Consider the following 72,089-nt stretch of genomic DNA (forward strand, 5'->3'; position numbering starts at 1 on the left):
TAAATAATTCTGTTTATGGTTTGTAATTGTGTGTTTATTTTAAATTATGATTTGACTATTCTTTTCTTCCAGCACTAGACCATAAACTTAAGGGGTAGAATAACTGGAACATAGTTGGAACTCAAAATTTAATACATGAAACATGTATTTTTACTTCACTTTATAGTATAAAAGGAGCTCTGCTTCTGCAACGGTTAAGTGCTTGGCTGTTAATCAAAATCAGCTTTTGGAACCCGCCAGCCACTACCAGGGAGAAAAAACCTGGTGATCTGCTCCTTTAAAAATTAAAAAAAATAAAAAAATGTAATCCTGTAAAGATTACAGCCTAGAAAACCCTATAGGGCAGTTTTACTCTGTCCTACAGGGTTGCTATGAGTCAGAATCAACCTGAGGACACACAACAACAACAACGTAGTGTGATATATATATATTCATGAACATATCATTATTTTCCAAAGATAACTAATGTAAAATTAAACAGTACAGATACTAACTACGGGTAGTCCTGGACTTAAAACAGGATTCTGTTCTGAAACTCAGATGGTCAAATATCTTTGTTTGTTTGTTTTCATTATTATTACCTTTTATTATTAGTATCTTTATAAGTCCAATCTTTGTCTTTGGGGGTTGACATGAGAACGATAACATCAACAAATTACATGCTGAAACGCTGTATGTAGTACATATTGCTGGCGATAAGATGTAAAAAAAAAAAAAAAGACAGTATTAAGGGCAGTTAGTTGTGACTCAAATACATCGTAAGTCAGGCACTACCAATATTTTAACTATTTGACAACCAAGTGAGTTGTTTCTATTAATCTGCAGGAAAGCACAAGAAATATTTTTATCTTTGTATTATGAATAGTTCTAGCTAGAATCTAAAGGATTCTAACATGACCTTTGTTAATACCTGAAATGGTGCCTGATAAAAAGTAGGTATTTGACAAATGGTAGCAATGATGATGATGATCATGATAAAGAAGGAAATGAAGAAATGCTTTTTAGCCCTATGACTTCATTTCAAATAAACCTTAAATTGCATTTCCAATTTTTTAATTTTATTTTTAATGTTGATATTCAGATGCCAACAAACATTTGTTGTGCAAAGACAATTACACTTTTTACCAAAATTCCAGTAGCGTAAGAGTATTCTCGATGTCTTTCATGGTTCCTCGTGGTCTTTTCTCACAATTGAAAGGGCTCTTTTGTTCTGTCTTCCTGTTTTCGATTTCATTTCTATTCTATATAATATCATGTTACTTGTATAGCCATTAAATTCTCCACTGCTCTAGAATTAGCTTCCATATGGATAAAGGTGAACACCAAAAAATTAAAATAGTGAGTACAATGATTATTTATAAATTTTCAATATAAAATAGTTTACTAGTAAGAAGTTACAAAAATAGTAGAGTTCCCATGTACCCTTTACCCAGCTTTCCCCAATGGTATCTTACGTAGCAATAGTACATTGCAAATGGCTTTTTAAAACATGGATTTATTTTTCTGTTTTATTTCATTTGGATTTATCATATTGGTCTTCAAATGATTAGAAAATTTTTAAAAAAGCAGGAAGGAAATCAATTTATTGTTCATGAGCTGAATTGTTGTTAGTTGCTGTTGAGTTGATTCCAACTCAGGTTGCCCCATGTGTGCAGAGTAGAACTGCTTTATAGGGTTTTCAAGGTTGTAACCCTTCAGAAGCATCTCCTGTGAAGTATCTCCTGGTGGGTTTGAACCACCAACCTTTCGGTTAGTAGATCAGTGCTTAACTATTTACACCATCCAGAATATTACCCACAAAATTTATATGAAAGCACCAAAATATTTTCTGACTTTCAGGCCCCCATTTCTGTGTACAGCCAGGAACTACCAAAAGCAGTCATGGAATGTGCTCTTTACCATTTCTGGAATGGCTGAAGGAAGCACACAAGAACAACCGAGTGTCATCAATTGCTCAAAAGCTCAGCCCCATGCCCACATCTTAAAGTATTTCCATCTAACAGTGATAGTGGAAATATAATAGGGATAACATGAAAATTTCCAAATTCTGAGAAGTAAACACATTTCCTTTAGAGACAAACTCAAATTACTCCACCCCCTTATATAATACTTGAAAGATTACTATATTCTCTTATTACTCCTTCCATTAATATTAAACACTTTAAGAAAATATGCAAAATATAGGAAAATGGGCAATTCAATAATATTTACAAGAATGACTTGAGATAAGTCAATAGCTCTACCTCTAAATATTAAACCACTATCCCACATGTAAGATTTTTAAAGAGTTAATGTAAAGTAACATTGTAATGACAAGAGCAAGGGACTTGAAATCAATTATGAAATAAAATCTCAGTCTTACTGCATACTAGGTGCATGATTTAACTTTGGTTAGCTTTAGGTACACCCTCTATAAGATGAGAGTAATAATACCTATTTTGCATTACTATCGTAAGGATTACATAAGGAATTTTATATAGAAACCTAGCTAATATTATGGCTTCTGTGTAGAGATGCTCAGGCCATGAGTTGCACTGCATAGCTCCAGGGTGTTGTACATTATGGCACAACTCTTACTGACACAAGCCCTGGCTCACAGTTCTCCTTAAAAAAAAAAAAAAAATGAAGTTGTAGATAATAGTAATTGATAGAGCATAACTGATATTATTATACTTTTTATAATATACATAATTATAACTATTGCTACTGTAACAATATTATTATTGTTGCGGTCATTGATATTACTATCTACTATTAGAAAACCATGTAAACACTTTATAATAACAGCATTTAGAGGAATAACTTCATTGGAGAATTGGAAATGATACTATTAGGCGAAGATAAGGACAGCAAAGATAAATTCCTGTGGAGAGAATGATCATGAATGGATAGTTATTCCCTTGAACTCTGCAATTTAAGGTATCCGACAGTGACATGCAATCAGAGGGGCATATATCAGAACAAGAGCTTGACATTAAGATCAGATAGAAACCAGGAAAGACAAGTCATGAAGTTCCAACAGGTTATATTAAGGCCACCAGATCAAATGGATACCAAAGACGGGGCAAAGCTCCAGGCGGTAAACAATTTAAAGCTGCCAGTGTTCAGGGTATTGAAATCAATTATTTAGAAGCTGTGAAGTCAATGGATAAAAAGTGCATTCTGTTTGAAGCAGATGTAGTAGCCCAGAGCTACAGGCCACACCACCAGGACTTAAAGAGTTTTCATCACAGGGAGGGGCTTGACATGGCACAATAATGGTGAATTATGTGGTTTCCTAGGCATTTGACTTCCATCCACTGTAAGTGATCCCCCTTACTACTAAGTAAATAAAATAGTTGATAACCATTAACTCCATTCCTAAACCAAAGTATGGACTGATCAACATAATTCCATACCTCAGCTAAATAAATGACTTCAATTGTGTAAACTTAGTGTGCAAAGAGTAACTCCAACTCTTTGACACAAACATATTCTTTCATGTTTTCCAGTCTTGGTCTAATATAATTCTTGTTACAATGTTTTGTTTTAGATCAGCATGTTCCTATTTCATGATACTACATTCCCAGACTTAAGTCAACATTTTGTACACTGTAAAATTCTATACAAGTTATAATGAACCACTCCACCACTTATCTGTCAATTTGTCATACTGTGGTGGCTTGTGTGTTACTGTGATGCCGGAAGCTAAGCCACTGGTATTTCAAATATCAGCAAGGTCATCCATGGTGGACTGGTTTCAGTGGAGCGTCCAGACTAAGACAGACTAGGAAGGACTTGGTGGTCTACTTCTGAAAAAATTAGCCTGTGAAAATCTTATGAATAGCAGAGGAACACTGTCTGATACAGTGCCAGAAGATGAGCCCCTCAAGTTGGAAGGCACTCAAAATACAACTGGAGAAGAGCTGCCTCAAAGGAGAGTCAACCTTAATTACAAGGATGGAGTCAAGCTTTCGGAACCTTCACTTGCTCATGTGGCATGACTCAAAATGAGAAGAAACAACTGCAAACATCCAGTAATAATCAGAACATAGAATGTAGATAGTATGAATCTAGAAAAATTGGAAGTCATCAAAAATGAAATGGAACACATAAAGAACCATGTCCTAGACAATAGTGAGCTGAAGTAGACTGGTATTGGACATTCTGAATCTCACAATCATTTGGTGTGGTATGCTGGGAATGACTAATTGAAGAGGGATGGCTTTGAATTGATTGTCAAAAAGAACATTTCAAAATCTATCCTGAAATACAATGCTGTCAGTGATAATATTCACACACCTACAAGGAGTACCAATTAATACAACTATTACTCAAATTTACTCATCACATTCTAGTGCCAAAGATGAAGAAATTGAAGATTTTTACCATCTTCTGCAGTCTTAAATTGATCAAACATGCAATAAAGATGCATTGATAGTTAATTATTGGAAATTGGAATGCAAAAGTTGGAAACAAAAAAGGATCAGTAGTTACAAAATATGGCCTGTGTAATGGAAACGACTCCAGAGATCTCACAACAGAACTTTGTAAGACCAACGATTTATTTATTGCAAATACCTTTTTTCAACAACATCAATGGTGACTATACACGTGGACCTTGTTTGATGGAAAACACAGGAATCAAATCAACTACGTCTGTGGAAAGAGACAATAGAGAAGCTCAGTATCATCAGTCAGGAGATGAAGGCAGAATGGATCATCAATTGTTCATAAGCAAGTTCAAGTTCAAACTGAAGGAAATTAAAATAAGTCCACCAGAGCCAAAAATACAACATTGAATAAGCTGCTGTTGTTAGGTGCCTGAGTTGGTTATGACACATTGTAACTCTATGTACAACAGAACAAAACACTACCCAGTCCTGCACCATCCTCACAATCATTGCTATGCTTCGGCCCATTGTTGCAGTCACTGTGTTAATCCATCTCATTGAGGGCTTCATCTTATTAGCTGACCCTCTACTTTACCATGATGTTCTTCTCCAGGAACTGGTCCCTCCTGATAACATGTTCAAAGTATGTGAGACAAAGTCTTGACATCTTAGTTTCTGAGGCGCATCCTGACTGTACTTCTTCCAAGACGGATTTGTTCGTTCATCTGGAAGTCCATGGTATATTCAATATTCTTCACCAACATCATAATTCAAAAGGATGAGTTCTTCTTCAGTCTTCTTTATTCATTGTCCAGCTTTTGCATGCATATGAGATTCTTGAAAATACCATGGCTTGGGCTAGGTTCACTTTAGTCCTTAAACTGACTCCTTTGCTTATTAACAATTTAAAGGGATCTTTTGCAGCATATTTGCCCAATGCAATGTGTCTTTTGATTTCTTGACTGCTGCTTCCAAGCGTGTTGATTATGAATCCAAGTAAAACTAAATCCTTGACAACTTCAGTCTTTTCTCCGTTTATCATGATGGTGTCTATCGGTCCAGTTGTGAGGATTCATGTTTTCTTTAAGTTAAGGTGTAATCCATATTGAAGTCTTCAATCTTTGATCTTCATCAATAAGTGCTTCAAGTCCTCTTCACTTTCAGTAAGCAAGGTTGTGTCACCTGCATATCCAAGGTTCTTAATGAGTCTCCCTCTGATCCTGTTGCCCATTCTTCATTACACAGTCTGACTTCTCGGATTAGTTGCTTAGCATACAGATTGAATAAGTATGATGAAAGGATACAACCCTGATTAACGCCTTTCTTGATTTTAAAACCACACAGTATCCTATTGCTCTGTTAGAAAAATTGCCTCTTGGTCTATGTACAGGTTCCACATGAGCACAATTAAGTGTTCTGGAATTCTCATTCTTGGTAATGTTATCTGTAATTTGTTATGATCCACACTGCCGAATGCCTTTGCGTAGTCAGTAAAACACAGGCAAACATCTTTCTGGTAGTCTCTGCTTTCAGCCAAGATCCATCTGACATCAGCAATGATATCCGTTGTTTCAAGTCATTGTCTGAACCCTGCTTGAATTTCTGACAGTTCCCTGTCAATGTACTGTTACAACCATTTTTAAACTATCTTCAGCGAAATTTTACTTTTATGTGATACTAATGATAAAAGAAAATATATATATATATATTTTTTAATGATAGTGTTGGATAATTTCTTTATCATGTTGGTTCACCTTTCTTTGGAATGAGTGCAAATATGGATTTCTTCCAATTTGTTGGCCAGGTGGCTATCTTCCAAATTTCTTGGCATAAATGAGTGAGTTCTGCCAACACTACCTCCATTTGTTGAAACATCTCAATTTGTATTCCGTCAATTCCTGGAGCTGTGTTTTTTGCCAATGCCTTTAGTGCATTGAATACAACCTTGAGTATTTCCCACCTGAATTTAGAGTCCATCTCAAGAACAGATGTGAAGCCTTGAGCACTAATGACAGACGACCAGATAAGTTGTGGGGAGACATCAAGGATATTAAAAGAATAATTTCTTTTATAAGAATCAGTACAAAACTGGTTCCTATGAGGCAGAGGTTAAAGATGCCCTGAACGTCCAACTTTTCTAAGCTGTTGTACCATTCCATCATGTCTAACATCAACTACTCCCTCTCCCCTCAGCATTTTCCCTCCTTTGTTAAAAAACTAACACTGCAATGTCTCACAGAACTCACAAACCATATAAAGAAAATGGATCACAGGATTGTGGAGGCTGGCAAGTCCCAAATTTGTGGGTCAGGCATAGGCTTCCCCTGACCCATGTGGCTGCAGGAGCAGATGAACCCAAACTGGTCACAGAATAGGCTGCCAGCACAAGGGTCTGTGGAGGCCAGCGAATCCCAGAAGAAGCAGGTCAGGCAGCAGGCCTCTGAGGAGGTCAATTCATCATGAACCGGATGCAGAGAGAGAGAGCATCCCCAGAACAACCACATATATCTTAGATGCAGGACACACCCCAGGGAAGGGTGTAACTTTAGTAAGGGTGGGGGTTGAATCACATCCTCCTGCAAGGCTGCAACCCAAGGCACATATTATACCAATTCTGTCTCCTCAACACGCAGAGATCAGGATCCACAACACATAAAATGTGGGGCAACCACCCAATACTGGGAATCACGGGCCAGCCAAGCTGAGACATAACCCCAACCATCACAGAATCCATATACCTTATTGGCAAAGTTCTAATCAATCATTGGGTGCGAGTCACAAAGACCATGGCTAGAAAGGCCATATTAAGGAATTCATTCCACTGCAGATATGATACATGATGAAAGCAAAAGGTCATTAAAACGACAGAAAAGAAAACAAAGACCAAAATGGATGTCAGAAGAGACTCTGAAACTTGCTCTTGAACATAGAGCAGCTAAAGTAAATGGAAGAAATAGTGAAGTAAAAGAGCTGAAAAGAAGATTTCAAAGGGAGGCACAAGAAGACAAGGTATTATAATAAAATGTGCAAAGACCTGGAGTTAGAAAATCAAAAGGGAAGAACATGCTCAGCATTTCACAAGCTGAAAGAACTGAAGAAAAAAACTCATGCTCGAATGGCAATATTGAAGAATTTGTGTTGCAATATTGAAAGAGCTCCAGTGGTGCCTTGGTTAAAGTGATTGTTAAACGAAAGGTAGGCAGTTCAAAAATACCACCAGCTCCACAGGAGAAAGACGTGGCAGTCTGCTTCTTTAGAGATTTACAGCCTTGGGAACCATATGGGGTACTATGAGTTGGAATTGACTTGACAGCAGTGGGTTTTCTGGGGAATGGGCAAAATATTGAAAGATGCAGGAAGCATCAAAAGAAGATGGAAGGAATACACAATCCTTGTACCAAAAAGAATTTGTCAATGTTCAGCCATTTCAGGAGGTAGCATATGAATAAGAACCGATGGTATTTAAGGAGGAAGTTCAAGCTGCACTGAAGGCATTGGTGAAAAAGAAGGCCCCAGGAATTGGAGGGATACCAATTGAGATGTTTCGACAAACGGGAACAGTGTTGGAGGTTCCCACTTGCCCACGTCAAGAAATTTGGAAGACAGCTACCTGGCCATCCAATTGGAAGCGATTCATATTTGTGACCATTCCAAAGAAAAGTGATCCAACAGACTGCAGAAATTATCTAAAAATATTAACATCTCACCCAACTAAAATTTTGCTGAAGATAATTCAAAACAGTTGTAACAGTACATTGACAGGAAACTGTCAGAATTTCAAGTAGGATTCAGAAGATGATGTGGAACCAAGGATATCATCGCTAATGTCAGATGATCTTGGCTGAAAGCAGAGACTACCAGAAAGTTGTTTACCTGTGTTTTATTGACTATGCAAAGACATTCGACTGTATGGATCATAACAAATTATGAATAACATTGCAAAGAATGAGAATTCCAGAACACTTAATTGTGCTCATGTGGAACCTGTACATAGACCAAGAGGCAGTTTTTCTAACAGAACAAAGGGTATACTGCATGGTTCAAAATCAGAAAAGGTGTGTGTCAGGGTTGTATCCTTTAACCAGACTTATTCAACCTGTATGCTAAGCAACTAATCCGAGAAGTCAGACTGTATAATGCAGAACAGGGCATCAGAATCAGAGGAAGACAACCTTTGCTATGAAGATGACACAACCTTGCTTACTGAAAATGAAGAGATCTTGAAGCACTTACTGATGAAGATCACAGAGTACAGCCTTCAGTATGAATTACATTTCAACATAAAGAAAACAAAAACCTTCACAACTGGACCAATAAGGTACATCATGATAAAAGGAGAAAACATTCAAGTTGTCTAGGATTTTCATTTTACTGCGATCCACAATCAATGCCAATGGAAGCAAAAACCAAGAAATCAAACCATGTATTACATGGGGCGAATCTGCTGCAAAAGGCCTCTTTAAGGTGTTAAAAAGCAAAGATATCACTGTGAGGACTAAGGTGCTTTTGACCCATGGCATGGTGTTTTCAGTACCTCATACACATGCAAAATCTGAACAATGAATAGGAAGACTGAAAGAAGAGTTGATGCCTTTGAATTATGGTTTTGAAGAAGAATATTGAATACACCAAGGAGTGCCAGAAGAATGAATGTATCTAGCTTAGAAGAAGTGCAGCCAGAATGCTCCTTAGAAGCAAGGATGTTGAGAGTTTGTCTGACATACCTTGGATATGTTATCAGAAGGGACCAGTTGCAGGAGAAGGACACCATGCTTGGTAAAGTAGAGAGTCAGTGAAAGAGAAGAAGACTCTCAATGAGATGGATTGACATAGTGGGTGCAATGATGGGCTCAAGCATAACAACGATTGTGGGGATTGGCTCAGGACCAGGCAGTGTTTCCTTGTGTTGTACATATGCTTGTTGTAAGTCAGAACTGATTTGATGGCACCTAACAACTTTTTTTTATATATATTTTTTAACAACTTAAACAACCAATAAACAAACAACATTTGTGTGTTAGAATAACATACGTAAATGGTAGGTCAAAACTTTCATTACGAAAAAGAGCATGAACTTGCACCCATTATGAGAACAAACATCTGAATTCTAATCTGTCCTACGCTGTGTCACAAAACAGTATGCCAATATTTGTCATGTATCTATACTTTGGAAGCTAGCTATCAAAGACTCTTAATTTATCCACACGGTCCTTTCTTACAATAATCACATAAAATGTAGATCAATCATTTTTCTCCTAACTCTATCAAATGCCTTGTCTGAGCTAATTATTTCTATCCCTTTACTGCACATTAGTTCATTATATCATTTAAAATCCAGTTTCTGCCACAGAAATTATTTTAAGACCACCATTTCCCATTCTTACTTGGCTGAATACATTTTGCTCAGAATAAAAGTCATAGAAAAAAGTCCTTGGCTGCAAAAAAGTCTTTTGTTGGTGCTTTTGAACTCCCTAGTCGTGGACTACAAAGAGTCCAGCGCTCTGCCTCTCACCCCTGTAGAACAGAAACGTCGCCTTTTGTGGATCTTGATATACAGGATACATTACTGAGTGCCTTTAAAAGCTTTGTGAACCTTGATGGAAATCAGAGGTGACAATGACAGTTCAAATGTCTGGTCCAGGTTTAAAAGACCCATAGTAATATATTTTTCTTCATAACAGATGCAGATAAAATAGTGTGAGTTGTTCTACCAGGAAAAGCAGGCTCAGACTTACGGGTACCTCTCTTTGTACTTCCCAAAGCCATGGCCTAGTGGATGTGAGAAGCAGACTCATTCCGAAGGGTGCTGCTGGAGGAAAGAAACAGAATTAACTTATCAGGATTGGCCAATGTTTGAATTATCTGTGTCTTTACATTCTGAGGTGAACTGTGGATGGAAGGCATTTATTTAAAGGTTTTATATTTAAAGGTACAGTCACTATTTAATCATGATTAAATTATTCATACGAATCACACATAATGTTGAACTTTGAGTGCTGAAGTCAGTGCCTGGATCAAGGTAGGTGCCCAACAAATGTCTATTTTATTGAAAATGGGGTTTGTTTGAAGTTGCATGAGTCAGAATTTATCCAGGGAGCGGAACCACACAGAGTATTTTGAGAAACGCAAAGGTATTGTATGGATTAGACCTTATACAAAATGTAGGGGGAGCTGGGAATAGGTAGGGCTGGAAGGAGGAAGTCAAAAGATCAGAGGGAGAGTCATGAATCCTTCCTTCTGAATCCCTGGTATGGGTGAAAAAGTCAGAGCTTACAGAGAAATCTGAGGAGCCAACCGCATACATCCAGTCATCGAGAGGAGGCTGCAAAGAGGGTGCTCATTGTAAGGTCCCTGGGAAGTCATTGCCCATTTGTAGCTGCCTCCTGTGGAGCTCCACAGGCAAGCATCTGCTGGTAGGCCTAGGACTGTTGGTAGGCAGCAGGACCATCAGTCAGGAAGATGCACTGGAGGTATGGAAGGGAATTGTGAGAGGAAGCTGAAGTCATGGGGGATTTCTATCTGATCCTGATGATCTTCTGACAGCAATGACTTTTACCTCACTCTTACTTCCAAATCTCATAAAAAGTTCCTTTTGATCAGCCCTCACCCTAACTCAGGAGTCTCTGGGTGATGCAATTGGTTAAGTGTTTGGCTACTGACTAAAAGTTTGGCAGTTTGAACTCACCCAAAGGTGCCTTAGAAGAGAGGCCTGGAAATCTGCCTTGGAAAAGTCTAAATAGAAATTAGTTTGGTTTTTAGTTTTGGTAATACTAGGCTATACTGGGAGGGTGTCTTAGTTACCTAGTGTTGCTATAACAGAATAACACAAGTGGATGGCTTTAACACAAAAATTTGCTTTTTCACAGCCTAACCAAAAAAAACAAACCCATTGCCATCAAGTTGATTCCGATTCATAGAGATCCTATAGGTCAGAGTAGAACTGCCCCATAGAATTTCCAAGGAGAGCCTGGTCGATTCCAACAGCCAACGTTTTGGTTAGCAGCTGTAGCTCTTAACCACTGCACCACCAGGGTTTCCTTTCACAGTTTAGGAGGCTAAAATTCTGAATTCGGGGTGCCATCTCTAGGGGAAGGCTTTGTCTCTCTGCCTGCTCTGGGGGAAGGTACTTAACTCTTTTCAGCTTTTGTCCTTGGCTCCTTGGTGATTTTCATGTGGCATGGCATTTGTCTTCTCCCATCTCTGCCTGCTTGCTTACTTGTTTAATCTGCTCTTTTATATCCCCAAAGAGATTGATTTAAGACTTATTGTACAGAGCCCTGGTGGCAAAATGATTAAGTGCTATGGCTACTAACTAAACGGTCAGCAGTTCAAATCCACCAGTTCCTCCTTGGAAATCCTGTGGAGCGTCCTACTCTGTCCTATAGGGTCGCTATGAATTGGAATCTACTCGATGGCAATAGGTTGGCTTGGTTTCTTGGTACACTAATACAGCCTCATTGACATAACAAAGAAAACCTATTTCCAAATGGGATTATAACCACAGGTATAGGGTTAAGATTTACAACACATATTTTTAGGGCACACAGTTCAGTCCATAACAGGGTGATAGGGAAGATAGTTTTCAATGTAATTAAGATGATAATAGCATAATCCAGCAGAAGGTGTACTCCCTGCCACCAAGGATACAAAAACAATTCTAAGGTTAAAATAAACAGAAAAAAGAAGCTAAAGAGTCTTCTGTATACTTCTTAAATGAGCTCATGGACCATTCACCTAACAACACAAGCAAACACACAACATATAATGTAGAATGCTATTTTGGTAGCATGTTTTCATCTGGAACATTAAAAAAACTCATTCTAAAAGTGCACCATTTGATTTGAGTTTACAGATTTAATGGGTCAAAAATTTATATTTCCAACAGTTCACAAAACCCTGTGTGAAAAGTTAAAATAGTAATTATCTTAAATTAATCTTGAGAGTAATGACAGACAGATCCTGGATGGTATTGCCAACTTTCCTACCTTGTGGATATCACAAGTGAGTCAACACAGTAGTTGGATGGCTTGAGAATCATCCAGTATGAAATGGACCTTTTTCTGTGCTGTCTGTGCAAGTTAATATTACTTTAAATCCTTTTTAGCTCAGTTCAAGTGCCTGGGTAGTGCAAATTGCTTGCACTTGGTTACTAACCTAAAGGTTAGTGGTTTGAACCCATCCAACAGTGCCATGGAAGAAAGGTCTGGCAATCTGTTTCCATAAAGATTAGAAACAAGAAAACCCTATAGAGCTCAGTTCTACTCTGTAACACATGGAGTTGCCATGAATTGGAACTGACTCAACGGCAACAATTTGTTCATTTGTTTTAGCTCAGTTACTTCCTCCTCTGTGAACTGAAAGCTAATATCAAAAAGATTTGACTTTGTATATAACCTAGCTACTGGCCCAGTTTAAGAGAACAAACTGTTCAATAAAAACATTTGGTATGGGGGCCAAAACAATAAGATGGATTATATATAAAATTGCAACTATTACTTCATTTTAAAATTCTGGCTTCTGTTATTATATGATCTCTGGAGTTGAGCCTCACAACCTTATCTTGGGGAAAAATGGACTCTGGATTCATTAAAACATCTCCTTTTATTTGAAAGCAACCCATCCTGTGGGATATTTCAGAAAAATCCTTCTGCGTTTTTAGCCTTTTTAGGCAAAAATTGGATAGCAAAGAGCAATGGTAGGTCTAGGCTTTAGTGCCCTGACAGCAAGACCAAAGCCTTACGTGGAAGAATAGGGGTAGCAGTACTTGATGTTTTATCTCCCTGGTCCCTGGGAAAGAGTAGAGGGTGAAGGTCCAGAAATAGTGACTTAAGGAGATGAGGATGCAGGTAACATAGACTACTGTGTAAGATACAAGCCAAAGACAGAGCCAATCCTGCAAAAGGAAGTGATGGAGAGGGTACAAAAATCATTGAATGGTGATGTAGAAATAGCAGGGATAATACGAGTTACGTTCATGTGATAAACTTTCTGCAGAGGTTGTGTGATCTCTTAACAACCTCAACTCAATATTACTGACAGGACTAGATGTACTCACCTTTGACTGGAAAGATGGTAAAAGTTGACGCTTGAGCAGTTAGTTACATGGCCTCTCCTCAAGCCTAAGAGTGCAAAAGGCAGTGAGGTGTGGCATATCCTTTTCTTCTCTAACCTGGCTGATTTCACACTCATGTAGGCTGTGCTATCAAATTTTGAGCACAAGAGGATATGAGAGGTATAGCAATCAGAGCTCAGTCAAGCAATGAAACAGGAACCACACCAGGTATTTGAACAGAAAGAATGTCATATAAAGAACAAGCGTACATATTCGTTAGTAGGGTAAAATGAGTTCTCACAATTATCACAGCAGTAGCAACTTCAGGAAACAGCTACAAATACTAGGGTGGAGGGAAGAGGCTAGAATTATTAAAGCGTAGAAACTTAGAGAAGCTTCAATCTGAAATCCATACTTCTGAAGAGGAATTGTAGCTCAGCTGTTGCTCATGTTTTTTATCTTGGGGAGGGGCTGTGAGGCCTGGACACAGACTTCAGAGGAGCAATCACCATCTGACTAATGCCAGTGTATACGAGAGTGGGTTTAATGAAGCTGGTTCTGCAAGTGCTGGAAAAATGCAAACTAGATTCAGGGGCTACTATGGAAGGAAGTTATTATGTGGTGAACTTCAAGGTAGCCACAGACAGTAAGTTCATGGGGTTCAAACAGGAAGCAGAAAGGAAGCAGACAGGAAAGTGCAAGTCCTTTCTTCCTCCTCCAGCTGTACTGCTCCTTCTGGTGCCTCCTACTGGCAGACCATGTCATGATTCCAGCTAACCAGTTGCTATTTAGTTGACATCATTTCACAGAAACCCTATGTGGGTCAGTGTAGAACTGTGCTCCATAGGGCTTCAATGACTCATTTTTCAGATCACCAGGGCTTTCTTCCAAGTACCTTTGGGTAAACTCCAACCTCCAACCTTTTAGTTAGCAGCCAAGCCCATTAACCATTTGTTTTCACCACTCAGGGACTCCTGAATCCAACCAGCCAAGCAGAAATGTGATTAGCAGAGTCCCAGGCCAGCACGGGAAGGTGAGAGATAATAACTTAGTGACTGACCTCATGCATTCTGTCACCTGTACTTTTACCTTTGTGTATCCTCTACACTGTTATTTCCTGGTTCAGTAGTAAGCCAAAATAAATGTTACCTTGAACAAGGTCTGAGTCACCATATTCGTCAATATATGAATCAAGACCAACGCTTTATCTTGTGGACTAATTTCATTTCATATTTAGCTTATTTCAAACTATGATGTTACCTTTATATTAGGAATGAGAAAAAAGAAAAGAAAAAAAATACTTTTGTTTTTCTTATTAGTTACAATCTCCCATATCTTTATGTGACAATGGTTTTCCTTTTTAAAGAATTCAAGCCTTAATGCTGTTGTTTAACTAATATAAAACAGTAGCACAAGGTATAATTAAAAATTAAATATCTAGTGATTTGAAGTAATGGAAAAAAATAACCACCAAGCATTATCCCGGAAAACATATAAAAGAATGAAAGAATGAAAAATTGAAGTTAGGAAAAAGGTATTACTGGGTTTCTTTTATGCTAATTTCCATAACCCTGTTATGTCTTTTTTTTTTTTTTTTTTAGTTATGTCCTGATAGTGTTTATTGCCTTAGCTCCAGAACCCCACAGAATCTCTCTTGGTATTCTCTGGCTTTGCATATCTTTTTCATCTCAATGTATCACTCATTCCTTGAGAAACCCAGGAAACAAAATGATTCCCTCTCCATTTCTAAAACTCCTCCCTCTTTTTTCCCTATGTGTGTATCTATAAATTTATTTTGTCTATCTATTTGTCTGTCTGTCTGTCTAATCTATCATCTATCTATCATCTATCTATCTATCATCTATCTGTCTATTTATCTATCTATCATCTCTATCTATCTATCTATCTATCCATCATCTATCATTTATCCATCCATCTCACTAAACTAAATGATCTAACTCAGCGCTCTTCAAATTTTAGTGTGCACAGAAATCACCTGGGGGTCATATTAAAATGCAGATTCTGATTCTGTAGGTCTGAGTTTGAGCCCCAAATTCTGCAGTTCCAATAAGCTCTCTTATGGTGCCAGTAGATAGTGAGGGTTCAGATAACATGCAAAGTTCTTTGTATTTAAAACATGAGAGTATCCTTTGTTTAAAATTTAAATTATATACTTTCTTTTCCAATGTACATGGAACATTCTTAAGAATAGAGCACATATTAAGCCACAAAGCAAGCCTTAACAGAATCCAAAACATGGAAATATTACAAAGCATATTTTCTGGCCATAAAGCCATAAAAGTAGAAATCAATAACAGAAAAAAGCAAGGAAAAAAAAAATCAAACACATGGAAACTGAACAACACCTTGCTCAAAAACTACTGGTTTATAAAAGAAATTAAGAACAGAATAAAGAACTTCACAGAAACAAATGAGAAGGAAAACACCTACCAGAACCTTTGGGACACAGCAAAAGCAGTGCTCAGAGGTCAATTTATAGCAATGAATTCACACATCCAAAAAGAAGAAAGGGCCAAAATCAAAACATTAAACCTACAATCCAAGCAATCAGAAACAGAGCAGCGAAAGAAGCCCTCGGAGACCAGAGGGGAGTAGATAATAAAAATTAGAGCAGAATTAAATAAAATAGAGAATAGTAAAACAACTGAAAGAGTTAACAAGAGCAAAAGCTTGTTCTTTGAAAAGATCAACAAAATTAATAAACCATTGGCCAAACTGACAAAAGAAAACACAAGAGGAAGCAAATAACCCAAATAAGAAATGAGATGGGTGGTATCACAACAGACCCAAATGAAATTAAAAGAATCATAACAGAGTACTATGAAAAATGTACTCTAACAAATTTGAAAACTTAGAGGAAATGGGCAAATTTCTAGAAACTCACTACATACCTAAACTAACACAGAGGTAGAACACCTAAATAGATAACAAAAGAAGAGATTGAAAAGGTAATTAAAAAAAAAAAAAAACTCCCCCCCCCCAAAAAAAAAGCCTTAGCTACGATGGAGTCACTGGAGAATTCCACCAAACTTTCAGAGAAGTGTTAACACCACTACTACTAAAGGTATTTCAGAGCATAGAAAAGGATGGGACACTTCCAAACTCATTCTGTGAAACCAGCATAACCCTGATACCAAAACCAGGTCTTTACCTTCAAGAAAAAAAGAAAATTATAGACCAATATCCTTCATGAACATAGATGCAAAAATCTTCAACAAAATTCTAGCCAATAGAATTCAACAACTTATCAGAAAAATAATTCACCATAACCAAGTGGGATTCATACCAAGTGTGCATAATGGTTCAACATCAGAAAAGCCATCAATGTAATCCATCACATGAATAAAAGACAAGAACCACATGATCTTATCAACTGATGCAGAAAAGGTATTTGACAAAGTCCAACACACATTTACGGTAAAAACTCTCAACAAAATAGGAAAGGAATGGAAATTTCTCAACATAATAAAGGGCATTTACACAAAGCCAACACCCAACATTATCCTAAATGGAGAGAATCTGAAAGCATTCCTCTTGAGGATGGGAAGCAGACAAGGATGCCCTGTATCACCACTCTTATTCAACATTGTGCTGTAGGTCCTACCAGAGTAATTAGGCTAGAAAAAGAAATAATGAGCATCCAAATTTATAAGGAAGAAGTAAAAGTATCTTGACATGACTTTATACAGAGAAAAACCTGAAGAATCCACAAGGAAACTACTGGAACTAACAGAAGATTTCAGCAAAGTATCAAGATACAAGATGAACATGCAAAAATCAGTTGGATTCCTCTACACCAACAAAGAGAACATCGAAGAGGAAGTCAACAAATTAATACAATTTACAATAGCCCCCAAGAAGATAAAATAAAAAGGGATAAATCTAACTGGAGACATGAAAGACCTATACAAAGAAAACTACAAGAAATGAAAAGAGACCTACATAAGTGGAAAAACATATTTTGCTCATGGATAGGAAGACTCAACATTGTGAAATTGTCGATTCTACCCAAAGTGATCTAGAGATACAATGAAATCCCGATTAAAATTCCAATGACATTTTTTAATGAGATGGAGAAACAAATAACTAACTTCATATGGAAGGGAAAGAGGTTCCAGATGAATAAAGCATTACTGAAGAAGAACAAAGTGGGAGGCTTCAGACTGCCTGATTTTAGAAACTAGTATACTGCTACGGTCATCAAAACAGCCTTGTACTGGTACAACAACAGATACGTAGACCAATGGAACAGAGTTGAGAATCCAGACGTAAATTCATCTACCTATAAGCAGCTGATATTTGACAAAGGCCCAAAGTCTGTTAAATGGGGAAAAGACAGTCTCTTTAACAAAAGGTGCTGGCATATCTGGATATCCACCTGCAAAAAAATGAAACAAGACCCATACCTCACATCATGCACAAAAACTAACTAAAAATGGATCAAAGACCTAAATATAAAATCTAAAATGATAAAGATCATGGAAGAAAAAATAGGGACAATGCTAGGAGCCCTAATACATGGCACAAAGAGAATACAAAACATAACCAACAATGCACAAACAACAGAAGAGAAACCAGATAACTGGGAGCTCCTAAAAATCAAACACTTTTGCTCATCAAAAGACTTCACTAAAAGAGTAAAAAGACAGCCTACAGACTGGGAAAAAAATTTTGGCTGCAACATATCTGATCAGGGTCTAATCTCTAAAATCTACAAGATACTGTAAAACCTCAACTACGAAAAAGACAAATAGTCAAACTAAAAAAATGGGCAAAGAATATGATCAAGCACTTCACCAGAGAAAACATTTAGGTGGCTAACAGATACATGAGGAAATAAATGCTCAGGGTCATTAGCCATTAGAGAAATGTGAGTCAAAACTACAATAAGACACCATTCGCCCCAACAAAAAAAAAGGCTAGCATTAATCCAAAAACCACAAAATAATAAATATTGGAGAGATTGTGGAGAGACTGGGTCACTTAAATGCTGCTGGTTGGAAGGTAAAAGGTACAATCACTTTGGAAATCTATCTGGTACTTCCTCAAAAAGCTAGAAAAGGAGTACCACACTATCCAGCAATCCCACTCCTTGGAATATATCCTAGAGAAATAAAAGCCATCACATGAATAGATACATGTATTCCCATGTTCATTGCAGCATTATCCACAATAGCAAAAGGACGGAAAAAACCTAAGTGCCCATCAATGCACAAATGGATAAACGAATTATGGTGTATTCACAGAATGGAATATTATGCAATGATAAAGAACAAGGAGGAATTCACAAAACATCTCATAACATGGATGTATCTGGAAGGCATTATGCTGAGTGAAATTAGTCGTAAAAGGACAAATATTGTGTAAGACCACTATTATAAGAACTCAAGAAAAGGTTTAAACACAGAAGAAAACATTCTTTGATGGTTATGAGAGTGGGGAGGGAGGAAGAGGGGAATTCACTAGCTAGATAATAAACAAGAATTATCTTAGGTGAAGAAAAGGACAATACACAATACAGGGAAAATCAGCACCAGTGGACTAAATCAAAAGCTAAGAAGTTTCCTGAATACAACCAAACACTTCGAGGGGTAGAGTAGCAGGGGAGGGGATCTGGGGACCATGGTTTCAGGGGACATCTAAGTCAATTGGCGTAACAAAGTTTATTAAGAAAATGTTGTGCATCCCACTTTGGTAAGTGGCATCTGGGGTCTTAAAAGTTAGCGAGCAGCCATCTAAGATGCATCAATTGGTTCTAACCTGGAGCAAAGGACAATTAAGAACACCAAAGACACGAGGAAAATATTAGTCCAAGAAAGAAAAGGGGCCGCATAAACCAGAGGCTCCATTAGCCTGAGATCAGAAGAACTAGATGGTACTAGATTACCACCTTGTACCCTGACAAGGAACACAACAAAAAGTCCCTGATGGAGGAGGAGAAAAGTGGAATGCAGAATTCAAATTCTAGTGAAAAGACCAGACTTCATAGTCTGACTGACACTGGAGGAACCCCAGGAGACATGGCCCCCAGGCTCTCTATTAACCTAGAACTAAAACCGTTCTTGAAACCAAGTCTTCTGACAAAGAATAGATTGGACTATAATACATAAAATGATACTCGTGAAGACTGTGCTTCTTAGTACAAGTAGATACAGGAGACTAAATAAGAAGCTCCTGTCTGGAGGCAAGATGAGAAGGCAGAAAGGGATAGGAGCTGGGTGAATGGACATGGGAAATTCGGGATGGAAAGGAGTTATGTGCGGTCGTATTATAGGAATGGCAGCTAGGGTCACATAACAATGTGTGCATAAATTTTTGTATGAGAAACAACTTGAGCTATAAACTTTCACCTAAATTTCACCTAAAGCACAATAAAAAATAAATAAAATATAAATTAATAGCCCCTTTGTTGTCTTTTTTTGTTGTTGTTGTGGTTGTCTTTTACCCTCAACGATGGCGTTTTGAAACTCTTTGAGATTATTTTTAAGGAAAATATCTTGATGAAAATGAACATGGTGGTGGTGATAATGATGATAAACATAAAGATGATAATGAGAGCTACTCTGTTTTGAGCTGTCAATTTGAGTTAGATTCCACTCATCGTTCACATAATCCTCATGTAATTCTCACAAAAATGCTATAAATTGGGCACTCTTATGAGTCCATTATACAAAGGGACTGGAACATCATCATAGGCAACCTGTTCACAGAATTAATGATCTCAGTGAGTAAGCTTTTGTTGATCCGATGTAAATATGTAAATGATGGCAAGTTTAGTGGGTAAGAAAGCCAACGTACAGATGGGAATCGAGCTGAATCACATTTTGTCATAGTGTTACGTAGCTGAAAGAGGAGTAAGGCAAAATTATTTGGAACATGGACTCAGTAGACAGGAAACAAAGCAGTGACTATTGAGTAAAAAACAGATGATCTATAAAAACAGATTATAGATAGCTCCCTCTGCCACTTGGATAGCTAATCTGCTATCAGGTTTAACCTAACTTGATCTGACTACTATGCTTAGGACTTTATGAGCGTTTAAAACCCACCATGTAATTCATTCATTTAACATGTACAATTCAGTGTTCTTTAGTATATTCACAGGGTTATGAAACCCCCAACACAATTGAGTTTTAGGAGTGATGAAAATGTTCTGAAATGTTGTTTGCTTGTCGTTCTGGTGTAGTATTAAAAAAAAAATTGCTTAACCCAAAGTCATGAAGACTTCTATGTGTTCTGCTAAGGATTTTATAATTTTAGCTTACATTTTGATCTATATATTATTTCAGGTTAATTTTTGCGTATGGTGTTAGGTATGGGCCCAACATTTTTTTTTTTTAACATGTATATATCTAGTGCCAGCATTATTTGTTGAAATGACCACCCTTTCTTTCCTCTGTTGAATTATCTTGACACCCTTGCTGAAAATCAGTTGACCGGTAATGTAAAGGCTAATGTTTGAACCCTCAAATTAATCCTATCCTTATGCCAAGGCCACATTTTCTTGATTGTTATAGCTTATAGTCAGTTTTGAAATTAGGAAGTATGAGTCCTTCAACTTGGTTCCTTTTTAAGATTATTTTGGCTATTCTTTGTCCTTTGCATATCCCTCTGAATTTTAGAAGCAGTTTGTCAGTTTCTACCAAAAAACCTAGGTAAAATTTCGAAAGGGATTGCAATAAATCTGACATCAATTTGGGGAGTAATACCATCTTCTCAATATTAAATCTTCTGATCCATGAACTTGGATGTCCTTCCATTTATTTATATCTTCTTTAATTTCTTTCAACAGCGTCCTTTTCAGCACCCAAAGCTTTCACTTCTTTCATTTAATTCATACCTAAGTATTTGATTTTTTTTTTTTTTAATGCTTCTGTAAATAGTATTCTCTTCATTTTTGGAGGCTTCATTGCTAATGTATAGAAATAACACTGATTTTTGAATATTGAGCTTGCAACCTGCAACTTCGGTGAATTTAATTTTTAGTTCAAATAGTTTTTTTAGTGGATTAGTTAGTGTTTTTTATACAAGCTTATTCCTTCTTCAAATAGAGGTAGTTTTATATCTTCCATTCCAATCTTTTAAAAATTCATTTCCTGTCACAGTATTCCTTCCCTTACAGCCTTTTTTTTTTTTTCTATAAGGCTACTGTCCTCTCTCTCATTCTTGATGTTTGTTAAATTGATTCAACCCCCCTCCCCCAATCTTGGTCATCTACCTAAAGGTTTGTCAATTTTGTTGATCTTTAAAGAACCCTTTGCGTTTTCATTGTTTCGCTGATTTTGTCTATTGTTTTCTTATTCTCTCTTTATTCTCATTCTAACCTTTATTATTTCCTTCCTTCAGTTTGCCTGGCATTTAGTTTGCTCGCCTCTTTCGAGTTTCATAAGGTGGAAATTAATGTTATTGATCTGAGATCTTTATTATTATTCAGTGTGAGTGCTTTCAACTATAAATTTCCCTCTAAGAACTGTTTTAGCAGTATTCCGTAAATGGTGGTATGTTGTGTTTTTGTTTTCATTTATCTCAAACTATTTTCTAAATTCTTTTTTGATTTCTTTTTTGACCTCTTAGTTATTTGGAGTGTGGTGTTTAATTTCCACATATTTGTGAGTTTCCCAGGTTTCCTTCTGTTGTTGATTTATAATTTAATTTCGCTGCAGTCAGAAAACATACCTTGCATTATTTTAAACTTTTTAAATTTATTGAGGCTTGTTCTATGTCTAGCCTAGGGTCTATCCTAGAGAATGTTCCATGAAAAAATGTATATTCTGATGCTGTTGGGTGGTATAACCTACAGTTGGATGTTAGGTTTAATTGACTTATAGTGATGTTCAAAGTCTATAAACTTGAGTGAATTTTTCATTTTGGCTACTTGCTTGTCAGCTTCAGAGTTTCCATTTGGTTCTTTTATATAATTTTTGTTTCTTTATTGATATTCTTTCTTTGAAGAGACATTGTCATCATCATACCTTCCTTTAATTCTTTAGCTATGGCTTCCTTTAGTTGTATTATCATATTTATAGAAACCACTTTGTCTTCTTTGTTAAATCCACATTCAAAGACAGTTACTAGTGCCTGCCTTTTTTTCCTCTATGTATGAGTCACGTCTTCCTGTTGGTGTGCATGTCTTATAATTTTTGTCGAAAACTAGAAATTTTAGATAATAACGTATCAGCTCTTGAAACTGACTCTCCCTAGGGGTTGTTGCTGTTTGCTTGGTCATTTATTTAATTTTTAGTGACTTGGCTGAACTCTTTGTGTGAAGTCTGATTCCCCAACAATGTGCAGTCTCTGATGTTCTTGCTTGAATTCTCTTTCCTTATTCTTATTTTTTAGCCTGGCTTCCTTGAGGTCATTCCTCGGTTGGCATGATACAATTATGGGTCAAAGATTGTGGTTAATTCCTCTTAGCCAGTTAACTTTTTGCTCCTTACTATTGGATGCTGTGTGACTTGGAGGCTGGCATCACAGTTCAGGAAGTTTGTTTTTTGCCCCACATTCAGCAAGAAATTAGTACTGTGGTGGTTCCCTCTTTGACCCCTCTTGAGAGGGCACAGTCTGATATGTCCACAGTTTTACAGGCTCCTAGTCTGGCTTCCAGGAAGTTGTCCCTGGATCAGAGAAGTTTGTCAGTCAATATTTTGTCAAAGTATGTCTTTTTTTTTTTTTCCCTCCTTTGTGCCAGTGAGGTTTCCACTTTGTGCTGCTAAGTCTGTGTGGGGCTTGGGAAATACTTTCAACTCAATCCCTCATTCTGCTCTGGTTGCTCCTGAGTTGGGACAGCCACTTTTCCTGACCCCCAGAATGGGCTGTGGTCTCTGGAGGGCTCTTCTTGTCTGAATCTTTCCCTGATTCTCTTTATTAAACTTCTGGTTGACCCGTTGTTTTGTTTGTATCATAGAGCTACTCCAAAAACCAAACCCATTGCTGTCGAGTCATTCTGACTCATGCAACCTTATAGGACAGAATAGAAATGCCCCATAAGATTTGCAAGGAGTGGTTTTGAACTGCCAACTTTTTGGTTAGCAGCCAAGCAGTTAACCGGTGTACCACAAGGGCTAGCCTCCTTTTAATTGCTCTCCACCAGCATCTCCATTGTTTCTAATAATGCCATTAGAAGTGAGATTCTCCAATTTCTGTTTCAAATAAAGTCAGTTCTTTCATTCAGAGATCCTAACCCAGTTATGCCAGCACCATTTGTTAAAAAGACTATCTTTTCCCCAATGAACTGACACTGGGCCTTTGTCAAATATCAGCTGCTCATATGTGGATGGATTTCTATCTGGGTTCTCAATTCTGTTCCATCGGTCTATGTGCCTGTTGTTATACCAGTACCAGGCTGTTTTGACTACTGTGGCTGTATAATATGTTCTAAATTCAGGTAGAGTGAGGCCTCCCACTTTGTTCTTCTTTTTCAGTAATACTTTACTTATCCGAGGCTTCTTTCCCTTCCATATGAAGTTGGTGATTTATTTCTCCATCACATTAAGAAATGTCATTGGAATTTGGATTGGAAGTGCCTTGTATGTATAGATGGCTTTTGGTAGAATAGACATTTTTACTGTGTTAAGTCTTCCAATCCATGAGCAAGGTATGTTTTTCCACTTTTATGTAGATCCCTTTTAGTTTCTTGCACTAGTACTTTGTAGTTTTCTTTGTACAGATCTTTTACATCTTTGGTAAGATTTATTCCTAAGTATTTTATCTTCTTGGGGGCTACTGTGAATGGTATCGATTTGGTGATTTCCTCTTCGATGTTCTTTTTGTTGATGTAGAGGAATCCAAGTGATTTTTGTATGTTTATCTTGTAATCTGAGACTCTGCCGAACTCTTCTATTAGTTTCAGTAGTTTTCTGGAGGATTCCTTAGGGTTTTCTGTGTATAAGATCATGTCATCTGCAAATAGTGATAGCTTTACTTCCTCCTTGCCAATCTGGATGCACTTTATTTCTTTGTGTAGCCTAATTGCTCTGGCTAGGACTTCTAGCACAATGTTGAATGAGAGCGGTGATAAAGGGCATCCTTGTCTGGTTCCCGTTCTCAAGGGAAATGCTTTAAGGTTCTCTCCATTTAGAATGATGTTGGCTGTTGGCTTTGTATATAAAAAAAAAATAGAAGCCCTTTATTATTTTGGGGAACTTTCTTTCAATTCCTATTTTGCTGATAGTTTTTATCATGAATGGGTGTTGGACTTTGTCAAATGCCTTTTCTGCATCAATTGATAAGATCATGTGGTTTTTGTCTTTTGTTTTATTTATATGGTGGATTACATTAATGGTTTTTCTAATATTAAACCAGACTTGCGTGCCTGGTATAAATCCCACTTGGTCGTGGTGGATTATTTTTTTTGATATGTTGTTGAATTCTATTGGCTAGAATTTTGTTGAGGATTTTTGCATCTATGTTCGTGAGGGATATAGGTCTGTAGTTTTCTTTTTTTGTGGTGTCTTTACCTGGTTTTGGTATCAGGGATATGGTGGCTTCATAGAATGAGTTGGGTAGTATTCCATCATTTTCTATGCTTTGAAATAGCTTTAGTAGTAGTAGTGTTAACTCTTCTCTGAAAGTTTGGTAGAACTCCGCAGTCAAGCTGTCCAGGCCAGGGCTTTTTTTTGTTGGGAGTTTTTTGGTTACCTTTTCAATCTCTTTTTTCGTTATGGGTGTATTTAGTTGTTCTAATTCTGATTGTGTTAGTTTAGGTAGGTAGTGTTTTTCTAGGAATTCATCCATTTCTTCTAGGTTTGCAAATTTGTAAAGTACAATTTTTTGTAATAATCTGATGTGATTCTTTTAATTTCAGTTGGGTCTGTTGTGATATGGCCCATCTTATTTCTTATTCAGGTTATTTGTTTCCTTTCCTGTATCTCTTTAGTCAGTCTGGCCAATGGTTTATCAATTTTGTTAATTTTTTCAAAGAATCAGCTTTTGACCTTTGTTAATCCTTTCAATTGTTTTTCTGTTCTCTAATTCATTTAGTTCAGCTCTAATTTTTATTATTTGTTTTCTTCTGGTACCTGATGGATTCTTTTGTTGCTCGCTTTCTATTTGTTCAAGTTGTAAGGACAGTTCTCAGATTTTGGCTCTTTCTTCTTTATGTATGTGTGCATTTATTGATATAAATTGACTTCTGAGCACTGCTTTTGCTGTGTCCCAGAGGTTTTGATAGGAAGGGTTTTCATTCTTGCTGCGTTCTATGAATTTCTTTATTCCCTCCTTAATGTCTTCTATAGCCCAGTCTATTTTGAGCACGGTATTGTTCAGTTTCTAAGTATTTGATTTCTTTTCCCTGATTTTTCTGTTACTGATTTCCACTTTTATGGCCTTGTGGTCTGGGAAGACGCTTTGTAATATTTTGATGTTTTGGACTCTGCAAAGGTTTGTTTTATGACCTAATATGTGATCTAGAGAATGTTCCATGTGTACTAGAAAAAAAAATACACTTTGCAGCTGTTGGGTGGAGTGTTCTGTAGAAGTCTGTGAGGTCAGGTTGGTTGATTGTAGCAATTAGGTCTTCCGTGTCCGTATTGAGTTTCTTACTGGAAGTCCTATCCTTCTCCGAAAGTGGTGTGTTGAAGTCTCCTACTATAATTGTGGAGGTGTCTATCTCTTTTTTCAGTTCTGTTAAAGTTTGTTTTATGCATCTTGCAGCCCTGTCATTGGGTGCATAAATATTTAATATGGTTATATCTTGCTGGTCAATTGACACTTTAATCATTATGTAGTGTCCTTCTTTATCCTTTGTGGTGGATTTAACTTTAAAGTCTATTTCGTTAGAAATTAATATTGCTACTCCTGCTCTTTTTTGATTGTTGTTTGCTTGATATATTTTTTTTTCCATCCTTTGAGTTTTAGTTTGTCTGTGTCTAGGTCTAAGGTGTGTCTCTTGTAGGCAGCATATATACAGATCGTGTTTCTTTATCCAGTCTGAGACTCTCTGTCTCTTTATTGGTGCATTTAGTCCATTTACATTCAGCATAATTATAGATAAGTATGTGTTTAGTGCTGTCATTTTGATGCCTTTTTGTGTGTGTTGTTGACAATTTCATTTTTCCACTTACTTTTTTGTGCTGAGACATTTTTCTTTGTAAATTGTGTGTTTCTCATTTTCATAGTAGTTGAATTCATGTTTGCTGAGTCGTTATGTTTTTCTTGGTTTTTATTTTGAGTTATGGAATTGTTAGACCACTTGTGGTTACCTTAATATTCACCCCTATTTTTCTAACTAAAAACCTAACTTGTATCGTCTTATATTGCCTTGTTTTCCTCTCCATATGGCAGTTCTATGCCCCCTGTATTTAGTCCCTCTTTTTGATTATTGTGATTTTTTACATAATGACTTCAACGATTCTCTGATTTGAGCATTTTTTTCTTTTTAAAATTAATCTGAATTTGTTTTTGTGATTTCCCTATTTGAGTTGATATCAGGATGTTCTGTTCTGTGACCTTGTGTTGTGTTGGTATCTGATAGTATTGATTTTCTGACCAATTTCCTTTAGTATTTCTTGTAGCTTTGGTTTTTGCCAATTCTCTAAGTTTGTGTTTATCTGTAAATGTTTTGATTTCACCTTCATATTTGAGAGAGAGTTTTGCTGGATATATGATCCTTGGCTGGCAGTTTTTCTCCTTCAGTGCTCTATATATGTCATCCCATTGCATCCTTGACTGCATGGTTTCTGCTGAGTAGTCTGAACTTATTCTTATTGATTCTCCTTTGTAGGAGAACTTTCTTTTATCCCTGGCTGCTTTTAAAATTTTCTCTTTATCTTTGGTTTTGGCAAGTTTGATGATAATATGTCTTGGTGATTTTCTTTTTGAATCAATCTTATATGGGGTTCGATGAGCATCTTGGATAGATATCCTTTAGTCTTACATGATGTCAGGGAAGTTTTCTGCCAAAAGATCTTCAACTATTCTCTCTGTATTTTCTGTTATCCCTCCCTGTTCTGGAACTCCAATCACTTGCAAGTTATTCTTCTTGATAGAGTCCCACATGATTCTTAGGGTTTCTTCATATTTTTAAATTCTTTTATCTGATTTTTCTTCAACTATATTGGTGTCAATTGCCTTATCCTCCATCTCCCTCACTCTGCATTCCAATTGCTCAGTTCTGCTCTTCTGACTTCCTATTGAATTGTCTAATTCAGTAATTTTACTGTTAATCTTTTCGATTTCTGAATGCTGTCTCTCTATGGATTCTCGTAGCTTATTAATTTTTCCACTGTGTTCTTGAATAATCTTTTTGAGTTCTTCAACTGCTTTATCAATGTGTTCCTTGGCTTTTCCTGTAGATTGCCTTATTTCATTTCTGAGGTCATCCCTGATGTATTGAAGCATTCTGTAAATTACTTTTTTATATTCTGCATCTTGCAATTCCAGATTGTATCTTCATTTAGGAAAGATTTTGATTCTTTAATTTGGGGAGTTGTAGAAGCAATCATGGTCTGCTTCTTTATGTGGTTTGATATCAACTACTGTCTCCGAGCCATCTATAAGATATTGTAATGATTTAGTTTATATTTGCTCACTGAGTCTTATCTTGTTTTGTTTTCTTTCAATATACATAGATGGGCTACTAGATTGCTTTGTCTTGATTTTTGTAGCCTTTGAATCACTTATGTCCTATTACCAGCTGGTTTGGGCTGTTACCAGATATATAAGCCTAAGAGTCCATTCACTATTCTTGAGTAGAATCTGATTTTGGGTCACCAAGTGTGTGGTATAGACTGTCACCTATTCACTTAAAGGAGTAGTGGTGATAGTTGTGTGCACCAGATTCTAGTAGCAGCAGGGGGCCACACTCCGGGGAGGGGGGGCAGGATGCTGACAGGCTTCCCCCAAGTGCCAGTGAGGTAGTGTGTCTCTATTTCTAAAGCACTTTGGTGGGTGGGCTCTGCAGCTGTACCTTAGGCATCCAATGCATGTACCTCTACAGATTGGTAGATGTCACTATCCTCAGACCCCTAAGGCAGGAGGCTAGGTGGTTTGGGTGGAGCTTCAGCCCTCAGTTCCCCATTGTGGGTCAGCGAGGGCTCTGTTTAATAGGTAGAGATATCAGACCTAGGAAACTTGTCTTTCCAGTAATCCACTAAAACAATTACAGTCAGATCACTATCAGAATTGCCTTTGCATTATAATAGCCACCTTGTTCCCTGTAGGGATGAAAGCCCAAGACTGTGGATCTTATATGCTTGGCTGGAGCTGGTTCTGTATTTTTAGTCCAATTTCGGGAAGTCAGGGAAGGATTTTTGGTCCCTGGGTTTTTTGTAGCTGCTTCTCTCAGGCCAGGAGAATGGGTTAGGAAAAGACAAAAAAAAAAAAAAATACGGAACACTTCACTCTCTGGCCCAGGAAATTCCAATGTTAATGAAGCCACCTGGGAAGGGGGGGAGGGATCAGATAGATAGGAGAGAGTAGCACCCAGGAATATAGACAAAGTTACTTATCTTGCTTGGTGATGACTGTTTTATCTGAGATTCCCGAGGGGTGTGTAGCCTGTGTGCGTTGGCTGGGTCGAGATTGCCCCCGAGGGTCAGGCCCCCGTCCTGTGCTTGTGCTGCCTCAGAAGCCATGGTCAGTTCCTCTGCTCCCAGCCCAAAGCTCAGTGCCAAGTTTCCCCGGCTGGGACACCGCACTTCAGGCTCCAAAACTAATCACTGCCTCCCGGTGTCTCCTCCTATCAGCCGCTTCATTGTGCTGCCTGTGTGCACTGGCTGGGCTTCCCTTGAGGTCACTTCTAGGGGCTAGGGCTGCCTTCCGTGTTTGCACCTTCTCAGGATGCCGTGCTCAGCTCCCCTGCACCTAGTCCAAAGCCCGGCGCCAAGGTTTCTGACTGGGACGCTGGCTCCAGGCTCTGAAAACAGTCACTGCTTCCCCGTGGTTGCTTGTTCTTTCGTTAGCCACTTCAGTGTGCAGCCTGCTTACACTGGCTGAGTCTCTGTCACTCAGGTCAACTCTTTAGATCTGTGTTTGATGGTTAGGGTTCGTATATTGTCATGTATGTGATCTATTCACTTGTTTTTCCGAGGCTTTGTCGCAAAAGGGATCCTAGGTAGCATCTACCTAGTCAGCCATCTTGGCCCCGCCTCCCTTATTGTTGTATCTAGATTATTTGTACTATTAATGGACACATAATAAATGTATAATTTATAATGTAGGAAAAGCCTATCCATAGATTATCAATATATAATTACTTAAATGTTACAATAGTAGAGGATTATTTTAAATAAAGTCTGAAAATGAAGAGAAACTATTGCATTCGAGCAATGCTATCATTTTATTGAAAATTGCAGGTCATTGAAATTATTGCTATGGTTTTAAACCTAAAGAACTTGTTTATTTGTTTAATTTTTCCTTCACTTGATTTTCTTTTGGGCGTATGCCTTAGAAAATGTATTCAAAGCCAGTTATACTACTGATGACTTGGTATTTCTCTGATTTATGTTAGCTGTGTAAATAAAGATACATATATGATGGAGATTTGTTATGGAATAGTATGTAGTGATCATCTAATTTATCATCTTTTTTTTCCTAAAGAAGCTATGGTATAAATTGTCTTAAAATTTCCAGTTAGGGTATGCTGGTAGTAAACAGCATGGGCTTTTCTAAAGTCTGGAAACCTGGTGGCAGTGGTTAAGTGCTACAGCTGCTAACCAAGAGGTCAGTAGTTCGAATCCGCCAGGCATTTCTTGGAAACTCTGTTGGGCAGTTCTACTTTGTCCTACAGGGTCGCTATGAGTTGGAATTGACTTGACGGCAGTAGGTTTGGGTTTTTGGTTTTCTAAAGTCTTAGCTCACAAATTACTCTCCAGGTGACCTGACAAGTCATCATTCCTTGATCCTCTTTATTATTCGCTAATCCTATATTTGAAGACAATCACAGCAATTACTTTGCATATTACTGAGGGAATTAAATGAGATAAATTATTTTAAAAAGTTATAAGCAACAGTTAACATGGATTACAGCCAGAATGCTCCTTACTTTGGATGTGTTATCAGGAGGGACCAATCCCTGGAGAAGAACATCATGCTTAGTAAAACAGAGGGAGAGCAAAAAAAGAAGGCCATCCACAAGATGGATTGACACAGTGGCTGCAACAGTGGGCTCAAACATTGCAATGATTGGGAGGATGGTGCAGAAACAGGTAACATTTTATGGTTACACGTAAGGTTCCTACAAGTTGGAACCAACTCAAGAACACCTAATAACAACAATAACATTGAGGATGATGATAACAATAGTAATGGTAATGAAAACTACGAGTCAAAGGCCTTAAAGCTAGGTGGTATCTGTTTTCCCACCCCAGTACGTTGATTCTGTTTATCCTACAGAGGCATGCTACTTGAGAGACTGGTGTAAAAGAAAAAAAATGTTATTAAAATTGGTGGTATACAGATTAAGAGTTCAATTCCAGAAATGATGAAGAAAGGAGCTCATAAACATGAACTATGGGTTAAATTAGTTTGTTACGTAGCTGTCACTAAAGAAACAAGCTGGTGTTGAATAAGAATGCCAAAATTTGTGCAAATATAGTGTTAATCAACACATAAAGAAGATGAAAAGAGTTTAGGTAATAATGGGCTATATGGACCATTCATTATGCATTCCATCACATGTCTACATAAACCATCAAACTTGAAAGGGATTATAAGCAAACCTGTCTGTTTTAAGAAAAGAAACAATATACTTCATTGGAATAAGTTATCAGGCGTGAGTTTAGAATATAAGTAAAGGCTATTCTTTATATGTTATAGATTTATTGTATTGAATATCAGCATTTTTATCTAGATTCTAGAAGCGTCATTGATAGCTAATCAATAACAGGAACTAAAAATAACATTTACCTCCATCTTAACTTTTAATTATATACAAACCTTTGTATATACCTTATTTGAATATATAAATCACAATTTTACTGAATAATTTCGTTCCTAAAATACTTAAAGATATGAATGGTTTTACCTTACTTCACTCACAGTTCTAATAGAAAAAAAAAGAATCTGAATTTAGTTTTTCAGTGTTAAATGCTAATATACATTTAAAAAATAATAATTATTTATTGAGATCATGAGCAATTTTTGAAAAAACAATTTATTCTTTTTATTTATTAAAATGAGTCCCCAGGTTGCATTAATCTTACTGTTTAGTTAAATGAGTAGAATTTGTGAAAATGGAATTAAGATGTTCAAACTAAAACATACAATTACTTATGATTTGTATTGGAATATCAGCCAGTACTAGAGTCCAATTTATTGAAAGTTCATGTACATAAGCTAAGTAATCAGGAAAAAAAAAAAAAAAAGGAAAAGCTTTTGTAGATCTAGATGGATTCTTTCTATAATAACACATCCAAAAAGCTAATAAACAAGCAATATCAGGTGGCCTTTGGAAAGCTACTGGGGCAAGAGAACATTGGAAGTTTCCTAAAACTATTTGATCTCAGTATCTGAAGAATTGATCAAGTGCCTCCATGCTGTTAATGGCTAACTGAATAGAACCAAAGTGAGTACTAGATCATGATAATAATCTATCAAAATTCTGGAGAAATCTAAAAAAGGAGTAAACAACACTTTCAGGATACCAAAACCCCGTTGCTACGGAGTCGATTCTGACTCACAGCAACTCTATCGGATAGAGTAGAACTGCCCCATAGGGTTTCCAAGGATAGATGAGGGTAATTCTGTCTACTCCGTGTATTCGACACATCCTAGTACAAAGAAGGAGCCCTAGGTGGTATAGTGGCTAAGACCTCGACTGCTAACCAAAAGGTCCACAGTTCGAATACACCAGCCACTCCTTGGAAACTCTATGGGGCGATTCTACTCTGTCCTGTAGGATGGCTATGAATCGTAACTTACTCAATGGCAATGGGTAGTACAAGGAAAAGAAAAAAAAGAAAAATCAAGGCATTACCTTTATCTTCACTAAAACTAGCCGTACTTTTTTTTTTTTTTTGCAAGTGAATACAACCCTGTAGATATTCTTATTGTTTAATAATATGGGATTGCAATGAAAGCTCAATGTGAGAATCTAAACTGTGCTATTTCAAAATGATTACCGCATACAGAGGAGCAGGTATAATAGTTCTATTTCTGATGCCATTAGTCAAGAAACAGTCAAGCTCCTGCTGACATTCTTATAAGAGATGTGGACAAACAGGAGGAAAGATCAAGATTCCCTTTGGTAAACACATGATGAACATCCCCACTGTCCATAGCAAAAGCACGGCTTGATAAAGGATCCCAGAAGGAGGACCAAGTATTCCCAATATCCAGACCCAGATCCTTACTTTTGCCGCAGGTAATGCATTCATGATAAGTAACACGCCTTTGTATAAATTACGGTTAAAATCTCAACTTTCAAGTGTAAATCCAATTGCATGATATAAAAATATAGGTTAAGTGGGCATTTTTTTATCAGTAGGAAATTAACTTGCATTTTAAGCTAATGTTTAGGTTGGAGCTAAGTGAAAAACGAAAACTTCTTACTTAAAATTAAAAATCAATCTAAATAGTTTACAACATTAAGAAAAAAAAAGGATGTACTAAATAAGCGGCCACGGAACTCCTTAAGCTCAGCTATACTCACATATTTTAAATTTCATGCTATGGAAACATTGCCGTATGTTTAGAAAAAAAAGACATCTGTGATTTGGAGGAAATTTCAAATTTCTAATGGCAAACTTAAAGGGACCAAGTAACAAATAAGCCTGAGCTCTAATTGTATCAGCTCGTATGCACTTTTTTAAATGCTCAACATTACTTCTTTTTTCTCATTAATTTAGAACACTAAAACCATGCCTATGTGTACTGCTGCATGCTATCAAATGGTCTTATATTAATGTACTGTTAATGAATCCATATTTCTAATCTATCCTGATCTAAGGTATTAGACTTGATCTAAAAATAACTAAAGGGGCTTTATGTCTTTGGCGTCCTTGATCAATTTAATGTATGAGTCCTGTGGTCCTTTTTTTTTTTTTTCTGTATGTACATTTCCATATCGTTTCTTTCCATCTACATTGATGGATTACAAAATTCTAATAAATAGCTGTTGAAAGATTTATAGAAATAAAAAAAAAAAATCAGTAATCGTTAAGAACGACCTAGAGATAATTGAAAAAAAAGTTGCTGTCAAGTTTATTCTGACTCATAGCAGCCCTGTAGGGCAGAAAAGAACTGCTCCATAGGGTTTCCAAGGAGCAGCTGGTAGATTTGAACTGCCGATATTTTGGTTAGCAGCTAAGTTCTTAACCACTGTGCTACCAGGGCTTCTACACCTAGAGATAGTCATTGTTAAAATTATGGTGAATCTTCCTCAATATTTTCTCGTAGATCGTATACTATTGCAAGATTGGGAACATACTGTATGTGCAATTTTGCATCATATTTTTTGGTTTCTTCATTTTCATTGCAATGTTTTAGTAATACTTTGAAATATTTCTTTTTGGCGGGGCGTTTAAATTTTTACTGTGCCAAAAAAAATTTTTTTTTAAGTGAAAGTGTACAAATCGAGTAAGTCTCATGTGAAAATTTATACACACCTTGCTATATACTCCTACTTGCTCTCTCTCTAATGAGAAAGCACATTCCTTCCCTCCACTCTCTACATTTGTGTCCATTTGGCCAGCTTCTGACTCCCTCTGCTCTTTCATATTCTCTTCAGACAGGAGCTGCCCACATTGTTTCATGTATCTACATGATCCAAGAAGCTCACTCTTCACCAGTCTCATTTTCTATGCCCTAGTCCAGTCCAAATCCTGTTTGAAGAGTTGGCTTTGGGAGTGGTTCCTGTCTTGGGCTAACAGAAGGTCTGGGGACCATGACCCCAGGGGTCCTTCTAGTCTCAGTCAGATCATTAAGTCTGGTCTTTTTATGAGAATTTGAGGTCTGCATCCCACTGCTTTCCTGCTCCCCCAGGGGTTTTCTGCTTTGTTTCCTGTCAGGGCAGTCATCGGTTGTAGCTGGTCACCATCCAGTTCTGGTCGCAGGCTGATGTAGTCTCTGGTTTATGTGGCCCTTTTTTTTTTTTTTTCTGTTTCTTGGGCTCATAATTACCTTGTGTCTTTTGTGTTCTTCATTCTCCTTTGCTCCAGGTGGGTTGAGGCCAATTGATGCCTCTTAGATGGCTGCTTGTTATCCTTTAAGACCCCAGAAGCCACTCTTCAAAGTGGGATGCAGAATGTTTTCTTAATAGATTTTATTCTGCCAGTTGACTTAGATGTTCCCTAAAACCATGGTCCCCAAACCCCCAACCCTGCTGGCCTTTGAAGCATTCAGTTTATTCAAGAAACTTCTTTGTTTTTGGTTTAGTCCCGTTGTGCTGACCTCTCTTGTATTGTGTGTTGTCTTTCCCTTCACCTAAAATAGTTCTTATCTACTATATAATTAGTGAAAACCCTTCTCCCTCCCTCCCTCTCCACTCTCATAACCATCAAAGAATATTTTCTTCTCTGTTTAAACTATTTTTTGATTTCATATAACAGTGGTCTCATACAATATTCGTCCTTTTGCAACTAATTTCACTCAGCATAATGCGTTCCAGATTCCTCCGTGTTATGAAATGTTTCACAGTTGCATCGTTTTTCTTTATCGATGCATAGTATTCCATTGTGTGAATATACCATAATTCACTTATCCATTCCTCCATTGATGGGCACCTTGGCTGCTTCCATCTTTTCGATACAGTGAACAGTGCTGCAATGAACACTAGTGTGCATATATCTGTTAGTGTATAGGCTCTTATTTCTTTAGGATATATTCCAAGGAGTGGGATTGCTGGATCGTACGGTAGTTCTATTTCTAGCTTTTTAAGGAAGCGCCAAATCGATTTCCAAAGCAGCTGTACCATTTTACATTCCGACCAGCAGTGTATAAGTGTTCCAGTCTCTCCACAACCTCTCCAACATTTACTATTTTGTGTTTTTTGGATTAATGCCAGCCATGATGGAGTGAGATGGAATTTCATTGTAGTTTTGATTTGCATTTCTCTGATGGCTAATGATCATGAGCATTTCCTCATGTATCTGTTAGCTACATGAATGTCTTCTTTAGTGAAGTGCCTGTTCATACCCTTTTCCCGTTTTTAATTGGGTAATTTGTCTTTTTGTAGTTGAATTTTTACAGTATCATGTAGATTTTAGAGACCAGACACTGATTGGGAATGTCATAGCTAAAAACTGTTTCCTAATCTGTAGGTAGACTTTTTATTCTTTTGGTGAAGTCTTTGGATGAGCATAGGTGTTTGATGTTTAGGAGCTCCCAGTTATCTAGCTTCTCTTCTGCATTGTTAGTAATGTTTTGTATACTGTTTATGCCGTGTATTAGGGCTCCTAGCATTGTCCCTATTTTTTCTTCCATGATCTTTATCATATTAGATTTTATATTTAGGCCTTTGATCCATTTGAGTTAGATTTTGTGTATGGTGTGAGGTATGGGTCTTGTTTCATTGTTTTGTAGGTGGATATGCAGTTATGTCAGCCCCATTTATTAAACAGACTGTATTTTCCCCATTTAACTGACTTTGGGCCTTTGTCAAATATCAGCTGCTAATATACAGATGGATTTATGTCTAGATTCTCAATTCTGTTCCATTGGTCTATTTATCTGTTCTTGTATCAGTACCAGGCTGTTTTGACTACTGTGGCTGAATAATAGGTTCTAAAATCAGGTAGAGTGAGGCCCCCCAATTTGCTCTTCTTTTTCAGAGATGCTTCAGTTTTCTGGGGCCTCTTTCCCTTCCATATGAAGTTGGTGATTTGTTTCTCCATCTCATTAAAGAATGTCATTGGAATTTGGATCAGAATTGTATTGTATCTATAGATCGCTTTTGGTAGAATAGACATTTTTACAACTTTAAGTCTTCCCATCCATGAGAAATGCATGTTTTTCCACTTGTTGTTGTTATTGTTGTTAGCTGCTGTCGAGTCAGTTCTGATTCATAACAACCCTACGCACAACAGAACAAAACACTGCCCGGTCCTGCACCATCCTCACAATCTTTGTTATGCTTGAACTCATTGTTGCAGCCACTGTGTTTGTTTGTTTATTTGTTTTGCCAACACCACAATTCAAAGGCGTCAACTCTTCTTCTGTCTTCTTCATTCATTGCCCAGCTTTCACATGCAAATGAAACGATTGAAAATACCATGGCTTGGGTCAGGTGCACCTTAGTCTTCAGGGTGACATCTTTGCTCTTCAACACTTTGAAGAGGTCTTTTGCAGCAGATTTGCCCAATGAAATGCTTCTTTTGATTTCTTGACTGCTGCTTCCATGGCTGTTGATTGTGGATCCAAGTAAAATGAAATCCTTGGCAACTTCAATCTTTTCTCCGTTTATCATGCTTTTGCTCATTGATCCAGTTGTGAGGATTTTTGTCTTCTTTATGTTGAGGTGTAATCCATACTGAAGGCTGTGGGCTTTGATCTTCATTAGTAAGTGCTTCAAGTCCTCTTCACTTTCAGCAAGCAATGTTGTGTCATCTGCATAACGCAGGTTGTTAATGAGTCTTCCTCCAATCTTGATGCCCCGTTCTTCTTCATATAGTCCATCTTCTCATATTATTTGTTCAGTATACAGATTAAATAAGTATGGTGAAAGAATACAACCCTGACGCACACTTTTCCTGACTTTAAACCAATCAGTATCCCCTTGTTCTGTCCAAACAACTGCCTCTTGATCTATGTAAAGGTTCCTCATGAGCACAATTAAGTGTTCTGCAATTCCCATTCTTTGTAGTGTTATCCATAGTTTGTTATGATCCACACAGTGAAATGCCTTTGCATAATCAATGAAATACAGGTAAACATCCTTCTGGTATTCTCTGCTTTCAGCTAGGATCCATCTGACATCAGCATTGATATCCCTGGTTCCACATCCTCTTCTGAAACCACCCTGAATTTCTGGCAGTTCCCTGTCAATATACTGCTGCAGCCGTTTTTGAAGGATCTTCAGCAGAATTTTGCTTGTGTGTGATATTAATGATATTGTTCTATAATTTCCACATTCAGTTGGATCACCTTTCTTGGGAATAGGCACAAATATGGATCTCTTCCAGTCAGTTGGCCGGGAAGCTGTCTTCCATATTTCTTGGCATAGACGAGTGAGCACCTCCAGTGCTGCATCTGTTTGTTGAAACATCTTAATTGATATTCCATCAATTCCAGGAGCCTTGTTTTTCGCCGATGCTTTCAGAGCAGCTTGGACTTCTTCCTTCAGTACCGTCGGTTCCTGATCATATGCCACCTCTTGAAATGGTTGAATATCGACTAATTCTTTTTGGTATAATGACTCTATGTATTCCTTCCATCTTCTTTTGATGCTTCCTGCGTCATTTAATATTTTCCCCATGGAACCCTTCACTCTTGCAACTCAAGGCTTGAATTTTTTCTTCAGTTCTTTCAGCTTGAGAAACGCTGAGTGTGTTCTTCAGTTTTGGTTTTCCATCTCCAGGTCTTTGCACATGTCATTACAATACTTTACTTTGTCTTCTTGGGAAGCCCTTTGAAATCTTCTGTTCAGTTCTTTTACTTCATCAATTCTTCCTTTTGCTTTAGCTGCTCAATACTCAACAGTAAGTTTCAGAGCCTCCTCTGACATCTACCTTGGTCTTTTCTTTCTTTCCTGTCTTTTCAGTGACCTCTTCCTTTCTTCATGGATGATGTCCTTCCACAACTCATCTGGTCTTCGGTCACTAGTGTTCAATGCATCAAATCTATTCTTCAGATGGTCTCTAAATTCAGGTGGCATATACTCAAGGTCATATTTTGGCTCTCGTGGACTTGCTCTGATTTTCTTCAGTTTCGGCTTGAACTTGCATATGAGCAATTGATGGTCTGCTCCACAGTCAGCCCCTGGCCTTGTTCTGACTGATGATATTGAGCTTTTCCATCATCTGTTCCCACAGATGTAGTCAATTTGATTTCTGTGTGTTCCATCTGGCGAGGTCCATGTGTACAGTCGCAGTTTATGTTGGTGAAAGAAGGTATTTGAAATGGAGAAGTCGTTGGTCTTGCAAAATTCTATCATTCAATCTCTCTCATTGTTTCTATCACCAAGGCTATATTTTCCAACTACTGATCCTTCTTCTTTATTTCCAACTTTTGCATTCCCATTGCCAGTAATTATCAATGCATCTTGATTGCATGTTCGATCAATTTCAGGCTGCAGCAGCTGATAAAAATCTTCTGTTTCTTCATCTTTGGCCCTAGTGGTTGGTGCATAAATTTGAATAATAGTCGTATTAACTGGTCTTCCTTGTAGGCTTATGGATATTTTCCTATCACTGACAACGTTGTACTTCAGGATAGATCTTGAAACGTTCTTTTTGACGATGAATGCAACACCATTCCTCTTCGAGTTGTCATTCCCAGCATAGTAGACTATATGATTGTCCGATTCAAGATGGCCAATACCAGTCCATTTCAGCTCACTAATGCCTAGGATATCGATGTTTATGTGTTCCATTTCATTTTTGATGATTTCCAATTTTCCTAGATTCATACTTCGTACATTCCAGGTTATGATTATTAATGGATGTTTGTAGCTGTTTCTTCTCATTTTGAGTCACGCCACATCAGCAAATGAAGGTCCCGAAAGCTTTACTCCATCCACATCATTAAGGTCGACTTTACTTTGAGGAGGCAGCTCTTTCCCAGTCATCTTTTGAGTGCCTTCCCACCTGGGGGGCTCATCTTCCAGCACTATATCAGACAATGTTCCACTGCAATTCATAAGGTTTTCACTGACTAATGCTTTTCAGAAGTAGACTGCCGGGTCTTTCTTCCTAGTCTGCCTTAGTCTAGAAGCTCAGCTGAAACCTGCCCTCCCTGGGTGACCCTGCTGGTATCTGAATACCAGTGGCATAGCTTCCAGCATGACAGCAACATACAAGCCCCCACAGTATGTAGGTGGAATTATGAAATATTTCTTATGGTTGCAAAAGTGCCCTTTACTTCGTTGTAAGGTAATATCTATTTTTGACATTTCCAATAGTTTTGCTATTATAATTTATAGTTTGATTAACATTTGTATTCAAGAATTTCTTAGTATTTACATAAAATGTGATGAAACTAAAATTAGTCAGTTCAAAAGAATGAAATTTTATGAAAAAATAAAACTTATTTCTAAATGGAATTAAATAAACCATCGTAGTGGGGTTTTTCATTACTAACCCTTTTCCAATATTTTTGTGATTCTTTCTGGACCACATTTATTTATTTTTTTCTAACCTCTTCCTGTAATTGAGATGTCTGAAACAAATCTCTGTATCCTAAAAGACCAGAGACACATAATAAATATTGAACATTGTTTTGTGCATGACAATAAAAGTGATTTAGATAATGAATTTTCAAACTATCTGAGCTTTGTTATATGTTGACTAAAATAATGGGACCTCTGAATTTTGTTTGCACTTGAACGGATACCAGTTAGCACTACAGCTTCTGGGAGCATCTTGCTCTTGAGTATTCTATAAGGTCTAGCATTTCCCCAATGCACTTCTAAGTTGGAATCAATCCACATGAAGTTATGACCATATATCAAACTTCCTCAGGGCTTACTATTGATTCTGTATCCTTGGTGATGTGTGCAACATTTCCTAAGTTAGTACTGTCTTCAAATTTAATTAACATTCTGTTTACTTCTGTGATGGTTAAGATTGTGTGTCATTTTGGCTGGGCCATGATTCTCAGTGGTTTGCCAGTTATGTAATGACATAGTTTGGCGGTTATGTAATGATGTAATTCAGGGGTTATGTAATGATGCAGTTATATTTATGATATAATGTAATCATCCCCATGATGTAATCTGTTGTGATCACCAAATTGGTTGTAAGGATAGTTTCCTCTGGGGTGTGGCCTGCATCCAATATTTATGGACATCCTGGCAAAGCTTGCTGGCTTTTCCTTGCTCTCTATCCTACATGCAGTTCATCATCATCTGACCTCTGCTTCGTGGGACTTGAGACAGTGGCATACAGTATTACCTGCTGGTCTTGGGATCCATTGGCCTCTGTAGCCTGTGAGCCAGCAGCCTGTCTTTCCTAGCTATCTTGGATTTGTCAGCCTCTATAGTTTTTTTTTTTTTTTTATGGTTTTACACTTGTTAAGCGCTATGGCTCCTAGCCAAAGTGTTGGCAGTTCGAATCCTCCAGGCGCTCCTTGGAAACTCTGTGGGGCAGTTCTACTCTGTCCTGTAGGGTCATTATGAGTCAGAATCGACTCAACGGCACTGGGTTGGTTTTTTTTTTTTTTTTTTTAATAGCCTGTGAGCTAGCAGTCTGCTGTCTGATCTGCCAATCGGGGGTTCGTCAGCCCCTGCAGCTAAGTGAGTCAGAAGAAGACTCCAGTCTGACACCTGACCTATGGACTTGGGATTTGCCATCTTCTACATGTTGTATGAGTCATTTATTTGAGATAAATCTCTCTGTCTAAACAACCGGGTAAGACATTTCCTTGAGATAAATTTCTCTCTCTCCATATGCTTATATATATACATATATATATACACATTCACACATATATATGTATGCATACATGAATATACATATATATGTATGGATGGATACATACATATATACACGCACACACACACACACACACTCTTCACTGGTTTGTTTCTCTAGAGAACCCAGTCTAAGACAACCTCCTACTTCCCATAATTAATGAGTCTGTTTAAAAGAAGTGGACCTACCACTAAACCTTGTAGCAGTCCTCTAGACACCTCCTCCGTGCTAGAAAAATTGTCATTTATTATTAACCCTTTCATGTGCTACTTCAACCAATTTTTACCCTATGCAAAACTGCTCATATCCAAGCTAATTTAGACTAATTCTTTGAGTAAAATTTTATAAGATACACTATCCTTTTGCTTTGCTCAAATCAAGATATACCACATCTATTGCTGCTTTCATCTATTAATCTCTTAACTTGATCCACAAGGAAAAAAAAAAGGCAATTAAATTTGCCTGGCATGCTTTTTTCTTTGTAAAAGCATACTGCTTGCTTTTCATAATTCATTTATCCTCTAGATGTCTTCCAATATTTATCTTAGGATTTGTCTCCTTATTTTACTAAGAGTTGAGATGACTGCTGCTTTCCTTTTAAGAACACAGTACCTTGGTTGTTGATAGCTTTTCTCTTTTATAGTCTCGGGTTACCTGTGAAAACAGACAAAGCTGTACTCATCACCGGGAAGCTAGCTCACTGAATAGATTATGTCTCCGTGGTCCATTTGGAAATTATGGCATAAAAATCAATACTTTTTAAACTCCTCAACATTCAGGATTGTATGAGGGAAAAACAATATGGTTTTTCTTTCTATATCAACCCCATCCTCCATTGTGTTTAACAAGATCTTTATTACTGTACATGCTAATTGCTTCAACTTCTTACCTTTGCTTTTTTTTTTTTGGCTTGTTGTTAAGAATGAGTTTTGAAAGCAGGTCAATATTCTAGTCATTTCAAAGTCTTTGTGAATTTCATTATCTTCTCCTCATTAATTAGTATATACACATATGCAATACTTATTTATTCTTTGAAAATCCCTTTGGATATTATTAACATGTCCTTTTTTTTTGAGGTGGGGGTATTTTTCTGAGCTTTTATTTTTCCTAAAAGTCTCATCTCATTATTTTTGTATTCTTGAAATTTGGATTCCACAGATCTTTCCTTCCTCTGGTACAACTTTTCTTCATTTCTGCAATATTTATGCCCATGACTGGTATACTTGATGTAGAGCATTCGGCCTTATTAAGTCTGTTCTTGAATTCATTAATTTTTGTTATTTTCTCAGCAATAATTAACATATACAAAGTCTAAGCAATTTTTTTTTAAAGAATCAGATACAACCTTCCTTTATATATTCCCCGTTCTCAGACAGGTTAAGTCAAGCCTCGTCAATTTTAAATTCAAGAGTGCAGGAAGGTGGGAAAGATAACCATTTAGGAAGCAATTGCAAAATTCCTGGAAAATGTGAATATGGGCTAGTCCTTGTAAAGAAGAGCTAGAATAGAGGGGATGGAGATAAAGGTATATAAAAGGCCTTGGCAACTGAGAAGATGCTGGAGGCTGCGTTTCCATCTCCTTGGTTTTATTTCTCGTCCTTCCGTGGTAAGCTAAATCAGTGCTTCTCAAATATGTTATGCACATTATTTACCTGAGATTATTATTAAAATTGGATTCTGATTCAGTAAAACAGGGTTAAGACTTGAGATTCTGCATGGCTAAAAGCCCCAGCGTGGTTCTGATGTTGATGCCAGTCCTCTGGCCACACATTGTGGCTCAGTGACCATCTGGAATTTATAAGGAAGAACACCCCATTCTACACTCAACCTCAAAAATAATTCTTCTCAAAACCATTGATGATCAAAGCAAACCTATTTTCATATTCCTATAGAATCTCAAACAATAACTCACTCCTATGGATATGAGTGACAATAATATTTTAAAATATCGCCTTTAACAAATAACATATTTTTATGCATAGTGCTACATTTCTAGCTGCAAGAAATAGTTAGAGGAGCTTTGGACACCAAGGCAGGACTTTTCAAATCATTTCAAGGAGGCTTCCACCTGAGTATAGGATCTTCTGCTTTGTATAAACAATTATGTAAATTCAATGGAGATGTTTAAATTTTACCAGAAATAATGATAGTAGCTTGGTTAGGAGTTGATTCTTGGATGTGAGAAGAGAATATTGATGCAGAGAATGTTTAAGAGTCACTTATCCAACACATATAGAAACACATAAACATATATATTAACACATATTTTCTGAATGCATTCTCTTGTCAACTTTATTGAAGTATAATTTATATGCAATAAACTGCATCTGTTTAATGTGCACAATTCAACAAGTTTTGGCAGTTGTATACAGCTGTGAAACTATCAGAATCAACATATAAAAACATTTCCACCACCCCCAAAAGATTTCTTGTATCATTTTGCTGTCTACTCCTCCCTCTACCACTCACCTCAGGTAACCTCCGATCTGCCTTTTGTCTCTAAAGATTAGTTGGCATTATACGTAAATGGAATTACACAGTATTACTATTTTGTCTGGCATCTGTCACTCAGCATAATGATGATGAAGTTTATGTTAAATCATAAATTAAGAAAACAAATTCATCTGTATATAAAGGAGGTAATACACAATGAACAAAATGGGTTTATCTCAGAAAGCACCACTGGTTTAATATTAGGAAGTCAGTTGATATAATTCACAGTATTAGCAAAAAAATTCAATCTTTATAGCAGAGAAAAGATGACATAGAAGAATATCTTCAATCTTGAGAATTGTAAAGTTTCTTTAGGTAGCACACAAACACTACTGTTTGTTAGGAAAAAAGAAGAGAGATAAATTGGTTTTCATCAAAGTTTAAATATAGGGTCATCAAAAGCAACCATTAAGAAAATAAAAATGGGCATGAAGGAACACTTCTTGAGATGTGTGAGGATTAATTTATGTGTCATTTTTTTTTTATTTAATCAAACATTAATCTAATAACCTAGGTAGATGTGGTTAACATCTACCAGGAATTGACTTTAAGTAAAGGAGATTACTAATGACTATGTGGGTGGACAAGAGCCCTGGTGGTGCAGTGGTTAAGCACTATCCTGCTCACCAGAAGGTCTGCAGTTCAAACCTACCAACTGCTCCAAGGAGAAAGATGTGCCAGCCTGCTTCTGTAAAGATTTACAGCCTTGGAAACCATAGAACTGCATATGGGGCAGTTCTACTCATACTCACAGGGCCAGTATGAGTCCAAATCAACGCAATGGCAATAAGTGTATATGGGTGGACTTTATTCAATCAGTTGAAGGCCTTAATAGAAGAACACTGAGGTTTTCCAGAGAAAAAGACCACAAAGTTAACTCCAGTCAGTGGAAATGCCCTAAGTATTTTGGACTTGCCAGCCCCCACAGTCACATGAGCCAAATGTTTAAAATAAATGTGTGTGTGTGTGTGTTGGATTTGTTTCTCCAGAGTACTCTAACAGGATGGTAACGTCCTGTATCTTGATTGAGACCCTTAACCTGTTGCCATCCAGTGGATTCCCACTGAAAAAAATGCTATAGCACGAGTAGAACTGCCCCATTAGGTTTCCAAGGCTGTAAATCTCTGTGGAAGCAGACTGTCCTATCTTTCTCCTGCAGAGCGGCTGGTGGGTTCAAACCACTGACCTATCAGTTAGCAGCTAAGATTTTTAACCACTGTGCCACCAGGGCTCCTTAAAAAAAACACAGGTCTATATACGTGTCAAAATTATTAGAGCTATACACTTATGTTTTTCAAATTTTTATTTCAATAAAGCACTGTTAACAATAGACTTTAAAATGCCCTTTATACACACACACACACACACACACACAAACCAGTTAGAAAGCATAATGACAGAAAAACCGTGTTTAAAATAGCAACTACACTCATCACCATCTTGCTACCACCAACATAATCATTGATTTAGTCGACGATCATCAATGAGTGCTAAAACCTTTTGGGGTGAAATGTTGAGTAACAGGGTGTTCATATGACCTGAAATGATCATTTCAAGTTTATCTATTAATTACAAAACAAGAAAGGTATCATTACAACTTAAAAATTCAGTATGCTCAATGATGAGGCGAATATATATGTGTCTCTGAGAATGATGTGATAGAATGTTCAAGACAAACCTTGCTTGTGGTGCATCTTACAAGAAAACTGATCTGGAATCTACAAAAATGCCGATGGCATGAAAGATGAAAAACAAGAAATATCTGTTGGTTGTTTTAGGTCAAATGTTGGCAAATGATGGCAAAACTTATTTTTTAAATAAAGTTTTATTGAGGCACAATCATGCTCATTTGTTACGTATTGTCTGTGACTGCTTTCATGCTATAATGGCATAGTTGAGAAGGTGTGATAGAGACCATTTGATCCACAAAACTTAAAACAGTTACTACCTGGCCCTTTATAGAAAGAGATTGCAAAGCTCTATTCTAGATTAAGAGTACTGAAGAGAAATTTCGAGTTAAAGTAATACAGGAATCTTTTTGGTTCCTGGATTTAAAAGAGCTCTAAAGAGCATATCTGAGGCAAGTGAAAACATTTAAACATGGCCTTTTTTAGATAATACTGAATCTTTGATAATTTTATTGGGTGCAAGGAATTGTGGCTATAAACAGAATTTCATTACTTTTCAGAGATACATGCTGATGGGCTTAATGGGGAAATGTATAATTTTGGCTACTTTCATTTAGCTCAGGAAGAGGCTGAAAGATTTATACAGACAGATAATCTATTTAACTGGGTATAGATATGGACAAGGAAATAAATGTAGATATTGATAGATAAAAGTCTATTAATCTATATAGATACATATACTCTATGATGGTAGATGGTTATAAATAGATATATTTGTTTAAATGTGCATATATATCTGTATATGTACATTAGACATATGCACACACATGTATAAACATACAAACATATACATCTGGGAGAGGCAATTGGTGAATTTAGATCCAGAGTATATGGCTGGTCTTTGTACTGTTTTATCAACCGTTTTGTAGGTATGAATATTTATAGAGAGGACGTACAATTTAAAAAGTCTTGGAAGAAAATATATAATATCTTCATGATCATAAGTTCACAAAGGAAAAGGGTAACCTTAAAAAAAAAGATGAATTTCATTACATTAAAACTAAGAATGTCTGTTAATCAAAAGTACGTTAAAGAAAGTAAAATTAAATAGTACAATCTGGGAGAGATACTTGCAAATTTTATAACACAAAAAGGATAAATATTCCAAATACATTTTTAAATGTCATAGAAATCAAGAAGAAAAACAAACCATTGATTTAAATAAAATAAAAGAGGATCGTTCCATGACCTTTTTCCTACTGAAACATATTTTGGTTTTGGATTAAAAGAAAAGTGTTTACAGAGTATGAGTTAAGTGGCAACTCACAGGATACCCTTTAGTTTTGAACCTTCTTAATTTTTATTATACACCCTGTTACAGGACCCACTCAAATTATGTGTTGAAGTCCTAAATCATATATTTGTAAATATTACCCTGTCTGGAAATAGGGTTTTTCTTTAGTCTTGTTAATGAGGTCATGCCAGAGAAAGATGGGTCCTAAACCTAATTGTTTCTGAGCAGTGTCTAATGAAAAGAGCAGAATAGACAAGATACACACATAGAGGCAAGACAGATGCCAAGGAGCTTCAAAGAACTCCAGGGGCTACTGACAAAGAAGAACCCTAGAAGTGGTATCCTTATTTGGATTTCTAGCTTGCAAAACTGTGAGAAAACAAATTTCTGTTTTAAAAAGCCACTTGGGGTATATTTCATTATGGCAGCCCTAAGTAACAAAGACACACTATCAGGTATGTAAATGAAGTATTTATATTACTAACTTCTACTCTTCTGTAATCCATACTGAAGTTTGTAGTCTTTGATCTTCATCACTAAGTGCTTCATGTTCTTTTCACTTTCAGCAAGCAAGGTTGTGTCATCTGCATATTGCAGGTTGTTAATGAGTCTTCCCCTAATCCTGATGCACTGTTCTTCTTCAGAAAGTCTAGCTTCTCGGATTATTTGCATAGCATAGAGATTGAATAAGTATGGTAAAAAGATACAACCATGATGCACACCTTTCCTGATTTTAAACCATGCATTATCCACTTGTGTTGTTTACATGACTGCCTCTTGGTCTATGTACAGGCTCCTCATGAGTACAAATAAGTGTTCTGGAATTTCCATTCTTCACAGCGTTATCCGTAATTTGCTCTGACCCACATAGTCGAATGTCTTTACATACTCGATAAAACACAGATAAATATCTTTCTGGTATTCTCTGCTTTCGGTCAAGATGGTTCTGACAACAGCAATGATATCCCTCATTCCATGTCCAATTCTGGATCCAGTTTGAATTTCAGTCAGTTCCCTGTCAAAATACTGCTGCAACCATTTTTGAATTAGATTCAGCAAAATTTTATTTGAGCATGATATTAATGACATTGGTAATGTCTGCATTCTGTTGGATCACCTTTCTTTGGAATACGTACAAATGTGGATCTCGGTCCAGTCTTCCAGTTGCTGTCTTCCAAATTTCTTGGCATAGACAAGTGAGCACTTCCAGTACTGTAGCTGTTTCTGCTCATTTGAGTTGTGCTACTTCAGCAAATGAAGGTCCCAAAAGCTTTACTCCATTCACATCATTAAGGTTGATTCTACTTTGAGGAGGCAGATTTTGCCTAGTTGTATACTGAGTGCCTTCCAACCTGAGGGGCTCATCTTCTAGCAGTATATCAATGTTCCACTGCTATTCATAATATTTTCACTGGAGGAAGACTCATTAACAACCTGTAGTATGCAGATGAAACAATCTTGCTTGCTGAATTCGAAGAAGGCTTGAAGCACTTACTGACTAAAATTGAAGGCTACAGCCCTCAGTGTGGATTATACCTCAACACAAAGAAAATAAAAATCTTTACAACTAGACCAATAAGCAACATCATGATAGAGAAAAGATTGAAATTGTCGAGGATTTCATTTTACTTGGATTCACAATACCATGGAAGCAGCAGTCAAGAAATCAAACAATATATTGTATTGAGCAAATCTGCTACAAAAAAACCACTTTAAAGTGTTAAAAAAAAAAAGACGTAACTTTGAGGACTAAGGTGCACCTGACCCAAGCCAAGGTATTTTCAACCACCTCATATGCACACAAAAGCTGGACAAAGAATAAGGAAGACCAAAGAAGAACTGATGCATTTGAATTATGATGTTGGTGAAGACTATTGAATATACCACGGACTGCCAGAAGAATAAACAAATCTGTCTCGGAATAAGTATAGCCAGGACTCTTCTAAGAATCAAAAAATGAGGAGGCTTAGTCTCACGTACTCTGAACACATTATCAGGAGGGACCAGTCTCTGGAGAAGAACATCATGCTTGGTAAAGTAGAGTGTCAACGAAAGAGAGGACAGTCCTCAACAAGATAGGGCAGCAACAATGTTCTCAAACATAGCAATGATATGAATATGGTGCATGACTGGGCAGTGCTTCCTTTTTTGTGCATAGGGTTACTGTGAGTCAGAACCAGCTCAATGACGCCTAACAACAACCACAGCTCTCCAGTCTGTTGCATTTCATAAATCCCTACATTTCAGGTTTATTTACGATAAGCCTTCTAATCAGACCAGGTATATTCTGCTAAAACTTAGAGAAGAACTTTCCTGGTTATCTTTTCATGAGCATATACCATGACATTTTTTAGGGAAGTCAGGTAGATGTCCACAAGACCTTGGGGTCCAAAGAGGGGAGAGTATGTTATAAATCCTGTGTTAACCCTTTTCATCCCATACAGAATGGAAGGGAAAGTCCTTTTGATGGGGGAGTGGGAATTCAAGCACCTTCCAAAGAAAAGGAAAGCTCCTATAACAAAAAGAAAGGGATTTTTTAAGAAACACTGCCATGAAGACTGCCCTCAAGGACCATAACAGTATATATATATTTTCTCACTTCCCATCTAGTTTTTGGCACATATAGAGGCTTCATCAAGTTTATTAACAAGGTAAATGGGTATGTGGTTGATTGAAAGGATATATGAATAAATCGTATTAATATTTGTAGACAATAAAGATTGTGCTGTCTAACTCTGGGATGTCTGAAAACAGTTTTCTCTAGTCTATAATATCAAAAATGAAAACAAGTCTCATATAGGAATAGAAACGTTTAAGGGAATCGTAGTACCTCTGCTTTAAAGTAGTTGTATAATTCACTCCAAAGAAGTGTTTTGTCTTGTATGTTTTAATACATCCTATAGGGTCGCTATGAGTTGGAATCAACTCGACGGCACTGGGTTGGTGGGCTGGGAATAAACTTTTAAATATAATGTTTCCAGTTTGCCTACTCACCCTCCAGTCAAATAGCCATAGTTTTGTGTACAGAACTATTAAACAAACTGATAATTACTCTCTTTACAAAATATGGTCCAAAATATGGACCCTATATTTAATGAGTATTAAGCCAAAATGGAAGTTAAAATTTGCCTCATAAATATCCTCTATAGGACTAGATTTTTTTTCGTGAACTATCCCCAATAAAATCAGACAGTTTTAATAAAACTTTACTGACTCAGTCAGCCACTATTTCTCCTATTTGGGGCTAAGTTCTTAATTCTATTCAAACAAAATCCTATTTTACAAAATCCAAATAGAAGTTGATCCACTCTTTTGGCAAATTTCTCTGGTGAATTAGGCATATTCTATCTTTTTCCAAGAGTTACAAATATAATTAACTTCTGTCATCTTTTCTGAGACCTATAGAAAAATTAACAGATTTTGATCCATTGAAGACTATGCACGTGGCTTTTCCCTGAGATATTTCATACGGTAACTTAGATCCTTTAAGAAAAATATTCACACAGATGGGCAGCATAATTCTTGTTTTTTTTTTTTTTTTTTTTAACTATTGAAATTTCATGTGTTAGATGAGAAAATGATTTCCCACCCACCACCTTGTTTTATACCAGCGTTCAGAAAACTTTTACTGTAAAGGGCCAGATAAGAAATACTTTAGACTTTGTAGACCATATGGTCTCTCTCACAACTACTCAACTCTGCCATTGCAGTGCAAAAGCAGCCACAGACAATATGTAAACTAGCAAGTGTGGCTATGTTCCAATAAAACTTTATTTATAAACATTGAAATTTGAATTTCATATAACTTTCGCAGGTCACACAGGATTTTTTTGAGAAATTTTTCCAACAATTTAAAATGTAAAAACCAATATAGCTCACAGATCATACAAAAACAGGCAGTAGGCCAGATTTGGGCCACAGTTCACAATTTGTCAACTGCTATTCTATTCCAAAAGAAATCACTTTTTTCTTTTTTTTTTCTTCCCCTCTCCAACAACTCCAAGATGTAAAAACAAAAGACAGTAAGATTACTAACAGGTTATAATCTACTAACATGGAGAAATATATCCAATCCACCTTTGTATTTCTAGGGCTGCTCCTACTCTTGGCAGGACTTGGGAGAAGTACACAAACTCAGGCATCTGATTCATAGCATGCTTCCCTTCTCTTTTCACCTCGATTTCAATCCCTCATCATCTTCCTTGACCGAGTGGGGATGGTGGACGCCCCAGCATGAATACCCTACATTTTGCACAGTACCAGCACCTCTCAAACAGCAATGCATTGTCCACTTCTCAGACTAAGGATAGGCACCCTGCTGCCCTGTCATCTGAAGGAGACAAACCAGACTATACAGGCCCTGGGAGGGGGCTCAGAGCTGTTTGGACAGGGAATTCAGTGTCTTGGATACCCCAACTGTGTTGCAGAAGGTGTGGGCCCTTAGAGGGGCACATTCCCTTTTGCTCCACTGACTTCTTACACTTTGACATACTAGGGCAGGGGCCCCTTCTTCAGTAACTAGAAAATATGGCCTTGGTGATAGAAACAACACTGGAGATCGCATTATATAATTTTGCAAGTGACTTATTCATTGGAAATACATTTTTCCAAAAACATAAATGGTGACTATACACATGGACCTAGCCAGATGAAATATGCAGGAATCAAATTGCCTACATCTGTGGAGAGAGGCTATGTAGAAGCTCAATATCATCATTCAGAACAAGGCCAGGGGCTGACTGTGGAACAGACCATGAATTGCTCATATGTAAGCTCAAGCTGAAGCTGAAGAAGGGGCCCTTGCACTAGTATGAAACTTGGTCTTGAACATACAGTAGCTAAAGTGAAAGGAAGAAATGAAGTAAAAGAGCTGAATAGAAAATTTCAAAGAGAGTCTTCAGAAGACAAAGCAGAGTATTATAATGAAATGTGCTAAGATCTTGAGTTAGAAAACCAAAAGGGAATAACACTCCCTGCATTTCTCAAGTTGAAAGAACTGAAGAAAAAATTCAAGCTTCAAGTTGCAATACTGAAGGATTCTATGGGCAAAAATTGAATGGAGAAAGTGTCAAAAGGTAATGGAAGGAATACACAGAGTAACTGTAGGAAAAAGAATTGGTCAATGTTCAACTCAGGCATTTCAGGAGCTAGCATATGATGAAGAACCCATTGTACTGAAGGAAGAAGTCCAAGAAGCACTGAAGGCATTGGAAAAAAACAAGGCTTCAGAATTTGATAGAATACCAATTCAAATATTTCAATAAAGGGATGCAGTGCTGGAGGTGTTCACTCATCTATGCCAAGAAATTTGGAAAACACCTACCTGGCCAACTGATTGGAAGAGATCCATATTTGTGCATGTTCCAATGAAAGATGATCCAACAGAAAGCAGAAATTTTCAAACTCCGTCATTAATATCACATGCAAGTAAAATTTTGCTGAAGATAATTCAAAAAATAGTTAAAGAAGTACATTGACAGGGAACTGCCAGAAGTTCATGCCAGATTCAGAAGAGGATGAGAAATACAAGATATCATTGCTGATGTCAGATGGATCATGGCTGAAAGTAGAGAATACGGGAAAGATATTTACCTGTGTTTTATTGACTGTGCAAAGGCATTCAACTGCGTGACTCATAACAAATTATGGATAACATTGAGAAGAATGGGAATTCCAGAACACATAATTGTGCTCATGAGGAACGTGTTGACCAAGAAGCAGTCATTTGAACAGAATAAGGGGATACTGCATGGTTTAAAATCAGGAATGTTGTGCCTCAGGGTTGTATCCTTTCACCATACTTATTCAAACTGTATGAGCAGAGTAAATAATCCAAGATGCTGGAATATATGAATGTGGCATCAGAATTAGAGAAAGACACATTAACAACCCGCAATATGCAGATGGCACAATCTTGCTTGCTGAAAGCAGACTTACTGGTGAAGATCAAAGACTACAGCCTTCAGTATGGATTACACCTCAACAAAAGAGAATAAAATTTCTCACAAGTGGGATCAATAAGCAATATCATGGTAAACAGAAAACACTGAAGTTTTCAAGGATTTTATTTTACTTGAATCCACAATCAACTCCCATGGAAGCAGCAGCCAAGAAATCATAGGATGTATTGCATTGCATAAACCCGCTTCAAAAGGCCTCTATAAAGGTTTGGCCGTTAGAGGAACATATTGTCTTTTGCTCCACTGACTAATTGCACTTTGACATCTAGGACAGGGGTCCCTTCTTCAGTGTTAAGAAGCAAAGACATCATCTTGAGGAGTAAAGTATGCCTGACTCAAGCCATGGTAATTTCAATTCCCTCACAGGCATGTGAGAGCTGGGCAATGAATAAGGAAGATCAAAGAATCAGTGCATTTGAATTATGGTGTTGGTGAAGAATATTGAATATACCATGGAGTGTCAGAAGAAGGAACAATTCTGTCTTAGAAGTACAGCCAGGATGTTCCTTAGAAGCGAGGATGGTGAGACTTCATCTCACGTACATTGGACATGTTATCAGGAGCGACCGGTCTCTCGGAAGGGGTATCATGCTTGGTAAAGTAGAGCATCAGCAAAAGAAAGGAAGACCCTCAATGAAATGGACTGACACAGTGGCTGCAACATTGGGCTCAAATATAACAAAGGCTGTGAGTATGGCACAGGATCGAGCAGTGTTTCATTTTGTTGTACATAGAGTCACTGTGAGTTGGAAATGACTTGATGACACCTAACAACAACAACAACACCCAGAAATTTCTAACAGGTATAGATTGGCATTTTTTGTCCATGTGTAAAAACAGCTTGGGGGCAAGGTCTGACCTCTTCCAACCCTACAAGTGGGAAGGAGAACCAAGATCAACACTGCAAGGCTGACTCCCATGAGGTGGAGGTCAAATGAGCCTCCTTTCTCCACCATTTTTACTAATTCTGACACCAACTGTCCCTCCTACAGCACTCTCTGCTTCTCTCTTGGGTTTGATGATTCATTGCAATGGCCACACAGAACTCACAGACCACACTCACAATTATGGGGTCAGTAACAGTTACAATTCAGGCTCAAGAACACTCAGGATACAGTTCTTCCATCAGGATAGCCTCTTCCCAGCTATGTTCACAGGTGTGCCTCTCCATGGCCCTCAGTCTCTGCCCAGAGACACTCAGCTTTCTCTCTCTGTGGTCTGGGGGACCCACTGCACAGTCTCCTTCCGCAGTTTCTACTGCTGGGTCTCTCCTGCTGGTCTCTCCTTCCTTGGTGGTGATGGGCTCCTCCTCCTTGCTCTGGAATTGGCTCTCTTTTAAGGCAAAACTGACCAATCCCCTTGGTTGGCCACAACTACCCCATCACACAGTCCTGCCCAATCACCTGGTTGGTGGTTATGAGACCATGGCTAGAAAGGCCACACACAGAAGTATTTAATCCACTGCACCATGTCATAGTCTTCCAGCATTATCTGTATATTTATAGGCTATTGTTATTCACTAAGTCTATCTTCAGCATACAAGACTAAAAGATTAAAGATGTTGGTAAATGAAGACAAAAAAATCAATGTTAACACAATTGATTTTTCACTTTTCAAAACTTCTCTGTGGAAAACAGTAATATTTTACAGGGGGAAAAGCTACATACTGTTTCGCTAAAATAATTGTTTATAATCTAAAAGTGCTTTAGAAAAGAGGCACATATTTTAGTTTTAGACAAATATTTCAAGACAAAAAGACCTTGTATTTTGTATCTGGGAGAGGATGGGAGCGTAGGAAGTTTCTTCATGATTCTTTACACTGGAACTAAAAAATTTCTGGGGAATTGGTATTTTGCAAGTATTAGGTTAGTAGCTTCATTGGCTTTCTGAGGTTGAACACCATTCTCCCACTGGCTAGTAAATAGGGAGTTTAAGTTTAGGGGAATTGAGCTATGGAAAAGATCTACTATTGGAAGATACATCAGGAAGAGAGGAACAAGGGAAATATATACAGAATTGGGGAAACTCAATGGGGCAGTTCCACTCCATCCTATAGGGTCGCTATGAGTCAGAGTCGACTCAAGGGCTCTGGGTTCTGGGTTATAACAAGACAAAGGATGATGGGATAAAGGCACAAAGAAAAAGAGACCAATATAGCAGGAATGGATCTTCATGACAGGGAAGAAAGAAGAGATACAAATCTGAGTATATCTGCTGTGCTGATACTGTGCTAGAAGCTTGATGTTTCACTTAATCCTCCATTAATTCCATAAGGTATGGATATTAGACTCACTCTAAAGTTGAGGGAGCTGAGGGCCAAAAATTATATAATTTGTCCAAGATTAATGGTTCATATCTGACTCAAAAATATTTTCACTTCCAGTTGGGCCTAGATAGGTAATTGTGGTCTTTCCAATACTGGATACATCTTTTTTGTTGTTTTCTCTGTTCTCATGCAATAATATTGGGGCTTCCAGAATTCAGAGCTTCAGCTGTAACTTTAGGAGTTTGCCCAGACATTTTCCCCCAAAATTTCAACGTGATGGACTTCACTGTTCACTACTCAGGCAACTGGAATCTGAGTAAAGCCAAGACGTGCGCCTGCCCTGACACCAAAGCTGGAAATTTCCATCCTGCCACATCTCAATTTGTTTGCCTACCATGTCCTCTTCTCTCGTCTCCCAATTCTTTTATTTATTTATTTTTCTCTTGTTCTGTTCCTATGCCAGTTTACTACTTTTTCATTCCAGTAATGAAGCTTAATAATTACTGGGCATGAGGTGTGGTAGGGAGATGTAGAAAAATGGTTTTCTTTACCCTGCAGTAATGGTGCTGGCCACTCTCTTGTGATGTAAGTCATATTAGTGTATGTCACATCACTGATCTAATGACAATAATGACAATTATCAGTCTTAAATGTGTATACCACTTGCAATATTCAAAGCACTTTAACATGAGTTATATTTTATCTATGTAGAGATTAGCCACTTTATTTCATTTTTAAAGGAAGTCACACAACTAGGAAATGGCAGAACCAGGACTAATCCCATGTCTCCTGACTTCCATTCTGTATTCCTGACTTCTCAGGCCCTTCAGAGTTCTTTCATCCCACTAAAGACATTCAAGATTCAAAGCCGTAAAAGTGTCCAAACACCCCAAAGTGTCTTTAAACACCTTGTGGGGTTAAAAACAAATCTAACTCACTAACTATATATGTGTATGTGTGTGTATATATAGTTAGCTGCATCACATAGAAGCTTTCTTTAAGCAAATTTCAGGAGTAGTCTTGGCCAGGACAGTATCTAACTGCTCGAAAGAGACATTGAGCAGTTACACCTGGTTTCTCTGATGGGAAGAAATTTTCTGAGGAAAAAAAAAAAATGCATATTGAGGCATTTAAAAAAATGTTGGAAATCTCTTAGTTTAGATTTTACATAATAGCAAACGGAATCTCAGCGTATTTCATTTCTAATATCTGATGAGAAGCAGATCCTGAGTGTTCTCTCAGGTTCAAAGTAATTCATAAAACTGAATGGTGATGTCATGAAATTGTTAGAAGAGCTTAACAAGGTCAGATACCCACCATTCCAGACCCTAACCAAAAGCCAACCACAGCAATATGTATTGGCAAGTTTGCCAAAAGGCAGCAAAAACAATTGCATAAGCAGAAATATTTTCAACACCTTCATGCTGTGCCACAAATTCAGAGACACATTACTTTGGGTTAATTATTGCCTTCTCCGGTGATCCTTTTTATAACTAAAAGTAGTGCCAAAATTCTAATGAATGAAATCATGTAACTCGGTTTTGCTGTTTTAAGCATGTTTTTGTTGTTGTTGGTTGCCGTTGAGTCTATTCAACTCATTGCGACCTCATGGGTGTAAAGTAGAACTGCTCCATAGGATTTTCAAGGCTATGGCCTTCAGGAAACAGATCACCAGGTCTTTCTTTTGAGGCATGTCTGGGTGGGCTTAAACCAACAACCATTTGGCTAGTAGCCAATAGCTTAAACATTTGCACCACCCAGGGACTCCCACTTTTAGTAGGGAAATAAAAAGTAAACACACAGGAACACTGAGTGTTATGAGCAATACAGCAAGGAAGAACAGTGTGCTCAAAGAGCCCATAGGAGAAGCAGCAGCGAGTCTAGGATATCAGAAGAGTTCTTAAAAATGACATATAAGGTGGGAAAAGAAGAATGACTTGGGAAGAATGAAAGAGTACATGTTTCAGGGAAGCATGACTAACCCCCCAAAAAAACATGCAGCCTTCAACATATTTGTCATTAAATATTCTTCTGCTCTGGCCATTTTAGGTAATATCTACTTTAACCCAGAAACCCAGTGCCGTCGAGTCGATTCTGACTCATAGCAACCCTATAGGACAGAGTAGAATATCTACTTTAAAAAAAAAAAATTACAGTGAAAGCAAACTGCTTCTTCTTTCAAGGTTTAAAGGTCACCACTACCATCACACTGCTATGGTCAACAGGCAGTATCTCTCTCTATGGTACTTGTGGAGCCCTGGTGGTGCAGCGGTTAAGAGCTACAGCGAGCTACAACTGCTAACCAATAGGTTGGCAGTTTGAATCTAGTAGCCACTCCTCGGGAACTATCTAGGGCAGTTCTATTCTGTCCTATAGGATCACTATGAGTCAAAATTGAGTCGATGATAACGAGTTTCTTTTTTTTGTGTGTGTGGTACTTGTATGCTCTGAAGCTCTTCAGGTATCACACTCTATTTTGGGCAGAGATGAGAAGTGTGTCAAGAAAGACATCAAACTCTAAAATCATGACATTAACAGGACCACCTTGTTTTACTGTAGAAAATCCTACATAAAGCTGCAGATACTAGTATAAAACTCAATAGCGATGAAATGATGACCTAGATTCTGATTTTTCCTCTGGCCTTCTGAAAATAACATACCTGCAACCTTTCACGAGGTTCTTTTCCATATGTAGATATCAGGAGACAGCAAATCTAATAAATCAATCTTAAAACATTTGACACCCTTAAAATGTCAAATCAGCAAAGTGTTGCTTTGAAGCAACATGAGTTCATATTCTGATATTATTCCCTTACTCATATAAATGTACTGAGTTTTGTTATCAATAATAATACCACTCAGAAAATTCCAGTGGCATATATGAGTGCATGATTTTCCATTTGGAATAGGATGGGTTCATATTTACTACATATCTTGTATACACAATATTTGATTCTTGGGGGAAAAAACTGTCTATAAATATCAAAGTCTCTTATTTTTTTCAATAAATACAGCATCCTTGGAGATGATACTTCCAAACTAATAAGGCTTATCAACACCAAATGATATAACAAGAAATCCATACACAATCTGTTGCTTGTGCTTCTGAAAGGCCTCACTCAATTGATCACATATTCTACATGAAGGTCTCCCCAGGGAACAGGTACCCAGGGATGACAAATGCCCACAGAAAGAAGATTCTCTGAGATTTGAAGACCATGCCATTTCTTATAGGTTGAGTTTGCCTGCCATTTATAATTTCCATTTATTGCCTCCTTAATTGCCTGGGCATGACCTTATATTTTGTAACCTTTTCCTTTTTCTCTTTAGGGCTTTAAATGATTTGCACATATCATCTTTAATTGACACCTCAGCGTGACATCAGTAAAATATAAAGGATGAATAGCACAATCCCCAAAACATTATCCTTGCAACTACATTTCTAATACTTTGGAAAACAAATTAGCTTGGCATACTTGGTTTTAAGCTTTTCTTGGCAATCTTTTCCAGGAGGGTGCTTCTAGTCCTCAAATTGGCTAGTGCACCGAATCAATAAACATAGATTTTTAACTTCAGTCCCAAATTCAGCAACTGAGGTTCACACAGGGAACATTTTTCTTTGCGTGAGTTTTGAGAGTAAGAGCGAGAACCAAGTCCAGAAATTATGACCCATCTTACACTTTGGAGGTAATTAAGATAGACGACAGACATTAAAATTATAGACTTTTAGAAATCCTAGCAACCTTAGAGGTCCTTTTTGTACAAAGGACACACCGAAACCCCATAGCTTTCTCAACATCACAGAGTTGTTGTTTTGTTTGTTTTTTATTATGCTTTAGGTAAAGTTTACAAGTTAACTTCTCATACAAAAATATATATATATATATACCACGATGTGACCCTAGTTGCAACAACTATAATGTGACAGCACACTCTTAGTTTCCACCCTGGGTTTCCCATGTCCGTTTAACCAGCTCCTATCCCTTTTTGCCTTCTCATCCCACCTCCAGACAGGAACTGCCCATTTAACCTCATGTGTCTACTTGAACTAAGAAGCACACTCCTCAGGAGTGCCATTTGATGTTTTATAGTCCAGTCCAATCTTTGAAGAGCTGGGATTGGGAATGTTTTCTATTCTGGGTTAACAGACAGTCTGGGAGCCATGTTTTCTGGAGTTCCTCTAGTCTCAGTCAGACCATTAAGTCTGGTCTTTTTAAGTGAATTTGAGACCTGCAGCCCACTTTTCTCCTGCTCAGTCAGGGACTTTCTGTTATGTTCCCTAACAGGGCAGTCATTGGTAGTAGCTGGTCACCATCTAGTTCTTCTGGTCTCAGGCTGATGGAGTCTCAGGTTTCTGTGGCCCTTTTGTCACTTGAGCTAATATTTTCCTTGCGTCTTTGGTGTTCTTTGTTCTCCTTTGCTCCAGGTGGGTTGGGACCAACTGTCACATCTTAGATGGCAGCTTGCTGGCTTTTAGACCCCAGATGCCACTCACTAAAGTGGAATGCAGAACATTTTCTTGAGGAACTTTGTGACGCCAATTGACCTAAATGACCCCCAAAACCATGGTCCCCAGACCCCCACCCCTGCTATTCTGTCCCTCTAAGTGTTTGGTTGTATTCAGGAAGCTTCTTAGTTTTCAGTTTAATCCAATTGTACTGACTTCCCCTGTATTGTGTGTTGTCCTTCCCTTCCCCTGAAATAATTCTTGTTTACTACCTAGTCAGTGAATTCCCCTCTCTCTCCCTCCTCACCTTCATAACCACCAAAGAATGTTTTCTTCTGTGTTTAAACCTTTTCTTGAGTTCTTACAATAGTGGTCTCATACAATATTTGTCCTTTTGAGACTAATTTCACTCAGGATAATGCCTTCCAGATTCATCCGTGTTGTAAGATGTTTCGCTGATTCATCATTGTTCTTTATCATTGCATTGTACTCCATTGTGTGACTATACCAGGATTTGCTTATCCATTCAACCGTTGATGGGCACCTAGGTTGCTTCCATCTTTTTGCTGTTTTGAACAATGCTGTAGTGAACATGGGCATGCATATATCTATTCCTGTGGCAGCTCTTATTTCTCTAGGATATATTCCAGAGAGTGGGATTGCTGGATCATATGGTACTTCTATTTCTAGCTTTTTAAGGAAGTGCCATATTGATTTCCAAAGTGCATGTACCATTTTACATTCCCACTGGCAGTGTATAAGTGCCTCAGTCTTTCCACAACCTCTCCAACATTTATTATTTTGCTTTTTTTGGATTAATGCTAGCCTTGTTGCGGTAAGATGGTATCTCATTGTAGCTTGGATTTGCATTTCTTTAATGGCTAACGATCATGAGCATTTCCTCATTTATCTGTTAGCTGTCTGAATGTCTTTTTTTGGTGAAATGCCTGTTCATTTCCTTTGCCCATTTTTTAATTGAGTTATTTATCTTTTTGTTTTTGAAATTTTGCAGTATCCTGTAGATTTTAGAGATTAGGCCCTGATCGGATATGTCATAGCCAAAACTTTTCTCAGTTTTTAGGTTGTCTTTTCACTCTTTTCGTGGGTATAAGTGTTTGATTTTTAGGCTCCTGGTTATCTAGTTTCTCTTCTGGTGTTTGTGCATTGTTATGTTTTGTATTCTGTTTATTCCATATATTAGGGCTCCCAGCAGTTCCCTATTTTTACTTCCATGATCTTTATCATTTTATATTTTACATTTAGGTCTTTAATCCTTTTTGAGTTCGTTTTTGTGCATGGCGTGAGGTATGGGTCTTGTTTCATTTTTTTGCAGATGGATATCCAGTTATGCCAATACCATTTGCTAAAGAGATTTTGTTTTTCCCATTTAATGGACTTTGGGCCTTTGTCAAATATCAGCTCTTCAGAAGTGGATGAATTTACTTCTGGATTCTCAATTCTGTTCCATTGGTCTGTGTATCTGTTGTTGAACCAGTACCAGACTGTTTTGACTACCAAGGCAGTATAATATGTTCTAAAACCATGTAGTGTTGAGGCTTCCTACTTTGTTCTTCTTCTTCAGTAATGCTTTACTTATCCAGGGCCTCTTGCCTTTCCATATGAAGTCAGTGATTTGTGTCTCCATCTAATTAGAAAATGTCATTGGAATTTTGATCAGGATTGCATTGTATCTGTAGATCGCTTTGGGTAGAATTTTGACATTTTCACAGTGTCGAATCTTCCTACCCATGAGCAAGGTATTTTTTTTCCACTTATATAGGTCTCTTTTGGTTTCTTGCAGCAGTGTCTTGTAGTTTTCTTTGTATAGGTCTTTTATGTCTCTGGTTAGAGTTATTTCTAAGTATTTTACCTTCTTGGGGGCTATTGTAAATGGTATTGATTTGGTGATTTCCTCTTCAACGTTCTCTTTCTCTGTGTAGAGGAATCCAAGTGATTTTTATATGTTTGTCTTATGTCCTGATACTTTGCTGAAATCTTCTATTAGTTTCAGTAGTTTCTTTGTGGATTCTTTGGGGTTTTCTGTGTATAAGATCAGATCATCCGCAAATAGGGATACTTTTACTTCTTCCTTACCAATCTGGATGCCCTTTATTTCTTTATCTAGCCTAATTGCTCTGGCTAGGACCTCCAACACAATGTTGAATAAATGTGGTGATAAAGGGCATTCTTGTCTGTTTCTTATTCTCAAGGGGAATGCTTCAGACTTTCTCCAATTAGAATGATGTTGGCTGCTGGTTTTGTATAAATGCCCTTTTTATGTTGAGGAATTTTCCTTCTATTCCCATTTTGCTGAGAGTTTTATCATGAATGGGTGCTGGAGTTCATCAAATGCCTTTTCTGCATCGATTGATAGGATCATGTGGTCTTGTCTTTTGTTTTATTTATGTGGTTGATTACTTTGATTGTTTTTCTAGTGATGAACCATCTCCTGCATACCTGGTATGATTCCCACTTGGTCATGGTGAATTTTTTTTTTTGATATATTGTTGAGTTCTATTGGCTAGAATTTTGTTGAGGATTTTTGTGTCTAAGTTCATGAGGAATATTGGTCTGTAATTTTCTTTTTTTCTTGATGTCTTTACCTGGTTTTGGTATCAGGATTATGCTGGCTTCATAGAATGAGTTTGGGAGTATTCCATCCTTTTCTATGCTCTGAAATACCTTTAGTAGTAGTGGTGTTAATTCTTCTCTGAAAGTTTGGTAGAATTCTCCAGTGAAGCTGTCAGAGCCAGGGCTTTTTTTGTTGAGAGTTTTTTTAATTACCTCTTCTATCTCTTCCTTTGTTATAGGTTTATTTAGTTGTTCTAACTCTGTGTTCGTTTAGATAGGTAATGTGTTTCTAGAAATTTGTCTATTTTCTCTAGGTTTTTCAAATTTGTTTGAGTCCAATTTTTCATAGTATTCTGTTATGATTCTTTTAATTTCAGTTGGGTCTGTTGTATTATCACCCATCTCATTTCTTATTCAGGTTATTTGCTTCCCTTTCCTGTTTTTCTTTTGTCAATTTGGTCAGTGGTTTATCAATGTTTTTGATCTTTTCAAAGAATCAGATTTTAGTCTTGCTAACTCTTTCAATTGTTTTTCTATTCTCTATTCTGGGACCTCTATTGAGGGTGGCGAGGTGGAGTGGGTGGAGCCACCAGTCCTCAGGCCCCTGATGTGGGTAGTTGAGGGCCTTCTTAATGGACAGGGTGGTGTCACACGTCATGAATCTGCCATTCCCCCTTAGATGTTTCAGTTGAAAATAGGTTTCAGGTATATACCCTGTTGTACTGGGCTAATGAGGGCCTATGCTATTGAAAGAGGCCCACACAGGTCTAGGCAGCAATGAAAGGAATTCAAAGCCTGTGGACCCCTTATGCCTGTGCCTAGGCAAAGGGGTTGTGCCCGTCCTGAGTTCCTGGCTTAGGAGAGACGGCAGATTATTTTTTTCTGTTTGTTAATTTGTTCCCTCTCCAAAGCTGGGAAAATGGTTAGGACCATGTGCCAGGTCCTAATTGCGAGCCAGGGGGTACAGCAATCCTGAAACCTGACTGGGACCTGGAGCATAGCATGGAGTGAGGTGCTTCATGAGGGGGGGAGGGTTTTTTTGATCCCACACAGTAGGTTAAACACTGTTTACTTATGTTTTGGTGATTCAGAGCACCTTCCTTTTTGTTCTGGAGGCTGGAGCAGACTCTCCACCACTCGGTTTCTCCTGATGTGGAAAACACATCCTGAGCACTACTGCTTGCCTCACACTATGCTTGCCAGCAGATCCAGTCTGCAGGGTGCCAGCCAGGTCAGGTCTGGCAAATCCTCATTGCTTCTGAACTGTCCTTCCTTCACCTGCCACCCAGTCCAACTCCGCAGCTTGGTCTTTGATGTTCAGTGTTCCTACATTGTCATATATAATTAATTCATTGTTTTTTCAGATCTTTGTTGTAAAAAGTATCACAGGAAGCATCTGACTACTCTGTCATTGTGGTCCCACCTCCTCAGCATTACAGAGTTTTAATGGTAGAGTTGAGACAACAACTCAGATATTCCAATTGCTGGTCCAATGGGTTTTCCACCACATCAAGCTCTTTTGTTTTAGACCCTAATCTGATATAATTAAGACAGATACACATACATGATTGACAAATGGCCAATTAAATTAAAAAAAAAAAAACTACACTATTATGAGAGAGAAATACTGAATGATTAAGCTGTTTTGATGCCAACTAGTAAAAAACAACAACAAAGCAGAAGGAGAAAAGGAAATTCCGTTTTCCAAACAGTGTTCTGTGAGAGATATTAAAGGTAACTTAAATAACCCAGCTACCTCATCCCTTGTTTCCCACTCATCTGTTGCTTGGATCTCAGGGACTATAGAATTAATATGCATTCATCTAAGTTATACTGAATCTTTCTAGTGTTAGAGAACTTACTATTTCAGAGACATGCATTTCCATCTGACTTAAGCAAAATAAATTCCTTTGAAATTTCCTTCCTTGCAACAACAGACTTACAAATTGCACAATGACATGAAGATCCACTTGATATTTGGATTTTTTATACTTTCTAAAATGAAAAAAAAAAAACATATATCAAAAACAAATATAAGGACAAATAATTTACTATCCTTTTTGATAAAATATGCAAACCCAAAAAGTGAATGAAAAGTATATCTTTTCAACTGTTAAGTATGACAGTCTACTAGGCACTTTATTAATCCTGGGTGATAGCCTTGGGGGGAATGCATGTATACATATACATTTAAATTAAGTAAGCATTTAATAGCTTCAGTAGAAATTTGGATTTATGCTCAGGTTGTTTCCTGACTTTACAATGTGACTGACCTTTAATAGTTTTAAACCAAATCATCATTTCAATATAAGAAAAATTCAAGTGTCTTATTTACCTTCTAGTAGAGCAGCTGTTTATCTTCAACTGTTCAATGGTAAAATAAGAGATTCTAGGGAAGATACAGACAGATGAGTGATAAGTGCTAGCATGAATGAAAAACATCTCAAGGCAAAAATGTGAAAGCCATACATAATGGAAAAGAGTGTTTATGGAACACAATCAATAACCTTGTCTTGAATTTTGTGTCTGCAAGAGGAATTTTCCTAGCGTAGGCTTCAACCAGAGAGCATCTTTAGTCTACTGTCACAGCTGAACTTTCCATAGATTAAGAGTCAGATTTAACTTCAAGTGAATCAAGATTTCAACCTTTAACTTGTACTGATAAATACAAAGCCTTCACGTACTCTCTAATACTTGAATAATACTAGTAGTACTCTTTATGGCAACAATATTCTTTATTTTTAACTTATTCCTCCAAATTTATTTTTTTCTGTCTATGAATATGAACGTACCTAAATAGACAAAGGTGTCTTTTTCATGTGCATGTGTGGCGTACAAATTTATATGTGATTATACATAACACTTCAATATCATTAACTATCCTGTGCTATGTCTTTAAAGAACTTAGCAAAGTAACCTATCCTGCTCTAAAAGAAGCAAATTACATACAAAACTAACAAACAGAAAAACACTAAACAACAACCTCTCAGAAAACTGAAATAGAATTTGCAGGTATTGTGATATGAAAAATCCATCTATAGTTTTTTTTTCCTCCCCCCCTCAAACTACAAGTAAACAGCTGCACTCAAAATTATCTCCAATGGTTTGCTGGAGCTGGTTTATACCATTTCAGGAGAGATAGCTGCTAAATTCCCAGAAACTTTGTGACCTGATTGTTAAAAGCAACCATTACTAAAAATTAAATTATATAAAATTATAATTAAATAAATTATATTAAAAACAATGGTAATACATATCTAAAATCCATAATTTCTTAATTATTTTGGTACATTTTACTCTTGTCCATACTCTTGGAGCCCTGGCGGCACAGCCTTTAAGAGCTTAGCTGCTAACCAAAAGGCTGGCAGTTTGAATCCACCAGCCTCTCCTTGGAAGTCCTATGGGGCAGTTCTGCTGTGTCCTGTAGGGTCACTATGAGTCGAAAATGACTTGGCAATAATGGTTTTTTTTTTTTTTTTGGTTTTATCCTCTTAAAGCTATTTATGTCCAAATGTACTGCATGGTGGAAACACTATGTGACGGTGTGCTACACTGCATGTTTCTTTCCAACTCCTCTTTCATCGACTTCAGTTGATGTCTGGATACCAACCATAGCACAACTAAGGCAACAATGCAGGGCTTTTTATTGTGAAGGTGTCTGTTGCTAAACATTTACTAGCACATCACTGGTTAACTCCCAACATAAAGGAAATACTTAGTGACCCACAACGCAGGCTTTAAGTCAGGGAGCCCTGGCCTCTTAATCTGTCTTTACCAGTTAATTTCTGTGCACTCTGGTGCAAGTTTTCTTTGTTTTTAATTGTAATGGCCTGTTTTTTTTTTTTTTTTAATTCATTGTGATGAAAATATACTTAATAAAACATATTCCATCTGAACAATTTCTACATGTACAGTTCAGTAATACTGACTACATTCCTCAATAGTGCAACCACTCCAGCTATGCCCTTTCCAGACTCTTCTGCCACCATAAACCTCAATGAATCCTAAGCAAAAACTTCTCCTTCTTCCCTCTTACCCAGGTAACCACCAATAATCTTTGATTTCTATATATTTGCTTATTTCACATAAGTGAGATTATACAATGTTTGTCCTTTGGGACTGACTAACTTCACCCAAAGTTCATTTATGTTGTAGTATGCAGCAGAACTTCATTTCTCTTTATCTCTGAGTAGTATTTCGTAGTGTCTAAGTACCACATTTTGTTTATCCATTCATCTGTTGATGAACATTTTGGTTGTTTCCAACTTTTGGCTATTATGAAGAGTGCAGCAATGAACATTGGTGTATGGCCTGGTTTCTTCATCTCTAAAATGATTGTACAGATATCTCTAAAGCACTTAACATCATTTGTGAGTTGGAACATAAAGTCTCCAACAAATGAGGTGTAGCCCTGAATTATAGAATGATCAGTTGTAGATTTAGGTTTGTATTAAAGAGATTAGGTGAAACAGGCAAATTGAATTTTTGTTAACTTATTTATTTCTTTATATAGAATTGCCATGCCTCAGCATCTAAACCTTAGGAAGAAATTGGTTGCACTTACAGGAGAATTATAAAAAAGTTGTGGTTTTATAAGTGTAGAAAAACTGATTTGTTTTCCTAATATCTCATCTTTTATTAATAGATACCTTTTTACTTTTGTAAAAACCTTGTATAAACTGTTTAATCAAACAGCATTAATTTAGCCAAATATCCAGCATGGTTCAGTGCAAAACTTTCAGTACCAGGGCTCTAAAGAGCTAAACTTTCATATTTATTAGGTTACTACTTGCTGCATCTACCAGAAAAAATCTACTCTGGCTTCCAATGTCCTCATCTTTACAGGGAGGTATTGAACAATACCTCACCATACCTATTCAATCTGTATGCTGAGCAAATAATCTGAGAAGCTGGACATATGAAGAAGAGTGGGGCATCGGGATTGGAGGAAGACTCATTAACAACTTGTGTTATGCAAATAGCACAACCTTGCTTACTGAAAGTGAAGCAGACTTGAAGCACTTACTGATGAAGATCGAAGACCACAGCCTTTGGTACGGATTACACCTCAACATAAAAAAAACAAAAATCCTCACAACTGGACCGATAAGCAACATCATGACAAACGGAGGAAAGTTTGAAGTTGTCGAGATTTCATTTTACTTGGATCCACAATCAACAGCCATGGAAGCAGCAGTCAAGAAATCAAATGACGCATTGCACTGGGCAAATCTGCTGCAAAGGACCTCTTTAAAGTGTTGAAAAGCAAAGACGTCACCTTGAAGACTAAGGTGCACCTGACCCAAGCCATGGTATTTTTAGTTGCATCATATGCATGTGAAAGCTGGACAATGAATAAGGAAGAATGAAGAATTGACACCTTTGAATTATGGTGTTGGTGAAGAATATTGAATATACCAGGGACTGCAGAAAGAACAAACAAATCCGTCTTGGAAGAAGTACAACCAGAATTCCCCTTAGAAGCAAGGAAGATGTGACCATGTCTTACATACTTTGGACATGTTGTCAGGAGGGATCAGTCCCTGGAGAAGGGCATGGTGCTTGGTAAAGTAAAGGGTCAGCAGAAAAGAGGGAGACCCTCAACGAGATGGATTGACACAGTGGTTGCAACAATGGACTGAAGCATAACAACAATTATAAGGTTGACTCGGGATCGAGCAGTAGTACATAGGTTCACGCCATGAGTCACAACCCACTAGACACCACCTGTAACAACAATGGCAATGTTGAACAAGGTTGGATTAGCAGCTGAACCTCTTTTCTTTTTAAATAAAATCTTCCCGAGTCCCACTATATGCAGTTAGAATGGAGAATGGGATAATAACTGAGCTCATGTATCTATTTCCCCACCCAGCCAAAATTCCAGGAAAAAAAAAAAAATGTGAAATAGTAAATATACAGAAAAGTAACTGAAAATTTCAAAAGAAACATCAGCATACCAGAAATTTAGAATTTTCACACGATAGAAAGCAGATGAGAACAATAATCAGACCAAAGAATATCCTAGCAAAAAACACACAGAAATCAATTCCACAGATAAGAACTCCAAGCTCCTAATACACGCAATGAATAGAATGTTCAAAAGAAAATGTTGCAGAAATTCACTAGAAAAGTCGTCTCATGCAACTGGGCCATTTGTAATCCCCTGCCTCTGATAGATCCAAGCGGCTAAATGTTGGTCTAACATGGAAACTCTAATCATTATTTATTATTTACCTTTCCTTTTGTTTGGAAACCCTGGTGGCATGGTGGTTAAGAGCCGATGGCTGCTAACTAAAAGGTCAGCACTTCGAATCCACCAGCTGCTCATTGGAAACTATGAGGGAGTTCTATTCTGTCCTATAGGGTCTCTATGAGTCGAAATCAACTCGATGGCCAGGTCCTCCCCCCACCTTACTTATTTTTTGAGAAAGTCTGAGCTTAATCACTGTTTCAGACATCCCACTTCTTCGTTTTAAATTCCTTTCCCCTGTTACTGGCATAAATCATTTAAGGATTCCAAAAGAGGGGGTCTATTAGCAGTGAATATTTTATGCCCTTGAGTTATTTCTCATTCAAATTTAAATGATAGTTTTGCTATATCTAGATTCAAAGCTATTGTACCTGAGAACATTGAGGAAATTGATGTTATCTTCATGCATCTGGGTAGTCTGAAGTAACAAGCTGATTCTTGTCCATTTGCAGCTATTTTCTTCCCTCTCTTTCTAGAAGCTTTTAGGATTTGCTACTTTTCTTGTTCTTAGTTTACACCACTATTATGTTTGTGTCAGTGAGGCTTTTTATCCTGCTTAGCTCTTAGTGGCTAGATTCAGTATGAGGACTCAGGCTTTTCTTCTGTTTCAACCACATTATCTACTCTTTCTTTAAATATTGTCTTGCTTCCATTTGTTTTATTCACTCCTTTTAGGTTGTCTCTTAAATAAGTGTAAGGATTTGTTTATCTAGTTTTCATATCTCTTAGCTTTAATTTTAAACCTCTTTATTGTTAAATATAACTCATCAGAACAAGTAAAAAACAAACAAAAATCCTAATATCCTTGTTTTTGCTTTTGGTGCTATCCGCTGTTTAAAAAAAAAATAAAACACACAGCTTAGCTCTGTCTCTTTTTGAACTTTATATAAATAGAAACAAACTGAATATATTCATATGTGTTTTCCTCTATTCATTGAATAATATTCATGTAATATTTATCTCTATCCTTGGGTCATCCATTCACTTTTACTGCTTTATAGTCTACCGTAGTAGGCTGAAACACAATTTACTGTAGACAGGCATCTACATAGTTTTCAATTTGAGACTATAAGCAAGGCTGCATAAGCTTTCATGATTGCATATCCTGGTGCACGCAAGCAGGCGTGTTTCTGGATCAGGGGTTCTAGAACTCCAGCAAGAGTGAGGAACATCGGGAAGGCTTGGTGAAACAGATTACCAGACACTACCCTCAGAGTTTCTGTTTCAGTAGCTCTGGAGTGGGGTCCTCGAGAATTTTTAACAAGTTTCTTGGTGATGCTGATACTATAGAACCACTGCGTCATTGATTTAGACCATCATTAATGTACCATAATAAATTGTGGAATTATTTTGCACAGGTTTGTTATTTTATTTATAGGTAGTTGATATTTTCGTGCAGTTGTAAATTGGCGTTAATTTTAGAATTTGATGTTTTGTTTGTCTGGTATATAGAAACATAATTGTTTTTTTATATGTTGATTTTGTTATCAAGCAACCTTAAGAAATGAGTGATTTTATTGTTTGTATTTTATAAATTGTCTATGAGAATATACTCTTGTTGAAACAAAAACAGAGAACAGTCTTATCAGAAAGTTCAGAAAACAAAATAGTATTAACAAAGTTTAAGTAAAAAAAATTATATTTTTGCTATGACTACAAAAAAAAATGACTACAGCAATCTAGAAATTACATATGCATGTGAAACATTTTCTAAGAGAATGAAGAAAGTTAAGCGTTAGTTTACTAAGATTTTCAGTTATCTGTTTCCACTTTTTATCAAAAAATTGATTTTTATTAAAAATAAAAAAAGCATAAACGACACTGACAGAAGCTGTGATGACAGCTCAAGCAATAGAAGAGGAAATTGTATAGATCCAGTTTAATCCAAGTACAAATACGGAATTTCTCACTGCACATATCCAGTTGTGTCTGTCAGATATAAACTGTTATTGCAATCATTAGCCAACAGGTAAATCCCTGATAAATGGGCATGCCAGAAGGGTGTCCGTCAGGCATCCATGGCTCAGCCCTGCCATTAATCTCAGGTGAGACTTTGCTGTGATCTTACTGCTGTATTCATGTGCTGTGACCTTGGGCTACAGGCTCTGACATTGGACTAAGACTAAAAAGGTGAGAACCCCCTCATTGAATCTGACTTCAGCCTGACACAGTCTTTGTGAATAATTTCACCTTCTGCTATATCACAAATTAACACAGGGGTTGTTAGTTGTCATTGAGTTAACCCCAACTTTTGGAGACCCTACGCACAACAGAACAAAACGCTGCCCAGTCCTGCGCCATCCTCGTGATTGTCATTGGACCATTGTGATCTGTAGGGTTTTCACTGGTGGATTTTTCAGAAGCAGAGCACCAGGCCTTTTTTCCTAGCCCGTCTTAGTCTGGAAGCTCCCTTGAAACCTATTCAGCGCCACAACAACATGCAAGCCTCCAGTGACGGACAGGTGGCAGCTACACAGGAGCTGCATTGCCAGGTAATCAAAATTGGATCTTCTGAATGAAAGGTGAGTATTTTACCACTGAACCTCCACTGCCCGCAAACACAGACGTTAAGTATACCCAAAGTGATTTCTTGGTGTATGATGAACAAGATGCTTGGGAAATGGGTCTGGCATGAAACAATCTCTGGTTATTTTGGTGATTTTGACCTTTGGACTGAGAGATGGTAGTTGTGGTAATATGGGAATAGACTATTTCTAACTTGAATCAAAGTCTGAAAGGTAAAATGAACAAAGAGCTCATCACGGATTGTCAGTTTATCCTTAGTGTTGCCAGTTTTTCTAGAAACAGTACATGATAATTTTTCAGTAAAAATTGTTTCAGAAGTAGAGTTGCCTACCAGTGGATTCTGTCCATTTCCTAAATGGTGAAAAATTCCCTGATGCAAAAACAACAAAAAACTAAAACCTGAACATCTTCTGTGGCAGACAGACCCCAAAATGACCCCTTGATTCCCCACCCACCACCCCCAAGTTTCACTCCTTTGTGTAATTCTTTCCCCTTGATTATAAGAAGGATCTGCTATTACTTCTGAATAATAGAATGTGGTAAAGTATTACGCTCATGATTATTCTATTATATAAGACTCTGTCTTAGCAGAGTAGAATGAAACCCTTTACCTGTGGGCTTGCTAAAGTAGCTGTGCTGGAGAAGCCCACTTGGCAAGAATTGTGGGTGGTTTCTAGGACCTGAGGGCAGCCTCCAGCCAGCAATCAGAAAAGATCTGGCACCCTCAGTCACACAGTCATACTTTCTACCCAGAACCTCAATGAGCCCGGCAATGGATTGATTCCTGATTGAGCCTCCAGAGGAGAACGCAGCCCAGCTGACATCTTGATTCCTGCTTTGTGAGATCCTGAACAGAGGATTGAACTTGTGCCTGAATTTCTGACCCTGAAAACTGTGAGATAATAAACGTGTATTGTTCTAAGCAGTTTAGTTTGTGGAAATTTGTTATGTAGCAATAAAAAATGAATATATCCTCCAATAGAGAATATATATTTTTATGACTAAAATCTATTATTATTAGTCAGTTTTTAACACTGCTTTTTAACAGTGTTTCCTTCTGTCATGCATGGGGTCGCTGTAAGTCAGGGGTTGACTTGATGGCAGCTAACAACAAAAAGTGACTATGAATATCAGAATCTTTCACAATTATGTAAACTTCCACATTAGTCCTTCTTCCTTCTTGTTTGAAAATACCAGCTCAAACATTACCTTCATCATGTAACCGCATCAGTCTAATCTTTCATCGAAACTAAGTAAATACTTTCTCCTGTGGACCACCAAAGAATGATTCTATTTTTCAAGATATTCAACTAATTCATAAAATCAAGATTAGCACGTCTATGTGAAAACTAGCTGAAAGTAACACTGGATGTAAAGTAAAAAGAACTAAGCTTGAATCTTATATATACCCATACTAGCATTATGTGACCTTCAATGTCATTTCATATCCTATGACTTTTTTTAATTAAAAAAATAAACATTATGACACTAATTTTAATGGTTACTAAAAATAATAAATATTACAATGTTTTACCAACTATTAAAGATACAGAAAAAATGGGGGAGATAATACTTCGGGATATTAACATGGGTTTTGTGCTTCTCAGTTAAATTATTATTTATCTTCCAAGTTCCAAGAAGCAGTCAGGCTTTTTTTCTTTTACATGTGATTAACATTTGGCCTGTGGCTGAAACCAGAAAT

This window comes from Loxodonta africana, chromosome 9 (genome assembly GCF_030014295.1).
Source record: "Loxodonta africana isolate mLoxAfr1 chromosome 9, mLoxAfr1.hap2, whole genome shotgun sequence".
NCBI classification, from domain to species: Eukaryota; Metazoa; Chordata; class Mammalia; order Proboscidea; family Elephantidae; genus Loxodonta; species Loxodonta africana.